General features: G+C 35.6%; 1 protein-coding gene, 2 long non-coding RNA genes and 1 other non-coding gene across 4 annotated transcripts; 2 read left to right on the top strand and 2 right to left on the bottom strand.

The window, feature by feature from the left end:
* The first annotated feature begins 7,534 nt into the window (after positions 1–7,534).
* LOC146905301 (ACT domain-containing protein ACR6-like) lies at positions 7,535–12,498 on the top strand. The gene is made up of 7 exons (XM_085730837.1): positions 7,535–7,755; positions 8,582–8,627; positions 8,978–9,092; positions 9,208–9,275; positions 10,037–10,642; positions 11,138–11,242; positions 11,718–12,498. Exons 1-7 carry the CDS (start codon positions 7,709–7,711, stop codon positions 12,057–12,059), a joined length of 1,329 nt encoding a protein of 442 aa, XP_085586963.1. The 5' UTR covers positions 7,535–7,708; the 3' UTR covers positions 12,060–12,498.
* Positions 12,499–21,779: 9,281 nt separating this feature from the next.
* On the bottom strand, positions 21,780–21,886 carry LOC146905300 (small nucleolar RNA R71). Its single transcript, XR_015020772.1, has one exon. It is a non-coding gene; the product is annotated as a small nucleolar RNA R71 (small nucleolar RNA).
* Positions 21,887–36,443: 14,557 nt separating this feature from the next.
* On the top strand, positions 36,444–50,379 carry LOC146905298 (uncharacterized). Its single transcript, XR_015018851.1, has 2 exons — positions 36,444–36,700; positions 49,956–50,379. It is a non-coding gene; the product is annotated as an uncharacterized LOC146905298 (long non-coding RNA).
* LOC146905299 (uncharacterized) lies at positions 37,070–41,091 on the bottom strand. The gene is made up of 3 exons (XR_015019265.1): positions 40,691–41,091; positions 37,693–37,895; positions 37,070–37,582 (listed from the first exon to the last, which is right to left on the bottom strand). It is a non-coding gene; the product is annotated as an uncharacterized LOC146905299 (long non-coding RNA).
* Positions 50,380–72,089: the final 21,710 nt, after the last annotated feature.

Below are 72,089 nucleotides of genomic sequence, written 5' to 3'. Positions count from 1 at the left end.
AAGATTATGAAAACAAAACGATAGTCCGTAATATAGATGTGATTTTCAATGAAATAGTGATGTACAAAGACAAGAATAACACAACCATCAATGACTTAGATTTGAGTAAGCACGCTTATTTATTGGTGGAGGATGTCCTAAAAAGTCCCAAAAGTAAAAGTATTTAATCATAGGGATCAATATAATCAAGTAGTAGTATAAAATTTATTGACACACATAAGCACATCCTACTCCAGTTCCTATATTAAGAAACTCTTCTCGACTTCATGTTCCAAACAAGAGATACATGGACTATATTTTGTTAACAAATGTAGGGTAGCCTAAAGACTACGATAAAGCATGTCAGACCACCGGTGCAAGTAAGTGGGAGCTTGCTATGAAAGAAGAAATGAAGTCTTTAATCTCCAATCAAACATGGGAACTAGCTAAATTACCCATAAGAAATAATGAACGTATAACAAATGGGTGTATCGTGAAAAAGATGACCATGATGGCTCTAAGAGATACAAATCCCGACTAGTGGTAAAGGAATTCTAACAAAATAAAGAAGTTGACTACACCTAGATTTTTGCTCCAGCAATGAAGCTTAATATTATCAGGTATGTGTTAAGTATTGTTGCCGGTTAAAATATCTTTCTTAAGAAGTTGGATATGAAGACTACATTTCTCACGAGACTTGGCTGAGGAGATATACATGCATCAATCGAAATGATTCTCATAAGAAGGGAAAACAAATATGGTGTACAAACCAAATAATAACTTGTATGGCCTGAAATAAGCTCCAAGACAATATGAATTTTGAAAGCTTCATGCACAAGGAAGGATTCCAGAAGTGAAATGTCGACGACTATTAATTCTTCAACAAATACAAGTCTAGTTATATCATTTTTCTACATTATATTTGTTCTGGACCACTCACATTGCTACACGTGTACAATAATACGCCGCCTCAAGGCTTCGCACTCGAAGGAGCACGCCAACATGCCTGCACCGTGCCACACTAGAGCACACCTCATTTCTAGGATCATGCTACATGTGTCCTTCCCTGCTCCTAATCATACGCCGCATAATCCGGGGACAGTTATGCCACAAGCGCGCCTATATAAGGGTGAACTTGCTTCACCATCAAGGTACACAACACTTTTCACAACACTTCTTACACTTTCTCTCTCAGTTCCCATACTGACTTGAGCGTTGGAATGCTAACGTGCCTGCATGCATCCTTTGTTCGACCGCAGAAGACGCATCGCCGCCGCGCCAGAAGCAATTGCTGATCGTCGGAGCACTCTCGACAACCGTTGCGACTCAACCATTCGTATCGGACAAATCAATGTTGATGATATGTTAGTAGTAGGCTCAAACATTGATGAGATCAAAAACATGAAGACACAATTGTCGAAAAAGGACTTAGGTCCGACAAAGAAAATTATTGATATGTAAAACCCGTTATAACACCTTAGGCATTTCATTTTCAACCATCCCGAGAAAAATTACCTAAAATGGAGGAAGAAAAAGAACTCATGGGTAAGATTCCATATGATTCAGCAATTGAAAGTTTGATGTATGCCACGGTATGTACGAGGCAAGACATTGACCATGCAATCAGAGTTGTTAGTAAGTTTATGTCCAATACAGGTAAAGCTCATTATGAAGCGATCAATTGGATTTTGAGGCACCAAACCATTAGAGAGAGTTAGTGACCAAGACATTAGCCCGAGTATTTTGATCAAAGGTATTAAAATCAGGTATTCAATAGCACTATATTTAGAGTTTATAGTTATTCAATTGTTTTAGGAAGAAAATATGACAAATCGTAGTCTCTCTCTACCCCTCGCTCCCTCCCTCCAACACTCATACAGTCCCATATGTTACAATTAACCAATCATAATCATAGTGGTTACTATTTAATGGATGACGATCTATAAAGCACATACAAACATGGATACGAAAGGGGCACTGACATGCCGACACTGAAAATAATAATAATAAAAAGAACATAATCCAATGTAATTATATGTGTTGGCGTTAAACACTAATACATGTATGATATCGGATCACACCTAATTCGATAGGTGATCGTACTTCATAAATGATTATTATTAACTAAAGGTTAACATGTCTCACTTTTTAAATAAACTAAATTTTAAATATATAAAGTGCGTCCTGTCTTCTCAATAACCAATAAGTACTGTCGCCTCACTCGAAACTTAATTTAAAATTGATCCGTGTTGAAATTGTTCTTTGAATAAAATCATAAAAATGTCACACCAAATCAAAGATATGACAATATATGGTATGATCTAGACGACCAAGACTGATGATGTTTAACAAAATCGGGAATGATTTTAAGCTTCTGAAAATCACTTTCTTGGATTGTTATTAATATGTTATCCTAAATAAGTTGCATGGAAAACACCACGTTTACTGTTTTTCTATCACTCTTTTGTCCATCACTTTTCTTCCTCCCTGTGTTTATGATAAGGCAATTAGCCAAATAAATACACAATGCATTGTGTATTCTTCGTACATGCCAATGTAGAGTTGCTATTGCTATTACTTCCATTAATCTTGACCATATTGTGATCACTTTGGACCCATCAAACTGGCCCACATAAGATTTGAACCGTGCATGCAGGAGATCGTATCCAAATGTGCCCCCAAGCTACAACAAAGCAGTAATGAATAATTGTTGGCCATACATACATACTTTTTTTTTGACAAAATACATAGCTCATACTTGAATATAATAATAATCTATCTATAAAAAAAGAAAGTACATGCTGACTTTTTACTTTTTCAATTTTACCCTTTATTGAAGTATTTTACTTACTACTATTTATTTTTATAATATAACTTTTTTTTAAGGAAATTTTTATAATATAACTTAAATTATTAATTAAAAAATAATTAAATACCATCAAAATAGGAACCAGCTCACTATAATAGAAACATGATTATCTATAATAATAAACAAGGGGAATGAGAGATTTTGGGCTAGATTTTTTATTATTTCAATTATACACTTAAATTAATTTTCCTCTAATGATGATATATTATTGGTGTCAATCAAAAGGATAAAAGTTTAAACGCCACAAACATCTATACATATATTTTTAATCAAAATGTAACTAATTTTAATTAAAATATAAATTTCATAATAAATTGTTCATAATTTACACGTGTTAGCGCAATAAAAAGAACGAACAGACGGTCACGAAGTGCTCGTCGAACAGTAGTAATAATAATAATAATAGTAGTAATAATAATAATAATAATAATAATAATAATAATAATAATAATAAATTTACAATAACAAATTAACAATCTCTCCTTGTAGGACATTTGATTTAAGTCCTCCAAGAGTGACTGCAATGGATAAAAAAGAATATGATACACATATTATATTATAGAGACTAATTCTAATATCAATAAATTTTGCATTAAAAAAAACTAAAAGCAAACAATTGTTTGGTTGCATTTTTGTGAGAATATATATATATATATATATATATATATATATATATATAATAGTCTTTTTTATTCTAAATGTTTAACGGGAAGTTAAAATAGTTCATCAATGTATCGAAATTTTAAAATAGTTTCTGATTGTCCAATCAGTTATTCAAAATAATCTTTGACGTTAAAATAATCCTTCAATGCTAATAATAACTTTTTTCCCATAGGAAATGATATGATAGTAAGTACTTATAGGATTGAGTCAATATTTTAATTAATCTTTTATTAAAAAATTAAATAAAATGGAAACAACATAGAGAAAATAAATAAATAATGTCACCACCTTCTTCCTTTTTATCCTATTTCCTTTTTAGGGTTCTTCAAATCTTAAACAAAGCATCATTTCCATCATCTCCTTCGGAATACACAACAACCATAACATTCAAACTCATAACTTATTGATACTATTGAACAACAATTTGATTTCAATAAGTTTTTTTTTTTTTTAAGAAACCCAAACCACCTTCATCCCACTCAAAATCATAATCATAAAAAACCAAATACAATTCAATGATTTGAGTTTTTTATTGAAGAGTGAAGATGAAGATTGTTAGGTTTTTTTTTTTTTATATGAAAGTGTGAAGAAGATGTAGAAAGAAAAAAAAAATAAATTGAGCTTTTTATTGTTAAAGAAAGTGAGAAGAAAAATCTAATTTTTTGGTTGATGAAAGAGTGAAGAAAATGAAAAAAATTTGGGTTTTCGATTGAAGAAAGAAGATAAAGAAATCATGATTTTAATTATGTTCACTTTTTATAAACTTGGAAATTTATTTTAAAGTAATTACTTGTCAAATAAATAAATTAAATTAAATTATTGATTGAAGTAGTCTCGTCAATTTTTTTGAAAAGAAAATATAAAAATTATAACATTGTACACTTTTTTAAAAGATAAAAAGATCTAAACTAAAAAAAAAAAAAGAAGATGTTGTTACACATAAATAAGATAAACGATCTATCTAGTAATTTTACGCTTTTAAATATTAAATACACAATTTGAAAAAAAATCTACGATTGATTTTTTTTTTTACAAAAATAAACGATATTCATTGAAATTGATAGAGTACATTGATGCAATACAAATTCAAACTCACTAAAAACAAAACTGATGAATCTGCGAATAAATTCACAACATCCATGTTAACAGTATAAAATGACAAAGTATCTATGCCAACAAATATGAGTAAATTCAATTGTCTTTGGAATACTTATGTCTCCGGATCCGCAATGTTGACGATGCCAAAGTCACTAATTTGACCTCCACTTGCTCAAAGCTAATCTTTCAATCTAAATTAAATAAACACCGCACTAAGATGGAAAAACAAAATCACAATGCTCAAAGACGGAAAAAAAATAGAGGCGTGCAAAGACAACGAAATCACAAAAACAAACGAAAGAAGACTGAAAATATGTTGATATCGCTTATTTAACCATAGCAAAAGAAAAAATATTTCTGATTTTGGGTCTAAATTAACTTAAATCACCCCTATTAAGTAAATAAAAAGAAGAAAGACGATGTTGGCAAGGGTTTAGGAAGGAGAGAAGAGAGAGTTCTTAACTTGCAATTTAGGGATGGCAAAAAGCGTCAACCCATCCCGTCCCGCCTCGTCAATAAGCCATCTGCAAAGGGGCTGAGCGGGGCGGGCCAGCTAAAGATGTAGGGTTTAAAATCTCACCCCGTTCCGTTTTATGGCAGATCGCGGGTTGACACATCATTGTTTTTTTTTTTAAAAAATATTAATTTAAAACTTCACATAAACAATATAAAAACATAAATTTAGAGCCAATAAGACATTCAAAATAAAAACTTCTTGAGCTATGAATTAACTAACTGTTAAAAATATGAGGCTAAAATCATGAAACAAAAGTAATAAAATTAATTGAATTTTTTCTCAAATATACAATGTAGAAAATTGAAAAATTGACTGTGCCTTATATAATAAATAAATAGAAATGTAAAAGAGAGTTTTTTTTTAACATATCAACCCAATGAGTCAACCTGAACGGAATGGATACCCTATTAGTGGCTGTTTCAAAATCTTATTATCCATCTAAAAAGACGGATTAAACGAACTAAATATACATGTCCAATCTATTTTCCCATCCCGACGCATTTTCCATTGGTTACCGACTATTGAAATTCATGACCTCTCATACCAAAGAAAAGCCGTTGTAAAAAAAATATCCGACTATAGTATGATTTGGAACTTTGAAGCTATGATTGCGGGAGGAATGACGTAATCCATCGGAATCGAGAAAACCCTAACCCTCCATTTGGTACGGAAAAAGAGATGCTCCTACATATCGAACCTCACCAACTTCCAATCACATGCCTACAGGTCACATAGGAACCAAAACGTGCCCTTCCACGTCGGGTAGAGAGACACAACAAGTGTATGCAATGCAGCAGCCTTGTTTTAATTTTTAAATATGAGCTGTTTATTTCATTTAATGGAATAGAATATTGACTAGGATGGTTTTCTAACATGAAGGTAAAAAAGGTGTTAAGATCTGGAAGAGTACAAGTGTAATTAAGTCGGTTTGTGTAGAAATTTAGGGTTTAACTTATCTTTAAAAAATCTATTTGTAAGGTGAGAAGTATTTCTTTATTATAAATTCTTATCAAAAGTCATATCTAATTGATGTAAGAATAAATCTACTCTTAAAGCCAACTCAAGGCAACTTAAATACCGTAATTTAGCGACTAGAGACAGATCACAATAAAGGCGTAATTTCCAACATTTTGGATTGGATTTGGCAAAACATAAGACCAGAACCATATATGGTACTTCAGTTTGAGTGAGTTAAAATAACCATCAATTATATTATTGGATCGGTTTGGACAAACCCACAAATTTTAGGTTTGGGTTGGGTAGTAAATTACCCAAATTATTATTATTATTATTTTGTTGATATTAATGACTAAATGATGAGTTCTCATCTTTTTTTTCATAAAAATTACTCAACTTTTTTATTTTCTTAAAAAAGTGTAACCTATTTTCGGTATTCACTATATTTTAGCGTCATAAAAATAATACATGATAATATCAAATAATAATTTCATCATAAAATACTTGAAACAAACTAAAGTTTTTTTTTTTTTTTGACAGAACAAACTAAAGTTGTATGACATAGAATTGCATTAACATTAAAATAACTAAAATGTGTAACATCTTAATCTGTAACTGTTGCATGTTTTGATTTTCAATATATATGATACCTTGTGTGAGTTTTGAAAATCATACTTGATTTAGGACCAAAACCTTTGGTATTCTCCTTCTTCCCCATGAAAATAAAAATAAGAATGTGGACATTGGTACCTAGGTTTATTTGGTCTGAGTCTGATTTTACCCAAAACCCTTGTATTTTTTATGAGTTTTTCATTTTTTAAACCATATCCATCCAATTACCCAACCCGACCCATTTTTTGAATTTTTTGGATGAGTTTGATTGGATTTTTTAGGTTGACCCAACCCAAGTATACCCCTAGAGAGGAGATCCCCCTTGCTTTTATCTAAAATACTAAAACAACCTTTCGTCCACCAAAAATCGTATTAGCCAAAAGAAATTGTTCAATACCATAAAAGTTTGCCCTATTCTCTCCTGCCGTGTGCTGTGTTGCGTTGTTCTATCTTATACTATTTTGTCTGATATTTATTTATTAGCAGATCAAACACACTCCTAAATCCATCAGATTAATCATGTTCAAATATCATATACGTATTATATCTAACATTGATATGACAAATATATATATATATACACACATTAAATTTATATTTTTATTATCGGTATCTACGTGTATGTGTTTGTGTCGGGTTGGTGTTCATGTTTGAGTTTGCGCTTCTTAGTCCACCTTTTAAAGGAATGGAATCCAACCAATCCCACCATAAACTTGTATTTATTGGGAGAAGCATCTTTAGAGCAATTTTGATTTTGAAGCGTAAATTATACAACTATATGTCACCACCGCCAATTAGATCCTAATTTAAAAGTTGAAAACACAAAACAGATTCAAAGTACCACTTACCTACTTCACTTTTTATTCTTCTCTTTCTCTCTCTTTCCTTAGTTGTGGGAGAATTTCTTCTTCATCAATAAATATCACTCCCTCCAAATTTCTTGCCTCTGCATATTTCTTCACTCTCTTCATTCAAAATTGTACATACATACATATACATATACATAAGTAAATATGGATGATGAATATGCGAAGCTTATAAGGAGGATGAACCCACCTAGGTAATATTTATTCTTCATACATATTTCTATTTTATTTTAATTTCTAATCTTTTAAATTATTTATATTATTATTGTTATGGTTGGCATCCCTCAAATTTTAATTATCTTATCTTATTTTTTAAATCATTTACGCTATTTTTTTTACAGTGGTGCTTTAAAAAAAAATTACTGTAGTTTTTTGCTTGATTCTTCATTTTTTTTTTTTGAGAATTTTTTTATCAATTTTTTATTTTTATGGACTTCATAATTTCCTCTCTGGAATGATAATCTGGGTTTGTTACTTCTATTTGGTGGAATTTTTTGCTTGTAGTTTGATGTTATTATATGAAGATTATCTCCATATATGAATATGCGTAACCAAGTGATTCGGCTCAAGTGGTTAATGAGCTTGAATCGATTTGGAGTACCTGAGTTTGAATCCAAGTCGTTCGGCTCAAGTGGTTAATTGGCTCGAATCAATTTGGAGTAACTGAGTTTGAATCCAGGTGGTTAGGCTTAAGTGGTTAATGAACTCGAATTGTTTTGGAGTGCCTGAGTTTGAATCCAAGTGGTTCGGTTTAAGTGGTTAATTGACTCGAATCGATTTGGAATACTTGAGTTTGAATCCAAGTGGTTCGGCTCAAGTGGTTAATGAAATGAACTTGAATCAATTAGGAGTACCTGAGTTGGAACAATTTTTACTTGACTTTACTTACCTTATGGCCGAAATCCGGGATTCCAGATTAGTAGCCCCTTCCTGAGTTGGAGGGTTAGGACCAACAAAAATATATAAATATGTTTGTGTTGGAATTGTGGTTTTTTGACTAACTCGCTTCTTGCTATGCAGGGTTGTGATTGATAATAATGCATGTGAAAACGCCACTGTTATTCAGGTATGGCTTGTGCTTTTTCCCTCTGTATATTTTCACAAAATTGAGTTCACAAGAAGAAATAGTCTTTTCCAGTCAAAAAAGAAGAAGAAATAGTCTTTTATTTTATTTTTAATTTTTTTTACTGAAATCCTTGATTGCAATCTATGAAACACATACACTTACCGGATTAGACGTGACGTGTCGTGTCCGACAACGTCACGACACCGACATATGTAATTACATTGAATTATGTCATTTTCTCAAATTATTAGCGGTGTCGGCGTGTCCGTATCGTGTTCGGTGTCCGTATCTGTGCTTCATAGATTGCAATTTACCCTTTTTTATATTCAATAAGATTGTTTGTTTTACAGGTTGACAGTGTAAACAAACACGGGATACTCTTGGATGTAGTCCAAGTTATTTCAGATATGAACCTTGTGATTAAAAAGGCTTATATTTCCTCTGATGGAGTTTGGTTTATGGATGGTAATTTCCTCTCTTAACTATTGGCAGGCATAATTAGGGAAACAATACAAATTATTATTATTAATAACTTTTTGCTTCTGATCCAAGTATTAATTGGATTTTTGTTTTTTTGCAGTGTTTAATGTGACGGATCGAAATGGAAACAAGATCAAAGATAAAGAAGTCATTGATTATATTCAGAGGGTAGGAAGTTGTCTATTTGCAATTTCTAGAATGCTTCAATTGACGCTTATTTTTGTTGCTCCATCTCTGTGGAAGGGTGATTTTACCGTTCTTTGCTAGAAATCTTCAAGTTAAGTAAGCAGGACAACGATATTGGAATATGTAGATTTGAAATTGGTTTTGATTTTGGTAACATAATCAATCGCCTCTGATCTTTAGGATCGTTTTACCCTCATTTTCTGCATGTTGATTGCATGATCAAGCTGTCAACTTTTTCATCAAAGCGAATTGTTGGAGGGGGGAGATCATGCTCATCCATTATTGATCAATTATAATTTTTTTTTTCCTAATCGAAATTACGTTGGTTTTCTGTATTCTTCGAGGAAAGATTGTGTGCATGAACCTGCGGGATTCATCTGGTCTGCACACAGTTTCAACTTTCAAGCGCATGTAATTAAAGACGATAAACTAGCGTTATCAATGCCATACCAATTTAATTAGTAGACTCAACCATCTGATCCCTTCACTTTTGTCAATTTGAGATTTTGATCATCTATTTTTTCTCTCAAAATGTTGGCACCCCAGTTTATCAATAACGCAATTTTAGTCCATGCAAATTTGTGGCTAATAGTTAGCAGAGATGTTGACCTGATCTGGCTGTTAGAAATAAATGTCTTCAATTCTTTGTTTTAGTTTTCTATTACTAATATGTGGTCCCTTAATTATAGATTGTCAAGAAAGCTTGTAGTTTCTGATTTTTTACTTTCTTTCTATTTGTGTAGAGACTTGAAAAGAATCCGAGCTTTGAAACGTCAATGAGAGAGTCTGTTGGGGTTGTACCTACTGAAGAACACACTGTTATTGAACTTACTGGCACAGACAGGCCTGGATTACTATCTGAAATCTGTGCAGTTCTCGCAGACCTTCGCTGCAACGTGGTTACCGCTGAGATTTGGACGCATAATACTAGAGCTGCAGCCGTAGTTCATGTAACCGATGATTCCAGTGGTTGTGCCATAGAAGATCCGTCCCGCCTCTCCACTATAAGGGATTTGCTTTGCAACGTCCTCAGGGGGAGTGATGATCCGAAGACAGCAAAAACTGCACTTTCACATCCTGGAGTTACGTATAGGGATAGAAGATTACATCAGATTATGTTTGCTGATAGGGACTATGAAAGAGTTGAAAGGGCAGGACTTAGAGAAAGAGATAAAGGTCCATTTCCGCATGTAACTGTCTCAGACTGTACTGAAAGGGATTATACTGTGGTTATCATGAGAGCGAAAGATCGACCGAAGCTGTTGTTTGATATTGTTTGCACTTTAACTGACATGCAGTATGTAGTTTTTCATGGTGTGGTTCAGACAGAAAGGACAGGGGCTTATCAGGTTAGTGAGTCAATATTTTGTTGTCTGCCGTTAAGAAATGATCGTTCACCTTTTTCGTTTTCTGAACTTGTTTAGGGTTGTAAAGACAATCCCATCAAACATAGTCTCTGTTTGGATTAAAAAAACTAAATTAAGTCCAGTGTAAGCACCAGATAAGTGCTTACATAAACTACATTTATAACAAGAGATAACCTAAAGTCAAACTGTGTTCTTCTTTAGTTGTTAGCCGTTTTAATAAGTTATCCTGGAGAGCTTCTTGAAATAAGCTGAAAACAACTTATAAACATGTCATAAATTGTTTCCATAAGCACTCTTCCAAAAAACCTCACAACTATATATATAAGTAGATAAGTTGAAATAAGTCATTCCAACCAGGCCTATATACTGTTAAGTTTCATTCGGTCAGAACATGGGTTGGTCTGCTTCAGTTTGGGTACCTAATTTGCATTTGTTGTATAAGTTTTTATCTGATTGAGAGTTGTTCATGTTGTTTAGGAGTTTTATATTCGGCATGTTGATGGCTTTCCCATAAGCTCAGAGGCTGAAAGAGAACGACTTATACAGTGTCTTGAAGCGGCAATTGAGAGGCGGGCATCTGAGGTATGATAAATAATAACACACCTGCTGGAAACTCCATACCTCGCTCTTTCAGGCCGTTAAGCCTAGTTTTTTTTCTTCTTTTGGCATTAAAAGCTAATTTAAAAGTAAAGCTAAAAATAAGAATTTCAGAAATAAGCTGATGTTTGTTTGGTATTTGTTATTTTTTTTGAAACAGCCAATGGTATTAGGTTAATTGTTAATTTGTTATTAGCTGTATGATAGAATTTGAGTTAAATAATTAAAAATAGATAAAATTATAAAAAGGTCTCCTACTTGATTTGAAAAGCTCATCTCAACTACTTTTAGAAAAGTTCCTTATAACTAATTTTTATTCACAAAAGATAAGCTCGTTTTTTAATTAAGATGTTTTTAAAAATATTGTTTGGCCTAACTTCTTTTAAAGAAAAGAAAAAAGTAAGTCAAACAAAGCACACCCTTATTCTTCAATGGTATACTAAGATATGTTTATATGCAGGGGATGGAGCTGGAATTGTGCACAGAAGACCGTGTAGGACTACTCTCGGATATCACAAGGATTTTCCGCGAGAACAGTTTATGTATCAAAAGAGCAGAAATATCAACAGAAAATGGGAAGGCGAAAGACACTTTTTACGTCACCGATGTAACTGGTAACCCAGTTGATCCGAAGATTATTGATTCAATCCGTAGACAGATCGGCGACACGGTACTGCAGGTGAAACATAACTCTAGTCTTTCACCAAAACCACCTCAAGGAACAACAATTGGATTTCTCTTTGGAAGTTTTTTCAAGGCTCGATCTTTTCAGAATTTTAAGTTGATCAAATCATATTCCTAAACGTCCTCTCCTGTGTATATTCTCGCTATTTCATCGTGTTTCAAGTCAAAACAGAAAAATGCATACTTGTAAAAGAAACTGTAAGTATCTATTTTCCTCCCCTTAGCAAGAGGGGCTTGGAATTTATACTGCACAGTAGGAACCTTAAAATATCTATGATTTAGTCTAGTGTAAGTAGTTATGTACAGTAACATATTACTTAGGTTGAGTGTGGTGTAAATAGTCCTAGATTATCAAATCCAAAAAAGGAAGTAGTTCATTTAGTTGTGTTTGTATATGGTGTAAATAGTTTCTAGATTATTACAATCCAAGAGTAAATAGTGCTTTTGGTTGGTGTAATTTGGAGTCCATGTAAATGTGAATCTGTGCTGTACATGTAACTTTAGATATGTATATGAAATTGAATAGAAAAAATGTAACTATGTATAATTGTAAGTAACCTCTCTCTTACTCTCAGTATTGTTGCTTTGGAGATTTATTAGACCAATGTTGGTTGAAACAAGGGGAAATAATTATTGAATCGGAATTGAGGAATATTGCTCGAGTGCGGGCAAACAATAAACTATCTGATATTACATAATCATATCAATAGAGGCAAACATTATTATTGATGTTTTGGCGAAAGAAGACTCAGGTATTGATGAAAGATGAATACTATGGAGCTGATTATATGATCCTTCGAATGCTGGTGGAGCTGCGTACATGGAATGAGGCTGCTAGAGTGGAGCAGTGTTCACATGGTGATGCTTAAATTAAAATGAACCTGTATTAAGATAATTTTGTGATTGCTGTTTGTGACAGTAGCAGGTTTTGATTAATGTGTGTTTTGGTTCTGTTTTGACTGCTGTGATTTTGTTTTGAAATTAATAATAGGAGATTTTCCAGTGCTATCATGATCTGGGATAGGGGTGATTAATAATCATAAGGGATGAAGATTGTTTCAAAGAATTTGCAGTACTTGAAAATAAGATAATATAACGAGTAACCCACTTGGGTTGGTCTAGTGGTATTGGCTTGAGACCTGAGAGTGTGTTTCTCCTCAAGGTCTCAGGTTCGATTCTCTCTAGTGTCAATTTCTCTGGTGTCAATTTGGGTGGGCTAATTTAGTTTTTTTTTATTTAAAAAAAAAGATAATATAATGAGTTAGTGTCAATTTGGGTGGGCTAATTTAGTTTTTTTTTTTTTTTTAAAAAGATAATATAATGAGTTAACTCGGATGTAAACTTGAATTTTATGAAACTCTGAAACATAGTTGAGTTTACTCGTCTTGCCTCGTGGCGATTTCAGGTAAATTTTAGGTTGTGCTGATGTGTTTTATTTTATTTTGCTGATGTCATATCATCCCACATCATCCTGTAAATGATTGCGTGAGCATTCTGTAACCCTTCTTAGAAGGTGGATAGAGTTCGATCACAATGACGTTATAGGCTTTTAGCTAGATATTATTAATGAACTTCTAGTTATAGGAAAAACAAATTTAGTTGCATAAACTTAATTACATTTCAAAATAATGATCCAAAAAATTTAACTGTCAAACATCCTTGTATTGTAACCCCTCTCTCAAACAATGACATTACACAGCATCCAAACCCACCTTGCCACCCTTTCCTGAAGCTGAAAATTATTGAACCTCTAAAAAGTCATTACCAATATATTGTTACCACAATTTGAGCTGTTATATCCCTATGTGTGTCTCATTCTTTCCTTAACCTTTGCAACTAAAGTTAGTCAAGGATAGAAGTAGATTAAATTAGTTGTGAAGGGGATACATAATTGTTGAATATTATGGTTTTTGGGTAATGATTTTACGTGTGATTAATTGCTTTCATAATTTGTTTACATTTGATAAACTTCTATTTTCTATTAGTTGATCAATCACTTGATATATTTGGAATCTTTATATCAATCTATTCATCAATTGTGTTGCAGCTAGTTTCAATTTGTGTCAATTTCTTATGTAAGTTTTAGGTTTGATTTAAGAATGTTAAGGTTTTGTAATTAAGTGGTTTTAATTTGATTGTGGATCATTATCTCAATTGTGAACATATTGTTCAAAATTGGTTAACTATAAACATTGTTTTAGTTTGATTATCTTAGTATCCGCATTATCATTATAATAGTTAAATCGTTTTAAAGCTTTTTCAAAAATCATTTCCGCGTTTGAAATTTTAGAGTGAATTTATTCACATCCCCTAGATTCATATTGTTATCGTCATATCTACAACCACAGTTCACCTCTCATTTTCATTGGCCACACCACCTCATCGCTCAACATCTCTTTCACAAGAGTCATTCTATTGTTTTTCCATCACACCCATATTGCTCACATTTCTCGTCACACACTCTCAAACTCACACCACTTTCATTATAACTATCATTAGTTTTGTTCATCTAAACAATTTCTAAGTTTTTTCCTCTCCTCCAATTTTGTGTGACCTTAAAAGTAAGATCTTTGCATAATTTTTTTGTATATTCCTTATATCTATACACGGTCCCTTGATACTGAGGTTTGTTCTTTTGAAACCTTGAATCCAAATTCTAGTGAAAATTTATTGTAGATCCATAGAGCTTCTTGCTAGATCTTGTTCTACGAAGAATAATGCCTAAGGCAAGGACTTTTTCCCTACACCATCATTCTAGATCATAAATAGTGTTGTAAAAGAGTAGTAAAAGTATTGTCCATTAAAAATAAAGAAAACAACTTTTTTACTATGTTATTGTTTTGTGCATGAAACCTACAAGTAAAAGTGATTTGTTTGCTTAAAAGTTCAAATTGTTTAAGGTTCTTCTGCGACCGAAGTTTGTTTAAAATTGTTTCTTTTAGCATAAGTGCATGAGTTTTTTTTTTGATAAACTAGGGGAGTGGAAACGACATCAAGCGACTTCATCGACATCCCAACCAGGTTGGCACCTCGAGAGGCCTCCATCCTATGCCGCTTCACCCACGAAAATTTTATTAAAAAAAGGGGAAAAATAATTACAAAAGAGGAAGGACTAGGCCAAAACCCTCAAGAATACAGTAAACAAAGCAGAAAAGAAAAAATACAGGACAACAGGCTTCAACAAAATAAACAGATCAGGGAAGCCTGTAATTAGGGAGACCACATCTATCCCGAAAGAAATCTAGGCTCAAATCAGTTGGGAGATTGTCCATCCAAATCTCCCCGACACTGTGATGCCCCAAGGAAGCTAACTTATCTGCACAACAGTTTCCTTCACGAAAAATGTGAGAAGAAATAACCTGAACACCCAACCGGCGAGCATTATGCCATCTGTTACGGAGCAACCCTGGAACCAACATAGAATTTGCAAAAATCAACAAAGCACTAGTGGAGTCACTCTCTAACCATATGTTTCTCCATCCTTTACGAGCCGCAAACTCAATTGCAATAATAAAACCAAGCACCTCCGCATAAAAAACAGACTGAATACCAATATTACAACAAAACGCACCTCATAAGGTACCAAGATGATCACGGAACAGCCCCCCACAAGTTGCATGTCCACCAAGCACCGAACCATCCGTATTCACTTTTAACCACGGAGACGAGGGTGCCTTCCACAAGACCAAAATGATTTCCTTGGTTCTACGACTATGAGGGGATACACAATAGAATCAAGAAAAGTGTAGTCCGAGATCAAGCACTTTCCTTTAGAAGCATTATCAGACATTGCAATAGAAGAATGAATACAAACCTTAGCTGAGTGCAAAGAAGGCGTCACCACAGAAAAACGAATGGAGTTGCGAGCCCACGAAATATTATGAATTGTATGCAAGACTGCCGCTAAATAGATGTCTGCCACTTGCGAAGAGCATCTTGCTGGCCGACAAGTAATTAGAGATTCAACCGAAGATGTGTCCACCACACAATGGAGCTTAGTACCAATCCAATTCCAAAGGTGAACAGCAAAGGGGCAGCGAACAAAAAGGTGCTCCGAAGATTCGTCTGTTTTCAAGCATAAACTGCAAACCGAGACTACAATTCAACGACGACACTTGAGATTTTCATCTGTGGGCATTTTACCGTGACGAAGCCTCCAATAAATAAAAGAAACGGAAGGCGGAAAGGCAGCGTTCCAAATTAAATCTGCCCAAGGCAGCATAGTTCCCCGCGGACACATGAAGGAAAGTGCATTCGTCGACGAAAGAATACCATCGGAAGCATGCTTCCATATCAACACATCTGGCAGCGGACTGGTTGGTATAATTATACTATCAGCTCGGCTTTGAATGTCACCAACAGCAGCTATACTCGAAGGTAATAACAAAGATCTGTTAACAATAGCTTCAGAGAGCCTTCCTTGAAGATGACCATGGAACTCGACCTCCAAACTCAATAAATAAGTGCATGAGTTTGAAAGAAAATAAATGTTTAAAATCTAAGCACCACACTACCATTTTCAGGAAAGTGATTTTGATTTTAGGAAAAATGGTTCTATGACATCTGAGGCATACATCATGTAGTATGCATAGTAGGGGATTTGTTGCAAGTATGATTTTCTCCGTTGGTAGGATAATTGTATGTATCATTGTTGAGTCTTGCATATCATGCATATTAAGCATAAATTTCATGCTTTTGATAAAAAAAAAAAACTTTTTCTTTTATGCATTCGATGTTTTTGGGCATTTCATTTCTATTTGTTTGATAAGTTTTTCTATTATTCATTTATGACATTTTTCCAAGGTTAAATGATCTCACGTGGAACCGAAAATTGACCACTTACTTTTACTATTTTAGGTACCAAAGAAGAGATGCTTGATTAATGTCTTGCTTGACGAGCAAACAGGGGCAAACCAAGGTTTTTTTTTTTTTTTTAAAGAAATCTCCTACTAAAGTACATACATATACAAATAATGAGTTCATCTTGTACTCAAGTGAGACGATAACAAAACCAAAGGATCCCTCGTAAAGTAAAACAAGAGCGAAAACTAAAACAACGCCAAAAAATTCATCTAACCTCATATCAGGATCACCCAACCCCGACCATACAAGAGGAATACTAGGAACAAACCCTACAATCAACTAACCCATAGACAAATTCGTTACATAACACTATCAGTGTCAACACAAAATGGGTTCATGATCCCACTCATAGAAGGAAAAAGTATGACCATAATATTTTCCTAAACACCACTTCAAAGAGGTGAATCTAACCATATCTACTAATTGAAACACATACATCTCTTGCTCCAAAAAGATGTGAGCACATCAAAATCTCCATAACGGTCACACGTTAATTTATCATACGAATAAGAGATATATCTAACATCTCCTTTTATCCTCCATCTAAGTCTAACAAAATACTAAGAAATTCCCCTAGGGTCAACTACAACCTCCTTGAAAAGAGACTTTGTTGAGTCGGATCTTATCCTGAAGCAGCTAACAAGAGAACCTTTAGGGGAGACCGAGACTCCCACACTCTTGAAAGAAGTTACACAATTTCTTTTGACTTCCCATCCACCTCACTAGCTCTCATATGAAGGACCCCATAAGTTGACTTTACCAAATAAATACTAGATATATCATTTTTCCACACCTAAAAGTCTAGACCTTCATAGTATATCGGACTCTCTAAAGCATGGAGTAGCCCTCTCAAAATCACAAGCTCCCATTCAAAAAGATCTCTCCTCCACTTAAGATCACAAGTCCACCCAGATCCCTTTCTCAAAGTCATATCAATCAATTTAGCTTATTTCCAAATAGTAACCTGAAACAACATGGGCAAGACAAGGTTTTCAAAATTAAAATGAACTTCAGTAATAATTTTCTCAATGTAATTTACTTATTTAAATTTGTTATAGGGCCCGTTTGTTTCAGATTTTTTCCAAAAAAAAACTATTTTTTCCCTTAAAAAAATCACTTTTTTCATTTTTAAGTGTTTGTTTAGGATTTTTAGAAAAATCAATTTATCAAAAAAATCTATTTTGACCCTAAAATGAAAAGCTATTAGGAGTAGCTTTTCTCAAAATCTATTTTTTTCAACAACAAGGAGATAACACATGTACATGTTAGAACTCATTTTTTGGATAGTAGGCAAACACAAATAACTTCAGATTTTTTTAAAAATCTCTAAAAAAAAAATCTCTAGATTCTTTTGACACAAAATCTATTTTTTTTAAAGCTGAAACAAACGCACCCATAGTTTGAAACTCATTTATAAATGCAGAGATGAATTTTTCTTCCGCAAAGAAATAATCCACACGCTAATGTTTTCAATTAAATTATTTTAAGAAATTTCGACTAAGTTCATTTAGGATTTTATTATTGATGACTCTTTTCTAAAATGAAAAGCAGTAGAAAAGGAAACCTCAATCACCTTTTGTTGAAAATTATATCATTTATTGTCTTCCATAGAACCCAAGTAGTGGTATGCCAAATAAACCAATACCCCTTTCATATTTCTAGCCTCCCCACTCACCCCTTCAAAATACACAAATGAATTTTGAAGCATTAGCATTGAAAAACCAAGCCAGGTGAACACTGAATACCATACTTTGAAGGACATATGACAATGAAAAACATAGATGAATAGAATTTTCCTTAACCCCTTCAGAAAAGAAACAACACCTTGAGGTTTCTGATTGTAAAACATGCCAACGCGCTAAGTTTCCGATTGTGAAACATGCAGACACGCAAATTTTTCATTTGTTGTAATCCTATAATGAAGTAAATTACCATGAGAAATGTGAATGCAATCACTTTGGATGGAGTCAGACTCTTCCATAAAGAACCAAACACTTTCTCCACCAAAACATCAATCATATCCTCTTTTTTTTTGTCAGGTAGCCTAGTGGCTAGAATTCACTTTATAAGGTGAATAAGTGGGGTGTCCGGGATTCGAACCCCGACCCCTACATATAATAATGCATTGTCCTACCAACTGAGTTATGCTCACGGGACATCAATCATATCCTCTTTCTCTGACAACTTGCAAGTCAATTTTACCGACACGTCCCCTCCTTGACCTTAACGCCACACCCAACCATCCTCTGTAACACCCACACTAAACGTATCTAGAAAGTTTAGCATGTGCGTTAAGTTTAGTACTGGATACATTAAAATTTACAACAATTAAACTTCGAATGAATATATTTTACAACAATATGCGTTCGTACAATAAAAATACAACTCAATTTTTCTAAAACATAGTAAATGCGTCCTTGAATATCCATATCAACCTACAGCGGGTACGAACGAACACTTGCTGAAACATCTATTCGGCTACTAGCTTGCCATCCAACCTGTTTATCTGAAACAAATAAGGATTGGGATGAGACATAATGTCTTAGTGAGTTCTACCTAATCCTAGGCTATAGGTAACCTCAGGGGAAACCTACGGTCACCAAGTGTCTACAATACAACCTTCCGGTTGATTATACGTGTGTGGGGACTTGCATACTTAGACGGTCGTGCATACTAGGGCCGTCATAAGATTTTTCTTAACTTGATATAGGCTTCACTTCTTATTCGTGTCATGGCAGTCAAGGGGAATCTAAAACCGCATTGCAAAGAATACGCTCTACGTATCGAGGCCTAAGCATAACATAATCATGACACGATTCTAAACTGAACGATTAGAGGAAACCTAAGATCGTCATCGGCATAACTTTCTCTACTTGCTCTAAGCATACATACGTTGTGTCTAACAGCTTATCTTATCTTGCTATCATACTAGTTCTTGACGATCTACGTCAATGCTCTACTATTTCTTGACGATCTACGTCAAGGCTCTATGACAAAACATAAATATGTCTAATAAATATGCATAGTCAGATTCATTCATCAGGTTAGCGTGTAACAAACAAACATTATCTTAGTTCATTTTACGGAGAGCTCCGGGGTGGAGTAAACCCGAGCACAATCCCTATATAACCGATGGAAACCTATCTAAGGTATAACCAACGACACTCCTGCAGTGACGTGCGGGTTCCTGATGAGTCATAATTTAGTCTATTTTAAATGCATTATTTAGTTTAGTTTTATTAAAGATTTGATTTTATTTTATTGCAAATTTATTTCCTTTTTGAATCTTTTACTTCAAATTGCTTTTTATTTTATTTTAGGAACGAATATATGGTGGAAGGTGTCTTGGAGCAAAAGAAAGAGGACTGGAGCAAATACAGTGCAGAAATACGAAGATACGAGACAAAAATATGTCTCCACCAAGTCAGAAGCTTGGCACGGCCAGTGCCAACATGTGGCACGACCGTGCCACCCTCCAGGATGCTCTTTTGCTGCTTTTCTTCGAGCCCAAGTTACTCTGTTGTAGTTTTACTGATTAGCCCTTATAGTTGCTTAGATTTTAAGTCAATTGTAAAGCTATAAATAGAGGAGCACTCCATCATAAACATTCACCTTTTCTTAGAATATTTTCAGTACAATTATTTTAATAAAGTTCTTTTCTTTCTTTTATTTCTTTCTCGCAATTTATTTTATTGTCTTCTTTCTTCTTCCCCCATGTCTACGATGAACATGAGTGAGTAGACTTCTCTTGTCTTGGGATAGTTGGATAAGTCTAATGACTAAATCCGGATCAAACCAAGTCTTATACCTTAATCTTATGTAACCTTAATTTCTAATCTAGATTCACCGTTTTAACATGAATTAACTAACCATTATCAAACTGTAGAAACGAAAGTGGAGGGTTTGATAATTGTTAATTCATTATTCCAAATATCAATTCATAAAACGAAAGTGGAGTTTTGATATTCGAACAAGTGAATCTAGACAAGGATTGCGAAACATGAAAATAGTCTAGCAAACCTTGAGACATATAAAGTTTCGAGCTTCAAGGATTCCAAAGGCAATCACCCATGAAAATAAGTGTGGTTATTGGAGGAACACACTCACTGAGACCGAAAGGAGATGTGATAGGCTAAAGAGAAACTTGTCTTTAGAAATTAAGACCAACGTAAGGTTATAAGTTTAAGGTTTGTTTGTGAAAAGATTTGTTACTACGACAAACCAATAATCCCAAGGCTCTTTATTATTATTGTTATTTACCTTCAGCAATTAAACCTCCTTTTTATAAACTTTCTTCTCCTCTAATCATTCTTTTAAAGTTAATTAGATTGAACAACTCCCTAGCGGAACGATACTCTATTTTACTACTATTACTTCGATAGACCGTTGCCGGGGAGTTAACTAATTTAATTAACTTTTTCTTTTTTTGATTAGAATTATCTTTCTTTTTCTATTCTTTTATTTTTCTTTTATTTTTCTTTTCTTTCTGTTATTGTTAACTTCTTGGGTTCTCAACCTTTTATGCGAAGAACTAGAAATCGAGTGGTACTCATACCCGAGATCGAAAGGTTCTTACATAGAAGGAGGAGAGAGGCACGAGATAATACCACCATGGCTAATCGCACTCTCAAAGAGTATGCAACGCCGTCTACGGCTGAGCCACAAGCTATTATTGTGTACCCAACGGTTGAGGATTACAACTTCGAAATCAAGCCTGCCCTACTTAACCTGGTGCAGCAAAACCAATTTTCGGGATCCCCCCACCGAGGATCCCAATCTCCACATCTCCGTTTTCCTACGAATTAGTGGAACCATGAAGGGGAACCAAGAGGCCGTAAGACTTCATCTCTTTCCCTTTTCCTTAAGGGATAGAGCTAGCGCTTGGTTCCATTCCCTCGAAGCCGGTTCCATTACTTCGTGGGATCAAATGAGGCAAGCATTCCTTGCCCGATTCTTTCCCCCATCCAAAACTGCAAAACTTAGGGACCAAATTACTTGGTTCAATCAAAAAGATGGGGAGTCTCTCTATGATGCGTGGGAGCGTTTCAAAGAAATGCTCAGACTTTGTCCCCACCATGGTCTAGAGAGTTGGCTCATAGTCCACACCTTTTATAATGGCTTATCTTATACCACTAAGATGTCTGTTGATGCAGCTGCAGGTGGAGCTCTAATGAACAAGAACTACACGGAGGCATACACCTTGATTGAAGACATGGCTCAGAATCATTACAAATGGACCGACGAGAGAGCCATCACTAGTTCTTCATCCTCTAAAAAGGAGGCAGGTATGTATGAAGTCTCTAATTATGATCACCTTGCTTCTAAAATTGATGCATTAACGGAGAAATTTGAAAAATTCAATGTTAGTACCATCAATTCTGCTTCTACTCCTTCTTCTTGTGAAATCTGTGGTATAACTGGTCATGTTGGTGTTGATTGTCAACTAGGTAGTGCTATTAATGGTGTTGAGCAAATGAATTATGCTCAATACAACCAAGGGATGAGACAAAGTCAAATTTTTTACAAAAATCAAAATCCCTATGGACAAGTAGCACCACCTGGCTATGCAAACAACCAGAGATTCGCTCAGAAATCCAATTTGGAAATTTTGTTGGAAAATTCTATTGCCAACCAAAATAAACAACTTCAAGAACTTAAAAACCAAACTGGATTTCTGAACGATTCTCTTTCCAAACTCAATACCAAGGTTGATTCTATCTCCACTCATTCTAAAATGCTTGAAACACGAATCTCCCAAATAGCCCAACAAGTATCCACTCTTTCTCAAGCACCAGGAGTCTTTCCTGGTCAAACCGAAGCCAATCCTAAAGCTCATGTTAATGCTACTTCTGTTGAGGGTAGTAAGTTAGGAGATACTATTGCTAAGGTTCAAAACATTGAGAAAGAAAATGTCAAGCTTTTAGGTGAGAAAACTGTGATAGAAAGTGAGAAACCGCTTGATAAGACCCAAACTCCATCCCCATTAGATATTGCTAAGCTTAAATTGGAGGGTAAGTTTGAAAAATTTGTTAACATACTTAGGAAGGTTTGCATTAAACTTCCTTTTGCAGAAGCTTTGTCTAGGATGCCTCTATATGCCAAGTTTTTAAAGGAATTTTTTTTTAAAGAAAAGGGCTATAGAGCATAGTGAGACAATAGACTTAGCTAAGGACATTAGTGCGATCATTCAGAAGACACTCACTAAGCTTAGGGATCCAGGTAGCTTTGCCATACCTTGTGAAATTGGGAATGAAACCATAAACAAAGCCTTGTGTGACTTGGGAGCTAGTGTTAGTTTGCTGCCTTTGTCTCTTTTTAAAAGGATGGGGATAGGAGAATTGAAACCTACCGAGATAGAGTTAAAGCTAGCTGATCGTTCTACCATGAAACTAGTAGGATTTGTTGAAGACATACCGGTTAAAATAGAGGGGATATACATCCCAACTGATTTTGTAGTCGTTGACATTGAAGAGGACGATGACGTCCCTATAATCCTAGGTAGACCTTTCTTCGCGACTGCGGGAGCTCTTGTCAACGTTAAATTTGGTAGGATAGTCTTTTAAGTGAGTGATTAAATGGTAGGCTTTGAGTTGGAAAATGTTATGAAAGGTCCCGCTCTTTACTCTTGTTGCATGATTGAAGATCATGATGTGAAAGAACGTTTTATAGCGTCATCTACACAACATGATCTCTTCGATCCCTTTTAAGGACTTTTTATAACCGTCAAGCTAATGACTTTAAACGAGCGATTCATGGGAGGCAACCCACACATTTAATTGCTTTTGTTTTGTTCGTTTTCTTTGTTTTAAGTGTTTTGTAGGTAATTGTCCGAGTGTGATTCTAGAAGAACTGAAAAATCTGAAGCCCCTAGGACGAGAAGGTTGGCACGGCCCGTGCTAAGGATGGCACGGCCGTGCCAGGTTTTTAAAGAAAAATTGAGGCATGAAGTCAGAATGTTGGCATGGCCCGTGCCAAGGTTGGCACGGTCGTGCCCGATATCTATAGTGGTATAACCTTCAAAATTTTCTATCTTCTTCCTTATTCTCAAACCACAACCATCTTTCATCTTCTAACCCTCTCTCTAAACCTCCATAACCATCAACCTTTAAACCTTCATATCTTCCTCAAAACTTAACCAAATCACTCAATTCTTTCACCCAATCAATTCTAAACTTCATCCTAATCAAACCCTCCCACAAAAGCATCTTTCATTCACTCAAACCCATAATTCACCAAACCCTTATCTCCATAAACCCTAACCCAAAAACCACAAAATCTTAACCAATCTCCACATCTAAACCCATAAACCTTAATAAAACATCAACCCCAACCCTAAACCACCCTTTTCCATAAAATTCTTCCCAAACCCTAACCTTCACCAAAACTCCAAAGTCAACCCAAGGTCAAAGGTCTATTGGCTTCAAGAAGAAGTGGCAAGGAACCAGCAACCTCTTCCGGAGGACCTCCATAGAGGAAAAGAGCACCGGCAAAGAATCATGGCATAGTTTTCAAAGATGACACCCAAAAGGCTAGGTATAAAGTACTTATCTCTAAACCTTTGCATCCTTGTAGGTATCTGTTTTATCTTGGTTTTTCGGGTGTCAAACATTGATTAAGTTTGAACCTTTTTAACCTTTGATATCTCATTTTTTCTTGGGAAGGGAAAAATAAGAAAAACCCTTGAGAATCGAGGTTCGGGAGTTGGTTTTGCTATAGGAAGGTGTCAGGCACCTATAACAACTATAGTATTCTATAGGAACCGTCTTTACTTTCTACGCACGCGCTTTATTTTTAAATGCTATTTGAAAATGTTATTTACACCTAAGGGTTTGCTAGGTTAAGAATTGGAGGGAGAAGAATGTGATTGGATTTTTGTTTTATTGGACTTGGAGAAGTTTTGACTTCTTGCCTACATACCCTTTTAAGAGATCAAACTCCATGTAGTTCTCTTCCAAAAATTGTTTTTTCGTGAGTTCCAATTGATTTTAAAAGTTTGAAAAAAATAGAAGTTGAAGAATAGAAAGAGGCCTCATGGGCTTGAGGATTGGAAAAGAGTGAGGTTGGTCAATTTATTTACAAAACTTTAGTCAAAGTATTTAGCAATTGTTTTATCATTTATTAAGAAAATAAAAGGGAAAATTCAATGGGATTTTGATCCCAAGGTTTCTTTGGAAAATTATTTGAGTGAAGTTGTTCACATTTTTTGGGAAAGAGAATTTTTCTAAGTATCGTGATTCCTAAGCATACATCTAAAGCATACATTCCCTAAGCATACATCTAAAGCATACATGTGATGTGTGTGCATGTGTCGGTGAGTGTCGGTGTACATCATTATATTCCATTGTCCGTTACATTGGGCCCTAGTTTACACACTACTTCTTGCAAGAAATTAAAAGCATAAAGAAAATTACAAAATCCCTAAGTCTTTACATGCTAAGTCTTGGCAAAATTTAAAGTGCAATAAATAAATGCTAAGAATATAAGATGGAGGATGAGATGCTTATGGAATGTATGAAATAAATAGATGAGATTGTTGGTAGAATAAGGCATAAGAAATAGTAGGAAATATAGGCGAAGAAGAGTGGCATAACAAATGGTAAAACTAACATCACAAAGAAATATCAAACATAACAAAGAAAGTAGCAAAATACTCCTAAAAATCAACCACAAATGCAAAGCAAATACAAGGCCTCTAATCCTCACATTTCAACAATTTTCCAAAGGTTTCACTTCAATGTTAATAATGAGAATTAGAAGAAAGTATCAAGCCAAACAATTAGGATGCATTTTAGGCCTATTTTGCATTTATTATTCACAAACAAAAACTCACATAACTTGCAAACCAAGAAACTAATACCATACATCACAAACAGCACCAAATACACTAAATCAAAGACAAACGTATCACAAAGTTTATTCATCAAGTATCAATCATCATGAGGCAAAATATTGGAATCAAAACATGCAAAAAAACTTCATAAACATTGACAAAAGGCACCAAAGATCACAGCAAATTCGCATATATTTTTATCCATTTTTAACATGCCAAAATATCATAAGAAACAAGTCTTAAGTACCCAAATCAATCACAAGAGTTGTTTACAAAATTTTAGAGGTTTTTTAGCAAAGTTGTTAACAAAATTAACAAAAGTATTGAGTTACCAAAGAACAAATTATTTTCATGTATTTTTTATCAAGATTAACATGTAAAACACATCAAAATTTATCAAAAATAACAAGAAAATATTGAACAAAATTTTTAGGCAAACAGTGGTGTAACTATCAGTTAACAGTGTACAAATAGCAAAATAACAAGCAAAAACGAAAACAGCATGCAGACAGGCCCAAGCCCAACGTTGCAGTTGGATCTAGACTATCCAAAAGCCTCAGAGGCATTGGATTGATCCAGATCCAACACTGACCTAGATCTAACGGTGAAAACGTTTTGGTTCAGAGGTGAACCAGACTGGTTCGAACGAACCGGTCCGGTTCACGCTCTTATAAAAGCACCAGAGGCCGGTTCAAAATCATTTCTCTCTTCGCTTCTCTCTCTAAGTTTACACTTAGAGAGAGAAGCTCTCCCCTCTCTCTTCTTCTCCGTTCATCTTCCCTGCCGGTTTCTGGAATGAAACGGCCAGAAAAGATGAAGATTCATCAGAATCTTCATCAGCTCCGCCGTGAATTCCAGATTCCGGCGAGTTTCACGCTCGAATCAAACCCTAAACCACTTCTTTTTTAATTCTAAATACGAATCACGCATCAAAAAACACATGCAAGGCTTGAATCTACGTAGATCGGAGTTTTAACTTTTCGGTTTTGAAAATCTTTTTAGGTTTTCAAAGTTTTTCGCAAGAAAACCTTTTAATCTTCCTCGATCTACATAGATTCACCGATTAAAGACGCTCACGCGCCTTCGTTGAGTCTTTGAAATGAAAAACGAGAAGGTTTTGTGAAGTTACCTGAGTTTACTCGGAGATTCGAACAAAGAACTCTTCGGAGAACCTCACAGTTGCTTCAGATTCTTCTGGTAAGTCTTTTGAAGCTTCTGGAAACCGAAAGTAAATCGATGAATCTCTTCTTCTTCTCTCTCAAACTCCTTGATGACACCTTGTCATTACGTAATTTTAGATGTATTTTAGCACAAAAATGGAGTTCACAAGGAGACTTATGCAGCAAAAGAGCAGAAAAACTGAAGAAAAAGCGAAGAATGAAAACGTGTCACGATCTGGATAAAACGTGACACGATTTGAGAAGCTTCAGAATGGTTGATTCGACATTTGAAAACGTGGCACGATTGGTAAAACGTGCCACGATTTGGAGAAACCCTAATTTGTTTTCTTGCTCTACAAGGTGAAAACGTGTCACGATTTACTTAAAATGTGACACGATTTGGGCGATATTCTGTGCCTATTTATGCTGAAGTCTATTCCAAAAACAAGGGTGACGAATTCTAGAGAGCAAAGTGCGATTTTGCAACTGCAAGGAAGACCAGGAGGACAATTTCCTCATCTTCCAACCACTTTGTGTATGTTTTATTACCTCTAATGATTATGTTATTTGTAAACACTATTATGAGTAGCTAAATTCATTAGAGGTTAGGTCTAAGATGATTCGTTGTAACCCTAATTGAGATATTATGTTGTGAAACTCTATTTATTGTGAATGATATTCAAGTCTTTATTCAATTCAATTGTTCTTAATGCTTTTTATATCCTGATCAAATATAAATATGATTTAGTGAGAATGAATGACTACTGACCATAGCTTTCTACTTAGACCTATTGAATTGTTTTAATAAACATGGTTAGTCTAGGAATGGATAATCGTTTATTAGTGATATTAGGTTAACGTGCTTTAAACCTTCAAAGATTATTAGACCACCTAAGGGATTAGGGGCTGTAGTTTAAGAAGTGGGTCCTAACTCAAGGGATTGATTAGGACTATTTTGTTAACTATCGTGGGATTAGAAGATCATTCATACGAATAGGTGCAACATAACAATTAGGGGAACATCGATGATTCGAAAGACCTAAACTCATCTCTCTCTTATTCTTAAAAACCAATTTTATTTTCATCATTTACTTTTATGCAATCAAACCAATCTACTGCCTGGTGGCAAATCAAAACAACTTTTATACATCCTAAAATACAACGTAGTTGAATTATTGAGATTAAAAACAGTCCTCGTGGGATCGATATTTTTACTACTTTGATAGTATTTGGTGCACTTGCCAAACGCCTATCACTCCTCTTCGTGATCGTGGCGAATTCGTCGCTGTCAGTGATGAATTCACACTTGAATTGCGAAGAAACCGGTTCAATGATCAATTTCGTGTTCTAGAAATTTAGGGGTTTGAATGTTCTGGATTGTGATGAAACGATGGAATTGGTGTTGAATTTGTTGATTTGTGTTTGTTTTGGTGAATCTGAAAACGGTTAGGGTTTCTGGTTCACGTGTTCTTGATGAAGTTCATGTGAACTTGAGGTTTTGATCCGTTTTTCTGGAAAATGGAAATGGGAATGTGTTTGTGATGATTTGGCTCATAATGAGTGGGTGTGTTGGCACTGTGCATTGATGATATGGCCTTTTATAGGCTGACACTTGGACCTGGAAGCCAATGAGATAATGCCACCTGTGCTTGGAGCTCTAACAAACTTGGCCTTGCTGAATTTTGGGACTTGGGACCTTTCTGCAATTTGACAAAATTAAAGGACCAAACTGCAATTTTGAAAAAAGGACTAAAAAATGCAATTTTAACAACTAGGAGGACTAATCTGCAATTAATTAAAAGGTCAAAACTGCAAAATAAGAAAAGGACTGAACTGCAATTTGAAGGACTAAAAGGACTAAAATGAAAAAAAAACTAAAAAGAAAAAAATAAAATGAAAGAAAGGACTAAATTGAAAATAATAATAAAATTTGGTTTAAAAATGGTAAATTGAAAATAACGTAAAGTGAAACAATTAAAAGCAACAAAAGGACTAAAATGAACCAATTACCAAATGAGATACTTTAAAGTAACCTCTCTGTCAAAATTTTATGCGAAATGACCAAAATGCCCCTAGGGACTAAATTGACTCAAAATGACTCAAATGCAATTTTTGAAATGAATTTTATCATAGAATTAAAGCAAGGATTTATGCAGACAAGTTGAAAAGACTCAGAGACATTTACAAGGACTAAAATGAGTTTGAATGCAGGAAATGACTAAAATGCCCTTTCTAATGATTTTTGCAAATAAGGTTCAAATAAAATGCAGAGAAATATGCAATTGATCAGAGACAAATTCAAATGACTTGAGATGCAAGAAAATCCTTTGTGTTGTTTCAAATGCAAGAAAACATAGACAAAATCACAATTGAAAAGATTTTCAAAGCAAAATTGGCAGATAAAGCAGGGCAAAATACCAGTGTAAAACAATAGCATATTGGCAATCTTTTAAAGGTCCAAGACCATATCAGAGATGAAAAATATTTTGAGCAAGTATTTTTAGGTCCAAAATTAGGGTATGACAGCTGCCCCTATTTAAGTTTCTTTGTCCGGAGGGTCAAGAGACGAAGTCTTTGATTTGACGGGACGAAGATACTTAAATATTAACATTTGCACTGTTTTTGGACATAAAAATACGCTATCACATTTGCAAAAACATGAATGCCATGCAACATTTTGATTATGAATGCAAGACAAACAACTGGAGTCTACAGAGCATGTCAGATCACTGGGGATCTAGGTAGACATTAACAGGGTAGACAAACTAGGGGACAAAAGGTAGGTATAAGTTGTTCTTTGGAGCGAACTAGCCACTTGACCAAGTAATACAAACAAAAGGTGGGTACATGCTGTTCTTCGGATCGAACTTGCTACTTGACTGGAAACGAAAGACAGGTACAAGCTGTTCTTTGGATCGAACTTGTCACTTGACCGGAAACGAAAGACAGGTACAAGCTGTTCTTTGGATCGAACTTGTCACTTGACCGGAAACATAGACATAAAGGCAGATACAAGCTGTTCTTTGGATCGAACTTGTCACTTGATCAATAACGCAACATGCCGGCAGGTGCAAACTGTTCTTTGGATCGAACTTGCTGTTTGACCGATAACAAAACGTAAGCCGGGTACAAACTGTTCTTTGGATCGAACTTGTCGTTTGACCGGAAACACATGCATATAAGCAGGTACAAGCTGCTCTTTGGATCGAACTAGCCACTTGACCAATAACAAAACATGTAGCAAGATACATGGGAAGCTTGATTTAGCAAGATACAAATTGAGAATAGATCGACATTGACTTGATTTGAAGATAGACATGACCATTATCGTTGGCCCAGAAGAAACTTTCACATAGATTTTAACATAGACATCAAATTTGCAGGTAGAAACATGGCCAAGTAACGTTGGCTCACAAAAATTTCACAGGAGTTTTCACATAGACATAAACAGAGACTTTAACTGAGTTATTAACAGAGGCATTAACAAAAACATTGAATTGAAAATTGAGATTGAAAGAGACATAGGCATTGAATTGAATTGAAAGTTGAGATGGAAAATGCAACACGTACGTATGGTATAACAATTTTACAAATGCATGAGCACATAGGATGCATGATTATGCATGTATGAATGCTTGGAAATGCATGATTGGCTTACAATTTGGCAGAGAAGTTTCACAGAGACAGACACAATCATTGGAAGATTGGGCACGTAGTGGCTCGTGCTATAACATATACACATGGAAATCCTCCCTGGAGAGACCGTCGTCGAGAGACGTATCGAAACCATGGCTGAGGGCAATATATCACATCACATATACAAAACTTGCAGAAGAGGGAACCTTGGAAGGTTCTTTGATACAGGTCGCCATTGCTAGGCGTATCAGCGCTGGGTAAACATTGGATGTTCGCATCTGTGGTCAATGCTTTTCATATCATTTTTCATTCTTTCATTTTTCATTCTGTTTTTTCAATCCCATTTTTGCCTGAACCGCCCTTTCGGGTTTTCGATCCATCGGGAATACATTCTTTTCATTGCCCTATTTTTGCCTGAATTGCCTTCATAGGTTGTCAATCAGCGGGGTGCTCATTTTTGCCTAGGCCGCCCTTTCGGGTTTTCGACTTAGCGAGCTTTTCATTTTCATTTTCATTTTTCATTTTTCATTATGTTTGTCATTCTTGCCATTGACCACAGATCATCCTAGGGAACAACCTGCTTGTAACATGTATTGAAATAGACATTGACACACATTTATTCATGCATGTCTCACTGGAATGTATCCTATTGCTCAGGTTTGCTTTCAAAATAGACAGAAAAGGTTTTTCAATTTTCAAAGATGTTTGTTTCAGACATTGACATTATCAAATAGAAAGAAAATATCTTGTATATAGCATTGAAAATAGAAAGAAAATAGAGCTTCAAATAAAAGCACAGGCTCAAATTGATGTAGAAGAGTGAAAGTCAGCCAAAGGCATAACTCCACGGATTTACAAAGCTTGGAAAATGGTAATTTTATTGGTTGGTGGTACATTGAACACGATGACCACTATATTTCATAGAAATTTTGAATTCACAAGTACAGAAGCTTCTGATGAAGACGATCATTGACAGCTGCAGATGCCCCAAGGGGTGATGGTGGTTTGCCAGATATAGTTACTTGTCTTTCATTATCAATCTCATTTTTTCATGATCCGCCCTTTCGGGTTTTCGGCTCATCGAGACGCTCATTTTTGCCTGAGTTGCGTACAATCTCAGCGAGCTTTTCCATATTCATTTTTTTTTTGTCCCTAACTTTTGCCTGGATCGCCCTTTCGGGTTTTCGATCCACCGGGAAGCGCATTTTTGCCTAGGCCGCCCTTTCGGGTTTTCGACCTACCACGCTGTTCTTTTCATATTTTTAGACAAAGTATTTCTTGACTATATCAGCATTTATAGGATTCGGAAGTTCAACACCATCCATGTGTGTAAGGATCAAAACACCACCAGAGAAAGCCTTCTTGACAACATAAGGACCTTCATAGTTAGGCGTCCACTTGCCCCTTGGGTCGGGTTGCTGGCTTATCCTCCTTTTCAACACAAGTTCGCCTTCCTTGAATTCACGAGGCCGGACTTTCTTGTCAAAAGCATTCTTCATTCGCACTTGATACAACTGTCCATGAGCCATAGCACCCCTTGCGTTTTTCTTCAATCAAATTCAACTGATCATACCGACTTTGACACCATTCAGCCTCAGTTAATTTTGCTTCCATGATTACTCGAAGAGATGGAATCTCCACTTCCAGAGGGAGAACTGCTTCCATGCCATATACAAGAGAGAAAGGAGTTGCCCCGGTTGAACTGCGCACTGTAGTGCGGTAACCATGCAAGGCAAAAGGTAGCATCTCATGCCAGTCTTTGTAGGTAGTGACCATTTTCTGAACAATCTTCTTGATATTCTTGTTAGCGGCCTCAACTGCACCATTCATCTGAGGTCTATAAGGAGAAGAGTTGTGATGTTCAATCTTGAATTCTTCGCATAAAGCTTGCATCATGTTATTGTTCAGATTGGAACCATTGTCGGTGATGATCTTGCTGGGAACACCATATCGACAGATGATGTTATTCTTGATAAACTTCACTACCACTTGCTTGGTCACATTTGCATAGGAAGCTGCTTCAACCCACTTGGTGAAATAGTCAATTGCCACTAAAATGAAACGATGTCCATTGGAAGCTTTTGGTTCGATCCTTCCGATCATGTCAATGCCCCACATAGAGAAAGGCCATGGGGAAGAGATAACATTGAGGGCATGTGGAGGCACATGAATCTTGTCGGCATAGATTTGACACTTGTGGCACCTCTTAGCATGTTTGTAGCAGTCGTGATCCATTGTCATCCAGTAATAGCCGGCTCTTAACAGTTTTCTTGACATAGTGTGACCCGTAGCATGGGTTCCGAAGGTACCGTCATGTACATCATGCATCAATTTCTCAGCTTCTTGTTCATCAACACATCTCAACAAGACCATGTCATAGTTCCTCTTGTATAGGATTTCTCCGTCCAGAAGGAATTTACTAGCCAGTCTTCTCAACATTTTCTTGTATTTGTTAGAAGCACCAGGTGGATACTCACGATTCTGCAAGAACTGTTTGATGTCATAATACCAAGGCTTTCCATCATTCACATCTTCATCCGTCTGACTAGGTACTTTTTTAATAGTAAACACAAGAGCGGGTCTATCAAGACGCTGCACTTTGATTATAGGCATGTCATTCTAGTGGTTCACACGAAACATGGAAGACAAAGTAGCAAGGGCATCAGCCATCTGATTTTCATCCTGAGGGATATGGTGTAGCTCAACCTTCGTAAAATATGTCAACAGCCGTCTTGCATAGTCATGGTAGGGAATCAGCTTCTCATGGTGAGTCTCCCATTCACCTTTTATCTGATTAATAACAAGTGCAGAATCACTGTAGATGTCAAGATGTTTGATCCTCAGGTCAATTGCTTCTTCAATTCCCAAGATACACGCTTCATATTCAGCCATGTTGTTCGTGCATTCAAAAGTTATTCGGGCAGTAAAAGAAATGTGGTGCCCCTGCGGAGTTACAATAATGGCCCCAATCCCCTTACCATAAGCATTGACAGCACCATCAAATACCAACCCCCATTTGCTATTGGGATCCGGCCCTTCATCAATCAGCGGTTCCTCACAGTCTTTTGCTTTCAGGTACATAATCTCTTCATCAGGGAATTCAAACTTGATTGACTGGTAATCATCAAGAGGTTGGCAAGCAAGATGCTCAGCAAGGATACTTCCTTTGATTGCTTTTTGAGTTTTATACACAATATCATATTCAGACAACAACATTTGCCAACATGCAATCTTCCCAGTAACAGCAGGCTTTTCAAAGATGTACTTGATTGGATCCATTCGGGATATCAACCAAGTTATATGATTTACCATATAATGACGCAGGCGTTTGGCAGCCCAAACTAGAGCGCATCATGTCTTTTCGAGCATTGTATATCGAGTCTCACAGTCAGTGAATTTCTTGCTCAGATAGTAGATAGCATGTTCTTTCTTTCCAGTCTCGTCTTGTTGACCGAGAACACAACCCATGGATTCATCTAACACTGACAGATACATAATCAAAGGCCTTCCTTCCACTGGCGGGACAAGGATAGGAGGTTCTAACAGGTATTCTTTAATTCTATCAAAAGCTTCCTGGCATTCATCATTCCATACAACAGGCTGATTCTTTCTGAGCAATTTGAAAATTGGTCCGCAAGTAGCAGTCATGTGAGATATGAATTTGGAAATGTAATTCAAACGTCCGAGGAAACCTCTGACTTGCTTTTCAGTTTGAGGAGCTGGCATCTCTCTGATGGCCCGGACTTTGTCAGGATCCACTTCTATGCCTCTTTGGCTGACAATGAAGCCTAGCAGCTTTCCAGATCTTACACCGAATGTGCATTTGTTGGGATTCAACCGCAGTTTGTACTTTCTTAATCTTTCAAACATCTTTTTCAAGTATACAACATGCTGCTCTTCGTCACTTGATTTCACAATCATATCATCTACATATACTTCAATCTCTTTGTGAATCATATCATGAAACAAAGTAGTCATACCCCTTTGATAGGTAGCACCAGCATTTATCAAGCCGAAAGGCATTACCTTATAACAGAACGTTCCCCATGGAGTGATGAAGGACGTCTTTTCTCTATCTTCAGGCGACATCCGTATCTGGTTATAGCTAGAGAAACCATCCATAAAGGAGAACAATTTGGATTGAGCAGTACTGTCAACGAGCACATCAATATGAGGCAATGGGAAGTTATCTTTTGGACTGGCTTTATTCAAATCTCTGTAATCAACACACATCCGAACTTTCCCATCTTTCTTTGGCACTGGTACAATGTTGGCGATCCACTCAGGATATTCAGCTGTCATGAAGAAACCTGCCTCAATTTGCTTTTGCACTTCAACCTTGATCTTAAGAGCCATGTCTGGATGAGACCTTCTCAATTTCTGCTTGACAGGAGGGCATTCGGGTCTTGTTGGTATCCAATGCTCCATAATCTTAAGATCTAGACCTGACATATCTTCATAGGACCATGCAAAGACATCTGGATAATCACGGAGAAGCTGAGTAATCTTCTTTTTTACTTCTGGCCCAAGTGCGGCACCAATTTTGATCTCTCGCTTGCTCTCTTCGGTGCCCAGATTAACGAGCTCAATTTCTTTCTGGTGAGGCTGAATGGCTCTTCTTTCTTGCTCAAGCAGTCGAGTGATCTCATATGGTATCTCCTCATCATCCTCCTCATATTCGGCTTCATATACAGGGAATTCAAAATTTGGAGGAACCATAGGGTAATTGTGTTCAACGGGTTTATTATGGTTCAATCTGCATAATATGATTGGGATGATTTTAGAAAAAGGTTTTTTCATGCAGATTTTTGAAATTAATAAGAAAATAAAGACATTTTGGTTTTTTCTGGCATTACCATTATTTTCCAGGAAAAAAGGCACTAAAAAGTAAAAAAACAAAGAGTCGCGGAAAAACGACAACTTTTATTGATGACGGCAATGCCGAAACAAACATGCCCTTACAAAGACATCACTTTCGCCTTGGGCAGAGCGAAATGATTGTTATTTTGAAAACAAAGAAAAGCATGAGCAACAAGACACATTACATGGAGGTATGCATGACTAAAGGAATATCAACGGCCTCCCAATTTCTCACGGTGCCTCCTGGTACAACAAACACAGGCACATAACTACTCTCAGCAGCATCTTCGGCAATAACGTTGATAAACCCAGCACTATAGAAGGTTCCTGTTGACACGCCTGAGGTCGGGGAGAAACACAGGCCCTCTCTGCGCTTATTCTCCAAAATCTGTATCACTTTGCCCCAGCCAGCATCTTGCCCTTCTTGAACAGCTTTCTGGGCGTCTTTCAATGAAGCCATAGTAGCACTAGCTCTTCGGGGTTCCGCACCTTCAACAGTCAAGCCTTGAAATGACGTCCCTTCGGTGGACCCTGCTTCAACACAAGAGAAAGATGACACTTGGCTAACCAGATACGCTTCTTCACTATGTACAGTGACAAGCTTACCATTCCTCACAAACTTGAGCTTTTGGTGCAGAGTGGAAGTTACTGCCCCAGCATCGTGAATCCACGGTCTTCCGAGGAGGCAACTGTAAGAGGCGTTGATGTCCATGATTTGGAAAGTGATTTGAAACGTCTCCAGTCCAATGGTAATTGGCAGATCTACCTCTCCAAAAACATCCTTACGAGATCCGTCAAAAGCCTTAACCAAATAACTACTTCCCCTTAGAGAAATTCCATGATGACTAAACTGTCTTAGTGTAGACTCAGGCATTACATTTAAGGACGATCCAGTGTCCACCAACACATTGGATATCATGTCAGACTTACAGTGCACTGAGATATGCAAGGCTAGGTTGTGGTATTTCCCTGCTTCGGGGAGTTCATCGTCACCAAACCACAAGTTATTACAAGCAGTAATGTTACCCACTATTCCATCAAACTGATCCACGGAGACTTCATGATCAACATAGGACCAGGGGCGGATCTCTATTGAGACCCCCAGGTGCCGTAGCACCCCCCAATTAATTTTTTTTTTTTTTTATACACAGAAAACTACTATTGTACCCTGAGTTCACATTTGTTTTTGTCTTACTCTCTCTCGGCTGTCTCTCGGTACCCCCTCTCCTCTCAATCCTCTCAGATATCAAAGCGATTCTCACCTCTCACTCTTCACCTTCAGCGACGCGACGGGCGATGGACGACGACAAGTGCATCACGGCGGCGAAGTGGAGGCAGCAGCAGCACGGTGCTCCTCTGAACTCTCATACACCTCACTTCAGTTTGTTGTTTTCTTGATTTTCACTTCAGGTTTGTTCTTCTCCCTATCATTCTATGTTTCATTCCTTTGATTTTGATTCCTTCACTAGTGCAAATCAGGGATACAAAACCTGTTTTTTAGATATTTAAGACCTGTTTTTGAACTGGGGTTATATCAACAGGTGTTGTAAGTTTGTCATACGATACCTGCTTTTTAACGGGTATAAAAACCGCTTACCGTACCTGTTTTGTGAAAAACGGGTGTTATATAAGAACTTATCACACCTGATTTTACACAAAAAAAGGTGTGAAATATGACTTTTTATTTAAAAAAAAAAAATTATATTATGGCAGATTAAACTACCAAAATAGCCATTTTTTTCATTTTTTTTAATGAAATGATGGTTAATAACTAGATAATTAACATCTTAATGGCCCAAAGATAATATAAAATATCAAATTAATGGTACAATCAATTCAGCACAATTTTACAATCAAATACAACTATTTAATACAATTTTACAAAAAAAAATACAACCAATCTAAACATAAACATAAATCAAAATTGACTCGATGATACCCTCTCATGAATAAACTCATTATTGTTGAATTGCCATAAATTCAGAAAAATAAACATCTATAGCCAAAGATACCGCTTAAAGGGCTGGAAAAATCTCATTGAGCTGCATTGTAAACCATAGAATTCATTGATCCTAACATCAGATCCATAGATATTGAACTTCTCCCACCATTTCAAGTTGTTGTCATCACGAGTTGCACCGTCATCTCATCCCAAAAGAAAGCAACCAGGGAAACCACCATCATGTGCGACACAAATGTGCATGGAACGTCAAGACTGATTTCAGGAGTGGTAAACCAAGATTGTCATGTTGTGTTCCCAAGTCCAACCTCATAATAGCATTTGGTGTTGTACTGTCAAAAAAGAAGCACAATCATCAACAATGGATTAAAACATCTAGCTTAGCTTCTGGAAATGAAACAAAATACATACAAGTCATGAAAGTAATGGAATAGAGAAGTACCTCCAAATTCCTAATAACAGTGTGACGGATAAAACCAAAAATGTAACTGAAAAATCTATGAGTATCAATTTTCTCTAGGTTCTTTTTCTTGATGTCATCACTCTAGTAACACACTGTGTGTTTGACCCTGGTTCATCCTTAGTCACCATACAAAACAATCATTGCTTTCTCCACATGGTCACCTTGTGTTATATTATATAAACCTTCATTCAAACCAACCATACATTAAAACATTGAGACTTTTTTTTTTTTTTTTTGAGCAATTAAAACATTGAGACTAAAAGTAAGGAAAAGGCATAAAAAAATAAAAAAAAAACTATTTGGTTGTGATTCACTAAACTGATTCAAATGTAACAAAAGTTAATTAATAAACAGTTAAAAAGCAAAAACATTGAATTTCAAAATGGAGTATTTTAATGGCAAATACCTAGTAGTTCAAACAAGTCATAAAATGCTCATCGTAGCTTATCAGTAGTGGACTGGTACTAAGGTCAATTTTACCTATTTACTTGCAATTCCACAACCATGAATATAAAGATTCTAGCAAAAAATGTCATTTCATAATAACTTCACTTTTCACTAATCATTGATAAAAACAAATCAAAGTACCAAAAAAAAGAATGACCCCTGCTCTTTGTTTCAAAAACAAAAAAGGTCCGCGACTAGGGACTAAGACTGTAATCGCTGCCGGATTTTAATTGTAATTCACAGTAATATCAAGAATCTTAATGAATCATCAATACAATTGTAATAGCATGTGTGATTCTATCAATAAAAACCAGTTTCAATATCAATTTATATATACACAGAATAGTATGTGTGATTCTATCAATAAAAACAAAAATAAAAAATAAAAATTAATTATTAACAAAAATATCTTCGATCTCATAAAGATTATGATATACTTTAATCCAATTTGGAAAAAAAATAAGATTTTAGCACAAGAAAAATTATATATAAAAATATTGACCAATAATATACATTATTTGCCAACTCAAGTGCTTATACAGTCACTTTATATCTTAAATAATATGTTAAATGAAAACTAAACTAGAACATATTAATCTCTATAAGGCATGTATAACAAAATTATTTACACTAAAATCAATTTATAACAATTATTTACACTAATCTCTATAAGGCATGCATGTATAACAAAATTATTTACACTAAAATCTATTATTCAAAGCAAGGAAAAAACATGAGTGACAATTTGAAGGAAAAAGTGAACGCAATATGAGAGTGTCTCAAAATCAATGGAGCTGTCCTAATTCTAAACATATGATTCTAGTTATAGAGAAGAATGGCAATTCGTTTGGATTTGAGAAAATTTGTCTCTGTCCTAATTCTAAACATGATTCTAGTAATAGAGAAATCTGATTTGTCTCTAGACTATGCATCAAAACTAACACAATTATTATTTAACGTTTTTAAGCTCGTTTTGGGTGTGGGATAGAGGTTGTGAAGTGTGACTTGGTGGTTTTCGGATATGGATCTATGACAAATCATGGCATCATGATTTCATACTACGTTGAGCAAGTTGGAGCAAGTCCAACGATGAAGGTATTTCACTCTTATTATTCTACCTATTTTTTTTAATCAACACTTTATTAAAAACAAACCCGGCACAAGACGTGCTAAACGGGAAGGCTAAAGGAACAACACACCAACCAAAACAGAGGCTGCAACAACAGCACACAGCTGTTGTCACACAGCCGCTGTCACGCAAAAAACAGCCTAAAACGCCCTTAAACAGCCCCTAAACCCCACCCAGCCGAGCCACTATCAACCAAATAACAGAAAACAGCACCAAAGACAAGGCACAACAGGTGAACCACCAACAATCTGCTCCCTTCAGTCACCAAAAAAGACCTTAACCACTACCTCCTCGTGCACTCACTCGGATTTCAACACTACTCGTAGAAAAGACAAGATACAATCTTTAATCTACTCAAAGACCAATGCCACGATACAAATTTAATTTCCTCAACAACCACATCAATATCCTTTCCCCTGTTATTGAAAATTAGCCCATTCCTTACATAAACTGAACCCAAAGTTTCTTCTACATAAATTAACTAATCCACAAAATAAAACCCCCTTTTTTTTTTAGAGGATTAACTCAATATCTTACTTTCTTCCTTTTTGTTAAAATAATTGGAGGTTATGTGAAGTTAGTTAAGGTAGTTAGACTAGAGTTAGTAATCAACTATAGTTAGTTGATAACTAAACTAGAGTTAGTAGCTTGGTTAGAAGTTAGTTAGAGTTAGTTACTCAAACTAGTCTCTATATATAGGAACACTATTGTACTCATTCTATATCTTTTATCAATCTATTCATTTCTACAATGAGTTTCTTTGAGTATCTCCCTCATGAGTACTCTTATGCTTGCTATCTTGCTCACACCTATGATCTTCATCCCTATGAATCTACAATTCTTAACACTTTTAAATGTATCCCAATGCCTTTTATATTTTTAAATTTTGAATGCATAAATTTACCAACTCTCAAATCTCAAATATACGTATGGAATAACTACGGTCCAAATAAAGTCAAATAGCTCCTAAACTATTCTCTTGGTTATTACATTTGCAACTGGATGCTCTCTCAAGTCTAATAATAGTGATAATCGTTACCAAATTTGATTTACATCTTCATACTCAATTTTTTTTTATCAATTTAAGTACCCTCTCTGTCATCAAAAGCAAAAAAAAAAACAAAAAAAAAAAAAAGCTAAAAGATAAACATTTAAACAAATAACACAAACATAATATTTATCCTTCTCCTCACAAAATTTCAAACAATAACTATAAAAATAATTTAAGGAGTATTCTATTTGTTAAAAAATCAAAATATATTCATTCAAAAAAAGATATGATCAAATGGGTCAGCAATAATTGAATGAAATTCATCAAATATATTCATATTTTCATGCTTCTGAACCAAATAACAAATACATCTAAAACAAAGCGGTAATCAAAAGGGAAAGAGATAGTACCTTGGAGTAAATCCCAAAAACTCAGAGAGGTGAAAAAGAAAAAGGCAGTTTCAGTTGAAATCAGACCCTTTTCAAACTAGTAATTGAACGATGAGAGGGAGGTTTTATGAATATGAAGGTTGGGGTGAGGTTGGATCAACGGGTAATCGAACCAGTAATCGATGAGGTTGGATGAATAGGAAGATTTGGAGTAAATTAGATCCTTTTCAGAACCTGGTTTGGATGAAGTTGGATTTCAGAACCTGGTTTCGGTGAGGTTGGACGAGAGTTCAATTGGATATCTGGAAGGTAGCCGAGTTTGATTGAACAATGGAATTTCGATTGAAGGATTGAGGTACGATGAAGACTGAATGGACTTTAAGGTAGTGATGATATTTTATTTTGAAGGAATGGGTAGTGATGATATTGAATAAATATAAGGCTAAAACGCACTTTTTGCCCCCTAAGTTTGCAAAAGTTGCGATTTTGACTCCCTATTAAAAAAAATGGCAAAAGTGACCCCATGTCTACCCCTTTTGCAAAACGTCAATTTTGACTCAGTCAACCTTATGTAACACGCCACCTGGCAATTTATTTTATTTTTAATTATTTTTTTTAAGTTATTTCCACGTGTATAATTAGCAAAATTAAAAAAAATAGAAAATAGAGAGAGTAAAGTCTGGCACGTGACTGAAGAACACACCACCACCTCTCCCAAACAAATCCGAATCCACACCACCCCCTCCTCCCCTCGCCGCCATCTTGCTGCCAGTTAGCCACCTCCCTCCCCAACAAAACAGATGAATCTGACCCACAGAGTTGTGTCGGTCGCCAGAGTCTTCAACAATCTTAAGGATCTTCGTTTTATTGATAAAATTCTATAATTCACAACTCACATTCATAAGCTTTTGCGCTGCTTTCACCCGCAGGTGAAAGAAAAGAAATTCACCTGCAGATGAAAGAAAAGAAAACGGAAGGGAAAAGAGAAAGGGAGGCAGGCAAGAAGATAGTCATTTAAATGGAGAAGATTTCCGACTTTAAATAGTCTATGGTAGGTTAGTCATCACACTTTTTTCAATTTTTTTATGGTAAATATGATTGGGGAAGTTGGAATTGCGATATGAACTGTTGGAATATTTTATTATTTAATAATATTTCAATATCATTATGTGGGCAAATATCGTAATAATAATTATATTAGCTATTTATCAATTGTGAGCCTTAATTGATTAGTGATCAAATTAAGTAATAAGGCTATTAGATTTATAATTAGATAATTAATTAAATATTTAATTAGTTGATATGGACTCAATGAGTGGATGTCCGGATGGCCCATTAACGGAATAATGGGAAACCCTAATGGCCATCCAATATAAAAGAGGCTATGGTCCCCAATATACCGTACACGGCGAACTCTCTCTTCTCCCCATCTGAAGAGAACTTGAGGCATAAAGGTACCGGTTGAGGAAGAACCAAATCAGCCGCCGCTAATCCTATTTTGTGTGTTTCAGATCATCACCTCCTCTCTCTCTGTTTATCATTGTTGTTGAGAGGACTGTTATCAAAGCTTCATCCAGGTATTCCTAATACCCTAATTATTAATATTCTTGATAAATCAAACATGTCGTAGATCCAATCATAATCATGTTCAATGTTTTGTTTGCTTCCGCTATTATTCATAATTGTTGAACATGTTTTATGAAATCTGTTTTATTGAGACCTAAATTTTCCAACAAGTGGTATCAGAGCGGTCTTCATGTTTGATCTATTGGGATTTTGTGTTAATTATATTGTTCTATTTTATTTTTTGAGATGGCGTATATATATTATCGATGATTGTTGCTTTATTTTCTTCATCGATGACTTCATATAGCCTCTCTAATTGTTTATTGATGCATATTTGTTTCATTCAATCGGTGTATTATTTTGACCTGTCATTCAATCGGTTTATCGATGCTATGTATAAGAAACCTATTTTCTTTGCTTTAATTTGTACCGATGGTCACTACATGATTTTATTTTTCTTGGATACAATTTTATATGAGTTAGTTATTGATGGCTGCACCTTCTTTTATTTGGTTTATTCATGATTTCTAACCAAAGCACAATAATTTTGACCGAGAGCTTAATTGATTATCACTTTGGAAATTTGCATTAGGTATTCATGGGCTGTAGGCATTTTTTTTATGGTTTTTATTTATTTACTTTGAAATCCATAATTTATGAGTTCATGATGCAATCGAAAATAAAGTTATTTTTTTTTTCTTCTGGAAAAGAAGGTTTTGTTTCAAACTTGTTTGTTTTCTCAATTATTAGAAATTAAAGAAATTATTTCCAATTTAGTTTTGGAATATTGTTTAAAGTTTTCATGTTTTGATACTTTGTGATATTCGATTTAAAGCTTTTGACAAATAAAGCTCCCTTTGTTTTCCGGTGATATGTGATTTCATGCAATTTTAGTCTTTTATTTATGGATTTTTTTTTCTGGTCTTATTTAAAATCCGTTATTGATGTGTGCATGATTGTCACCAATATAGAGCTTTGTTTTTAAATTATCTTGTGTGGTAATTTGTCCATGTTATCAGAAATTATGTTTGTTGACTTGAAATAAGGATTTGAACATGGAATCGATAATGGTTTGAATTTTATTTTAATTTTGATGATTTGATTTCATATTAAATCTTTTGGCAAAAAATATTTTTTTTTTCAAATATTGTTATCATATATTGTAGCTTAATTTCTATTTGAAATTAATTTTGATTCACACAGATTTTGTACATAAAGTTTGTTTTGAGAAATAGACAAACAAAGAGTTAATATATATTTGGTTATCATATATTATTTTTATAAAATTTGTTGTCTCTTTTGAATAGTGTTTAACACATCTCAAAATATTACGAAAGAATTTTGTATTGCATGATTTAAAGATTTGATTCTTCTAACTTTGGAAAATATAGAGTCTAGAGTTGTTTGTTTATTTTATTTTTTAAGCATATAAAGATTTGTTTTCCTTATGTTGGAAATAATTGGTTCTAGAATTATTTGTTCCTTTGTTTAAAGAATCATTAAGTGTATTTGTAAATCAATTATATCATGAATATTTTTGGAATATAAAGATTCAATTTTCATAAAGATTCAATTTTCATTTCATTTGAAATTGAATATTTGGTTATAGTATGATTGTCATATTTGAGTTTATTGTTATTAAGTTTTCTACAATAATATTTTTTGATCATGCAAAGTTTCGATTTTTATTTGGCTTGAAATTGAATATTTGGTTTATAGCATGATTGTTATATTTAAGTTTATTGTTATTAAGTTTTCTACAATAATATTTTGTCTTAATCATGCATTTTGAATATATTTCATGCTATGTTTGTTGTTGCTTTTATGCGATATATATATATATATATATATATATATATATATATATATATATATATATATATATATATATATATATATATATATATATGTATTGTCATACACGCGTTGGTGTGATTTGTGACTTGCATCTTCTTTCAAATTCATGAGATTGTCTTCACACTTAAGTATTGTCATACACACATTGGTGTGATTTGTGACTTTCATCTTCTTTGAAATTCATGAATTTGTCTTCACACTTAAGGGTTGTCGAGTGACCTTATGGTTACTTAGCAACATAATGGACTAATTCAGCCTACATTATGTCGGTAGTGCCTTGTAAATTTAAGACCATTCCCATTTAATTTGTTGTGAAATGCTAGTAATTGCGGTTGTTTTGGTTGAAACAACATGTTGCCAAAGTAACCTCTGTTGCGTAGATTTGATTCAACTGAACTTACAAAAGGCATAGTATGAAATTATCCATGTGAGTTGTCGTCGGCCCCAAGGAAGGCACAACTTGACCGGATAGTTACATACGTATGGTAGTAAATGTGTGGTGATTATAAAGTAATTTTCCATGTGAATAATAGTATACCCGAAGGTGACTATTATTTGACAGGATTTATCACCCCGTTTAATATATATTAAAATTGTCTAGTAAAATTAGTTGAGTCAGTTGAAACAATAATGTTGCCCAAGTAACCTCTGTTGTGTAAATTGATTTCAATTAAGCTTACAAAAGATGTAGTGTGTAATTATTTATGCGAGTTGTCGTCGGCCCCAAGGAAGGTACAACTTGGCCGGATAGTTACATGCCTGTGATGGTAAATATGTGGTGATTATAACGTAATTATCCATGTGGATAATAGAACGCCCAAAGGTGACTATTATTTGACAGGACTTATCACCAATGTTTGATCATTACATTGAGAGTACCGCTTGCAGTTAATTCTTAGCAATCCAAAGATTGTGTTTTAATGGTGCGCTTGGTATCTTGTTAAGGTCTTTTATTTACAAATAAAGAAGCACATTTCTTTAATATTTTGCTGACATGTGTGATGATGTTGTGTTAGTGTAAACTTATTTAAAAATTTAAGAGTTTACATTCACATATATTATGATAAACATATGACAATTATAAGAATTTATTCTTTGTTAAAGTAAATTGTCATTGTTTGATCAATGCTGTAAAATACCGCTAGCAATTGATATTATCGTTTAAAGACTTGATATTGATGATGCACTAGGTATTTTGGTGAGTACATTTTGTTACTCTTGTTCTCTTTAAACTAATATAGTTTATGTATCTGTTAATTTGAGGTAAATTTTAACTCTTAAAAGTTCTTTTAGGAATTAAAGAATAATATTAATATTGTTCTTGGATCAAGACCTTAGATAAGGTTGGTGAAACTCACATTCTCTCACAAATTCAGCAACTAATGTGAGAATTAAGTTTGACAAGTGAGTATACACCAAATCTCATAGGTCACGTGAGATCATAAAACTAAAATATCATATGTATTAGAGGTGTTATTTAAGATGACAAAATTTTTGTCATATTTTCTTTGCTTAGACTAAGGTGGTTTTAAAAGCAATATAGAGAAAGACAAGCTCTCGTTGGAGAGTGAGTATTTCATTAAGATTATTAGGCAAAGAAAATGTTAGGAGCACGTTATGTAAATATTTAATCTTGCTAAGACACTATAATTTCGACTATCGTATGACTTGTTCGAAAATTCAGTAATTTCGATTATCATATGATTTGTTTGAGAATTCAGTATTTAGTATTCTTTTTGCACAATTAAGTTTATAACTGTTACAGTTAGAAATGATCATTTAAATGATCATAAAGTGTGCAAATAAGGAAAGGTTGAAGCAAGAGAAAATAAAATAGTGCTCATTTGGAAAATACCTCAAACGATAAGGACAAATAAAGAAAGGTAGTCTTGACTGACTTATGTCCAATGATGTTGAAAGATATATCAATTTAGAATGGACAAAGTCGATAAAGATTGCTTTATTCATTTTTTGAACCGATTTTAGATTGTCGTTACTAGTTTTTTTTTTTTTTTGTATTTAAAAGACAATTTGGTGAATCATCGTTTGATTTTTTTTTCTTTTTCTCTTTGAATAAGTCAAGATATTTTGAGTTCTTTTTTTTTCAAATGATGATTCAATGTGTCTTTTAAGTTCAATTATTAGAGTCAATTCAGTTATGACTTGTGACATTCTATATTGTTTAAGGTTTTGAATACTATAAATTTTTCGTCCCACAAATTAGGAAATTTTTTGAGACATAAATTGTTAAGCTTTCTTGAGGATATTGAGTTTGGGGGAGAGATATGGTTTTAGAACAAAATTGAACGAGGAAGAATTAGTTCTAAACTAATTCATATAGTTACTATTATTATAGTATATTTGGATCCTCATGAGGACATTATTGTTCTTCCTCTCAATCAAGTTAAGAAACTATTTCATATAGATCAAACTCAACACCCTCAAGAACTAGGGATTCTAGTGTTATTAAGAATTGACTGAAAAGAGATTCTATTTAGTTTAATTGAATGACTCTATTAGGACAGTCATGATACTAGTTTGCTTACTATAATTTTGGAGCTGCATAAGATGGATTTAAATATAGTGTTTCTTAATGGTGACATTAATGATACAATATGGTGCAGCTGAATAAAACTTTTGTGTCAATTGACACTAAGTAAATGGTTTGCAAAGTCATGATCCACTTATATGTTAAGAAATTTGTCTCTTTAGTGTTACCACAAATTCTCATAAAGTAATTGTCTCATGTGGTTTGGAGATAATATTATGGAGAATTGTGGATTTAGCAAGTTCAGTAGGAGTAAGTTTATATTCCTAGTTTAATATGTCAATTTTATTTTATTTAGTCAACGATGATATATGTTTGTTATGTGAAACCAAGGAAATCTCTAACAAAAGTTAGTGATGAAAGATCCTGGGGACACCTCTTTTGTATTAGGCATGTCAATACTTAGAGATTCTTCTCAAGGTATTATTCGGATATCACAAAAGGTTTATATCAATAAAGTTGAAAATAAATTGACATAATAAATTATAGGTGACAATCACTGAGAGAGACTTTCAGTCTCAAATATTGCCCATTAGAAAATTTATAAATTCAGAAAATTAAGTATTTTCCTACGCTTTGTCTATAGGATTTTTATGTATGATCTTATTTATATGCATTTGGAAATAGCATATATAATCAGATTGTTTGGTAGATACTTGAACAATTCAAAGTTTGAATTGTTGAAAAGCAACCTTAAGGATTATTAAAGAGAACAAGAGTGATTATGCTCACATCAGAGATCTGACAATTTGGAGATCATTTTTTGTGTCAGACTCCGACTTTTGGATGTCAGTATATGACATACATCCTAACTCAGGAAATAACTGTAAGTATTTATGTCACTTGGTTGCATATCGTTAAAGGCACTGAAAGACCACTCAAGTTATATAGTGACATAATTCAGTTGTATAGTTATTTGATAACAAAGTTTATAAGGTTCATTACCTTATAGATTATTGTTGTTGAATGATAGAACAAGTAGAGACAAACTTTATGCTAGCTGATCCGCTATTCAAAGACATGACACATAAGGTCTTTCATATGGTTGTTGTCATTAAGGATGTCTTGGATTAGTGGGAGTCTCTTTTACTTTATGTTCTGTACTTTTGTTTTGGTATTGATACAGACTTTATGTTATGATTTTCTGCAGAAATAAAGTTCATGAGGTTATATTTATTATAACCATTTCTGTATCATTTTGTGCAAATATTGAATTTGCAAACTTCAGTTTTGATCTCACTAAAGTTTTCAGTTGGATCAGTTGGAAATAGGCATGATTTAGAGATCACATTACATGAAATTTCCATGCCACTCATCCATATCGATCTATGTCATCGAGTGCATTGGTATGGTGGTCATCGGGGTTCCGTCACGTTATACGTCAGTGACGACAGCCGCGGTGGTCCCATTATTAATGTATGAGGTGGACCAGATTGTAAGGTTGAAATCTAAAGATAAATAGCATTCAGTTGCGCGCCTAAAGAATTCTGATATAATTATTAAGATATGTAGCCCAAGTGGGAGATTGTTGGAATATTTTATTATTTAATAATATTTCAATATCATTATGTGGGCAAATATCGTAATAATAATTATATTAGCTATTTATCAATTGTGAGCCTTAATTGATTAGTGATCAAATTAAGTAATAAGGCTATTAGATTTCTAATTAGATAATTAATTAAATATTTAATTAGTTGATATGGACTCAATGAGTGGATGTCCGGATGGCCCATTAACGGAATAATGGGAAACCCTAATGGCCATCCAATATAAAAGAGGCTATGGTCCCCAATATACCGTACACGGCGAACTCTCTCTTCTCCCCATCTGAAAAGAACTTGAGGCATAAAGGTACCGGTTGAGGAAGAACCAAATCAGTCGCCGCTAATCCTATTTTGTGTGTTTCAGATCATCACCTCCTCTCTCTCTGTTTATCATTGTTGTTGAGAGGACTGTTATCAAAGCTTCATCCAGGTATTCCTAATACCCTAATTATTAATATTCTTGATAAATCAAACATGTCGTAGATCCAATCATAATCATGTTCAATGTTTTGTTTGCTTCCGCTATTATTCATAATTGTTGAACATGTTTTATGAAATCTGTTTTATTGAGACCTAAATTTTCCAACATGAACTTGTATATTCACCATGATATCATTATTCCAGAATTTTCACTTTGCACAGCATGGCTTGATTACCTCCCTTCATGAATCTGTTTTACAAGTCAGTTAAGGTGTATGGTATTAGTGAAGGTTTTGGGTGAACAATATGAAAGAGATTTCAAACAGTTTTTGGGATTATGAATTTTTGGATTTTTAGGCTACATATGACTTTGAATTTGAAACTGAAGTGATGAATTTCAGAGGAGATGAGAAAAAAATTAAAGAAGAAGAAGAATCATCTCACACCTCACGTGGCTCCCCTCTTTAATCCTTTCATTTTTTTAATTTTTTTAATTCCATAATTACATGTGGCTTTTCCTTTCTTTTTTTTAATTAAAAAATATCTAGCTGGCAATTTTTTAAGTGATGTCGCATGACACCTATGGTTGATCAGGTCAAAATTGACGTTTTGCAAAAGGGGGTAGACATGGGGGGTCACTTTTGCCATTTTTTTTAATAGGGGGCCAAAATCGCAACTTTTGCAAACTTAGGGGGCAAAAAGTGTGTTTTAGCCTAAATATAATCGTATATACATAGAAAAGATTGTTTTGTTTCTTTGTTTTTTCTTTTTTTTGTTGAGGGAATTTTTTTTTTTAAGGAATGTTTTGTTTCTTTTAGTTTTTAAGTTAGTGTGGGAGTGAGATGGGAAAGTTTAAGTGGGTCTAGGATGGTGAAGAAAATATTATTTTGTTTGTTTTCTTAAAAAAAATATATGGAGAAAAGATATTATACCCTTGTTTTATAATTTTGTTTAATCTAAATAATATTGAAAAGTTGGAGGTCAAGAGTTCAAATCCTGCCAAAGAAATAAAAACATTAACTTAACAATTAATATACAAATATTTCACACCTTTTTTCTTAAAATCATATATAAAATAATATTTACAAGTTTGCCACCTTGTTTTTATTTCATATTTGACCCCATTTATTCTTAAAATCAGGTTTTGAAACCTACTCACTAAAACAAAATTTACAATATATTTACAAAAGTGTCACCTTATTTATATTTCACACCTTTTTTTAATAAAATAGGTATAATACAAATAATTCTTATGTCAATTTTGCACTAGTGCTTTCACAGTTTCACTTCAGTTTGTTCTCTTAAAAGTTATAATTTCATTCCTTTGATTTGATTCCTTTCACTTCAGTTTGCTTGAACAGTTGAACCCTATAAATAAAAAATTGGGGGAAACTTAATCCTTGATTTTCTATGTTGTTTGATTCAATTCTGTTATATTCCTATGTTGCTGATTCAATTCAATTCTATTTTTAGAACTTGGAACATAATGGCTTAATTCATATTTTGAACAAGACTTGATTTTGTACTGTACTGGTTGTTACTCTCTGTTTTGTTACTCTCTTGTTGCTGATCCCCTGTTACTGTACTGGTTGTTACTCTCAATTCTAGTTTGATTTGTTACTTGTAATTTATGTGTGAATTGTGCATTTTATAGTATATTTGGAGCTTTAGTCTCGTGTCTGAGCTATTGCGGTGATATTTTTTGGATGAAATTGTATATAACTTTTATGAATTTCAATTATAATATTTAGTTCATATTTACGGCTCCCCCCAATATTTTCGGCAAGATCCGCCACTGCATAGGACTGTTCCAGCACTTTCATCAACACTTTCATGTGAGCTTCCGAGCTCAGGAGCAAAGACAAGATGGATATTTTTGATGGAGTTTGCAGCAGCTGGTCTACAATCTTATAATCGCTCTTTTTAATGAGCCTCAAAATCTCGTCCAGATTAGACTCTTCAATAGACTGGCCCGATGGGCTGGCATTCTTGTCAACAAGAGGAGCAACCGGTGGAGTTACTGTGGCAGCAGGTGTAACAACCTTCTTTTGGAACAAGGGTGGACGGACCCTTCCACTTCTCAGAGTTGTAGTTTCTTCAGCAATGTTACCAACCGCAGCTGGGGATACCAGAGGCACTTCTACCCCATTCTCAATCATAGTTGCATCATAGTTGTAAGGGATTGCCTTAGTAGAGGCATAAGATACCGAGCCAGGTAGCCTGATCACAAAGGGTTCGACTTTCTTTGTCTGAGGTACACTTTTGGCAGGGAAATCATGAAACACTGGCACGCTCATACAAACGTCACTAGAAACCAAGTGCTTGTTGTCCATTAAACTCTGTATATCACCCTGCACAATACAACAGCCCATAGGATTCTGAAGACACTCTGAACAGGAAGCATGATCGTGATTAAACAAGGAAGCTTGGCAAAGCTTGACATGTAGTGGCACCAAAGGAGTAGCAACATTATGGACATCTAAAGTGGGAGCCTCTCGAGGAATCCGAGATGTTTCAATTTTATCAAAAGCCTCAATCATGTTAAAAGCTGCATGGTCTGGAAGTGGATTGTCAAGAACATGCGGAACACTATTTTCAAAAGTCAATCGTCCTCTGTCTATTAGATCCTTTACAACGTACTTCAAAACATAGCACCCTTCAACATCGTGGCCCTGAGCGCCCTGATGGAATTCACATCTGAGATCCTGTCGGAACCTGGGAGGCAATGGCGTAGGCAGAGGCTTGCCTGGTCTGGTGACGCAATGCCCTTTAGCAAGTAGAGTTGGGAGCAGATTAGCATACCGCATTGATATTGGTGGAAAATAAGGTCTGGGCCGAGGGCCCTGTTGTTGCAGATGTTGCTGTTGAGCAGGAGGCTGTTGTTGTACCTGCTGAGCAATGGCATTAACGGGTACTGGTGGTTGACCCGGTGGCAGAGGATATTGCTGGTAGAATGGTGGGAAGAAAGGATGTTGAGAGTACTGCATACATTGGTAGGGTAGAGGTAACTGAGCAGCATTAATAGGAGCGACAGCAGCTGTAGACTGGTTGCCGGATACCATCCTTACTTCGGATTCCTTCTTCTTGTGGTGGCCATTACCGTACTTCTTTGGCGCATTGGCTGAGGACTCACCCTTTTCAAGAACAATGATACCTTCCCTGACAGCATCCTCTAGACGAGTTCCCATAGTAACCATGTCGGAGAAATTATTTGGTGCAGAGACTATCATCCTTTCAACATATTCCTTCTTTAAAGTTTTCAGAAATGTCTGTGTCAGCTCTTCCTCATCAAGCCGAGGAGAAATACGAGCAGCTGCCCTTCTCCATCTCTGAGCATATTCACGGAAGGTTTCGTCTGACTTCTGAGACAAAGATTTAAGAGAATCCCTATTCGGCTTCAAGCGAGTGTTAAACTCATAATGATTTTCAAAAGCAGCAGCGAGTTCCTCAAAAGTATGGATATTGTCTTTACTCAAACCAGTGTACCAGTCTGCCGCATCTTCTGTCAGGCTGTCCTGGAATCAGTGGATCATTAGTGCATCATTATCTGCGTAGTTGGCCATCTTCCGGACATACCGAATGACATGGCTATGTGGACAAGAAGATCCATTGTATTTGTCAAAATCTGGCACTTTGAACTTCTTAGGAACCTCAAATCGGGATACCAGGCATAGATCACGAGCCTTAGCAGAAACACCGTTTCCACGGCTAGCTTTGACCTCACGGAGCTCTCCAGCTAGCTCTCTTAACTGTTCTCTCATAGCCTCCACTATAGGGTCCTGTCCGCGCGGAGTATCAACATCGATTACCTGTTGCACAGTGTGTGCAACAGGATCGGTAACAACAGTAGTCACTTGAGGCATAGAGGTATTTGTAGGAGCAAAGGTTGTTGCAAGAATATGTCCTTGATTGGCAATACCAGAAATACCGGCTGCAGTATTAGGAGCATAGAAGGCTGAGAGTCCATAAGGGTGCCCATTGGGCATAACAAACCTAGCATCAGAAGCCACTGTAGACAGCGGGATAGATGGGATCCCTTCAGTAGGAGCTGGAACAGATGTGGCTGGTTGTTCATGTGCAGCCATCAGAGTAGACATAGTGTCATGAGCTTGGCCAAATCTTCTTTCATAGCAGCCAATTCAGCGCGGAGCTGAGCATTCTCTTCTTCGAAATTAGCCATGTGTCTCCTTCTATATAATCTTGTTTGATGAACTCTAGTTGGTTGGTAAACCTTACGAGCACGAGCCACCTTTCAGACTGTGGCAGAAGAACCAGGAGGTAATGAGCACGAGGGAAGTTTTTTGTGACCAATGAATGCATATGATGCATGAAATGTGTAAATGCATATGCAAAAAAAAAAGACTCTTTTTTGTGTTATCGAAGGGTTTTAGACAAATTAGAAATTTGTAGACATTACTAAACAAATGAAACATCATAACCAGACAAAACACGCAAACATCACAAGGTCTTACAAGATAATTCCCTTTGAAATGCTAAGCCAAGGGATAGACTTTGAAATGTAAACAACATAAACAACAACTGGAAACAACAACAGGAAACAGAAATCCTCAAGCATAGGAAGTAGAAGGATCATCCTCAGGCTTAGACTCAAACTCGTAGCTGCAGTATCGGGCATAGAAGTCACGGGCCACCCTATCCCTCTTGGAATCCCTCATAAGCAACTTATCTTTTTCTTCAATCTCTTTTCTAGCCTTAGCTAACTCCCTCTTCAAAGTCAAAACCTCATGAGTCTTCTGCTCATCTTTTCCATCCAAAGTCATGATCAGATTCTCAGCCTCATAGTATCTGGTCTTCCACTGATGCTTCTCTCGGCTCTCCATAGCTAGATGCTCTTGATACATCTCCTGAGTAGGCAGAGGTAGAGGCAAAGGCATGGTTGGAATAGATGCAGACACATATCTCATGGCGGGGTAAGGCATGCCAATCTTCTCAGCTTGGTTTATTACCCATTGAGAATACGCCTCATGAGCAATACCGGATCTCACACCCATATGCTTCACATCTTTCTTCCGAATCTTGGACCAAGCCTCTATGAAATCTTCTCTTATTCCTGTAGGAGCATTAGAGTAATGGAAGAAATAAGGAGATGTAGCAAGATAGATGGGCTTCTCTTTCATCGGGAAACCAAATTGTCGCAAGGCGAGCTCCGGGTTATAATTGATTCCACCCCGGGTAACAAGAAGAGGTACATTAAGAAAATTTCCACCACCGAAGATAATTTCTTTGACCCTAGCGGCGGGAGTGAGCCAAACCACTTCGTTAGGGGTAAGAGCCATAATCCGCTGTGAAATAGTCCAATTCTTTGGATTATCATGGAAAAACTTCGGAAGGTGCAAAATAAACCACCTGTATAGGAGAGGTACACAACAAAGAATGTATCCACGACCCTTGCCAGATCGATCGTGAATAGCATGGTATGTGTCAGCCAGCAAAGTAGGAACCGGATTCTTAGAGCAGAAGATCACAATAGCATTCATATCCACGAAGTCATCAAGATTTGGAAAGAGGATAAGCCCATAGATGAGTAGTGCAAGAATAGCCTCAAGAGTGTCCTGACAAGTAGTTTTGAGATCGGCTTTAGTGACAAGATTCTTGGAGACATCGGAGGTCTTGAGTTAGAGATCACGGGCAATAACCAAAGGAATAGGAGGATGCTCAAGACCCGTGAAAGGTGTCCCTTCGGCTATGGGTAAACCTGTCAAGGAAGAATAAGCCTCAAGAGTAGGTACCAACTGAAAGTCAGGAAAAGTGAAGCACTGATATTCCCGATCATAGAATTGCACTAGAGTATGCACAAGCTTCTCCTCCACATTAGTCCGGAGAAGAGTAAGTAAGTCCCCGTAACGATGTCGGAAACCGGTCGGATCCTCGATCTTGAGTGCCAAATCTCTCAAACTAGCTAAATCCACTTCCTTGAACTTGTAGGACTTAGTCTTCCCCATTCCTACAATGTTTACAAATTCAATTTGTCTAAGCCCTTCGATAAATGCATGGAAAAAAGTTTATGCATGTATGCATGATCACATTCAAGTACGGAGAGAACATGGGGGGTTAAGTTTCAAAGTCAAGGAGTCAGGGGTGGACACGGTGTCCGGTGATACTAGGGTTTTGGGTAATAGTAACCGGGTTCTAAAAAGTTCCCAAGTCGCAACCTCTCTTACGTATATCGTGGTGCCACGAGACAAACACTCGCTTCATGATTATCCGTAAGAAGGTCTAACTTGAGTGTAGTATCGCATGACGACTAAAACTTGAGACAACACTCCGTTTAGCCTCCGCACTACATCCTAGTAAAAGGCCATGGATGGGTTTGGTTATCTACGGTCCATAGCGTCATAGAACAATTGGAAGCAAAGTGCCTAAACGCGACAACACGCGCCGACAACATCACCCCCAAAATGCCTCAGCTATGTGGGATTGATCGCATAACCCAATACATGAGGCAACCCTCGGATTGAATTGTCGATTATATCCCCCCTAAATCCTAAGTTCACTCAGCCCGGGCGTAGGGCTTTAATATTCTCACCCCCACATGTTTGCAAGAATTTAAACATTTATTCACATAAGAAATCAAATAAAAGAAGCAAGTAAAAAACAAAAGCGCGAGCGTGAAAAATTAAGACTAGGCGTAACTCTCAAATCTCCCCAGTGAAGTCGCCAGCTGTTTTATCTTGGTTTTTCGGGTGTCAAACATTGATTAAGTTTGAACCTTTTTAACCTTTGATATCTCATTTTTTCTTGGGAAGGGAAAAATAAGAAACACCCTTGAGAATCGAGGTTCGGGAGTTGGTTTTGCTATAGGAAGGTATCAGGCACCTATAGCAACTATAGTATTCTATAGGAACCGTCTTTACTTTCTACACACGCGCTTTATTTTTAAATGCTATTTGAAAATGTTATTTACACCTAAGGGTTTGCTAGGTTAAGAATTGGAGGGAGAAGAATGTGATTGGATTTATTAAAAGGACAAAACTGCAAAATAAGAAAAGGACTGAACTGCAATTTGAAGGTCTAAAAGGACTAAAATGAAAAAAAAACTAAAAAGAAAAAAAATAAAATGAAAGAAAGGACTAAATTGAAAATAATAATAAAATTTGGTTTAAAAATGGTAAATTGAAAATAACGTAAAGTGAAACAATTAGAAGCAACAAAAGGACTAAAATGAACCAATTACCAAATGAGGTACTTTAAAGTAACCTCTCTGTCAAAATTTTATGTGAAATGACCAAAATGCCCCTAGGGACTAAATTGACTCAAAATGACTCAAATGCAATTTTTGAAATGAATTTTATCATAGAATTAAAGCAAGGATTTATGCAGACAAGTTGAAAAGACTCAGAGACATTTACAAGGACTAAAATGAGTTTGAATGCAGGAAATGACTAAAATGCCCTTTCTAATGATTTTTGCAAATAAGGTTCAAATAAAATGCAGAGAAATATGCAATTGATCAGAGACAAATTCAAATGACTTGAGATGCAAGAAAATCCTTTGTGTGGTTTCAAATGCAAGAAAACATAGACAAAATCACAATTGAAAAGATTTTCAAAGCAAAATTGGCAGATAAAGCAGGGCAAAATACCAGTGTAAAACAATAGCAAATTGGCAATCTTTTAAAGGTCCAAGACCATATCAGAGATGAAAAATATTTTGAGCAAGTATTTTTAGGTCCAAAATTAGGGTATGACAATATCCTGACTCTCATTCTATGCATGTATTAAGGATTAGGGACAATGTTTTTGATTTGCTGAATATGTTAGGATGGGGTGAGATGCTTAAACATATGAGGGGGTACGAGAACTTCACTTACGAGTTTTTAAGTTCTATCAATTTTAAGAAAGATAAGTTGAATTTTGATGACCCCGATCATAGAGTTTCCTTCTGGCTTTTGAATATTGATTACGAGATGTCACTTGAAATTTTTTGCAATGAAATGGGCTTCGCAAATGCGGGGTTCATCCATGATTCTTGGGATCCTAGCCTAAAGCCGGTTGACTATCAACCTGCTGACTTTTGGAAACAAATCACCGGACTTAACAAATTCATCACTAGAGCCAATAAAGCTAGCAACATTCACAACCCCGTACGTAGGTACCTTCAGAGGGTAATGGCTTGCACTATTTGGGGTAGAACCGAGCTAGGTAATACTAGAAGCGATGAACTCTTCATGTTATGGGCAATGCTTTATGACCACCCCGTAAACACTTGTTTCTACATGCTTGAGTACCTTGACTTCATCGGAACTAGAAAAGCCGGTATAGGAGAGATAGTGGTAGGAGGCATCATCACTTACATAGCTAGGAGTTTTGGCGTGCGTGAGGATGAAGGAATAAAACCAATAGAGGGAAACAATAGGCTCAACATAGACACCCTCATTGCTATAAATTTCATTAAACACCGTCCACCCCTCCATTACCAACTCAAGCTAAATGTGCCAATAATGTTTTTACTTCCCAACCCATCTCGGACTACAACCGAGGTGGAAGAGAATTTGTTGTATGATGATGATGTGCAGGTTCTTGAAGAGCAAGAGGTTGATGAAGGAGAAGGTGCTCACTTGCACCAAGATGAGGGAGAAGGTGCTAACTTGCACCAAGAGGAACACCATGGCCATGAAGCCGGTGAGCTTAACGAAGATCAAAGATGGGCATGGATTCACAATGAAGTTGAAAGAATGAGCACCGAGCAACAAAGGCAAGGTGTTGAAATCTCCGGACTAAGGAACGATGTTCAAAGGGGAAACCGCTTAACACAAGAAAACAATGAGATCCTCCGCCGGATGATGCAACACCTACAACTCCAAGGTCCTCCTTATGGACCTCAATAGACATTGTGAGCTTTCCTCTTCCTCTCTTCCCTTCTCTCTTCTCTCTTTCTCATACTCCTCTTCTTCTGAGCTCCCTTGAGCTCAAAAGATAAGATTAAGTAGCTTTATAGCTTTATTCTTTTGTTTTGTTTTTATAGCGAAAGGTAAGATTAAGTAGCTTGTTTTTAATGTAAAATATGACATAAAATTTTTCGTTTTGTCTCTTCTTTAATGGTTATTTCTTTTACATGAAAATAATTTCTTGTGTCTTTAGTGTTCTTGCTACACCCACATCTTGTTTTATTGTGAAAAATCTCCAACAAGAAAAGCACCCGATTGCAATCTTTGAGTAAATATATGAATAGGTATTTTAAGGAGCACGTTCTATCTTTAGTGTTAACTTAGACCCATAAAAGTCTTTAGAGTAAAAGTAGTATAAGTTTGTGTGGGAAAATAATTAATTGTGCTTTATTGTTATATTCTCTTAATTGTTAAAGTTAAAATGGGGAGGGAGAATGGCACCAACATGTGGGGGAAAGGACAATCCCTAACTTCCTAATTGTGGTGGTGACTCCCTAATTTGAACTTAAGTTCCAAATCCCTCAAATGAGGAAAATGAATTCATCAATGCTAGGGGGAAAGGACAATTACATCCAAAAAGACTTCCTACGCGGAGATGAAATAAAAATTTTGCAGCACTACTTAGGGTGATTTTGAATCTAGGGGGAAAGGAAAATTACATCCAAAAAGACTTCCTATGAGGATAGATAGCCACTAAGCATCTGCAGCCCCTTTGTGCTTAAATTGTTAATCTAATTTAATTTTAACTAAATTCCCATCACTCTTATATGAAATGAAGAAAGGACTTTTCTCGGTTACTTTAGCACTAGGGATAGAACCTGTTCCTCATAATATCTGTCTTATACAGGAGCAAGAAAAGGGTTGGACTGCACACACACACTCACTTAAAACTTGTTGTTGGGTTGAATAAGTCCACAAGGAATGCTTAAGGTTGTGATTAGTATGCTTGAAACAAAACCTTAGGAGAGGCATGAGTTTTTCAATTCTGTTGCCATGTTTAATCTTTCTTATTGCTGCTATGTCTATTGCCTTTTGCTTGAGGACAAGCAAAGATTCAAGTGTGGGGGAGTTTGATGAGTCATAATTTAGTCTATTTTAAATGCATTATTTAGTTTAGTTTTATTAAAGATTTGATTTGATTTTATTGTAAATTTATTTCCTTTTTGAATCTTTTACTTCAAATTGCTTTTTATTTTATTTTAGGAACGAATATATGGTGAAAGGTGTCTTGGAGCAAAAGAAAGAGGACTGGAGCAAATACAGTGCAGAAATACGAAGATACGAGACAAAAATATGTCTCGACCAAGTCAGAAGCTTGGCACGGTCCGTGCCAACATGTGACACGGCCGTGCCACCCTCCAGGATGCTCTTTTACTGCTTTTCTTCGAGCCCAAGTTACTCTGTTGTAATTTTACTGATTAGCCCTTATAGTTACTTAGATTTTAAGTCAATTGTAAAGCTATAAATAGAGGAGCACTCCATCATAAACATTCACCTTTTCTTAGAATATTTTCAGTACAATTATTTTAATAAAGTTCTTTTCTTTCTTTTATTTCTTTCTCGCAATTTATTTTATTGTCTTCTTTCTTCTTCCCCCATGTCTACGATGAACATGAGTGAGTAGACTTCTCTTGTCTTGGGGTTGTTGGATAAGTCTAATGACTTAATCCGGATCAAACCAAGCCTTATACCTTAATCTTATGTAACCTTAATTTCTAATCTAGATTCACCGTTTTAACATGAATTAACCATTATCAAACTGTAGAAACGAAAGTGGAGGGTTTGATAAATGTTAATTCATTATTCCAAATATCAATTCATAAAACGAAAGTGGAGTTTTGATATTCGAACAAGTGAATCTAGACAAGGATTGCGAAACATGAAAATAGTCTAGCAAACCTTGAGACATATAAAGTTTCGAGCTTCAAGGATTCCAAAGGCAATCACCCATGAAAATAGGTGTGGTTGTTGGAGGAACACACTCACTGAGACCGAAAGGAGATGTGATAGGCTAAAGAGAAACTTGTCTTTAGAAATTAAGACCAACATAAGGTTATAAGTTTAAGGCTTGTTTGTGAAAAGATTCGTTATTACGACAAACCAATAATCCCAAGGCTCTTTATTATTATTGTCATTTACCTTCAGCAATTAAACCTCCTTTTTATAAACTTTCTTCTCCTCAAATCATTCTTTTAAAGTTAATTAGATTGAACAACTCCCTAGTGGAACGATACTCTATTTTACTACTATTAATTCGATAGACCGTGCACTTGCGGTTTGGCCTATCAGTTCCTTACGGCTAACCCCGTTTCACCTAGTGGAAACCCCTTGAGCCAACCTAGTATGGAACACAAGAGACACGACCACTGCATCTTGCTTACTAAGTGACATGCGGGTTCCTTACGGCTAACCCTGTTCCCATCATGAAAACCCCTTGTATCCAACTTTGGAAGGAGTACAAGAGACATGGCACCTTTAACTTTAAAGTCTTAGTCTATGCATGCATGAAAATTACATCTATATATGCTATCTCTTTTACCTTGGATCCTTAAGCGATCCCACTAGAGGTAAACTATATGCTTGCTTAACTTGCTATGTGAAGAGATTTCTAATCAATTCACGTCTTGCCATACTCGTATGGTCGTTCTAGCTCCTATGCCAAGATAATACTCTATATCACTTCGCGTCTTATCAAACATATTGCTAATGCATAGTATTCTATTTCTTTACATGTTATTCTAGTTCTTGACAAGCTATGTCAAGGCTCTACTTTCATTCCCTTTCTTAGTGCTTATTACCCGAATAAATCGGCTTAAACTCTCCTGCGCTTTTCTTGATGTTTGTTTTATCTTGGTTTTCGGGTGTCAAACATTGATTACGTTTGAACCTTTTTAACCTTTGATATCTCATTTTTTCTTGGGAAGGGAAAAAATAAGCAAAACCCTTGAGAATCGAGGTCCGGGAGTTGTTTTCGCTACGGGAAGGTGTTAGGCACCCATAACGACTATAGTATCCTATAGGAACCGTCTTTACTTTCTACGCGCGCGCTTTATTTTTAAATGCTATTTGAAAATTGATATTTACACCTAAGATTTACTAAGTCAAGAATTGGAGGGAGAAGAAAGTGTTTGAATTTTTATTTTATTTGAATTGAAGGAATTTTGATTCCTTGCCTACGTACCCGTTTAAGGGATCAAATCCACCGTAGTTCTCTTCCAAAAATGTTTTTGTTTTTGTTAGTTGATTTTAAGTTTGAAAATTGGAATTTTGAAGAATGAAAGGGAGAGGCCTCAAGGGCATAAGATTGTGAAATTGTGAGGTTGAATTAGTGATTTTGAAAAAAAAAAGTCAATTATGATTAAGATTCATTGAAATTTTGATTAAGAAAATAAAAGAGAAAATCAATGGGGTTTTGGACCCCAAGGTTTATTAAAAAAATCGCTTGAGTGATGTTGTTCATGTTTTTTGGAAAAGAGAGTTTTTTCTAAGTTTCAAAGTTCCTAGACATACATTTAAAGCATTCAATCCTAAACATACATCTAAACATGCATACCCTAGCCATACATCTAAAATATCTATGTGATGTGTGTGCATGTGTCGGTGCTTGTGTCGGTGTACATCATTAGATTCCATTGTCCTTTACATCATGCCCTAGTTTACATTCTATGGTCTTGCAAGAATTTAGAAGTAAAATACAAAATTCCTAAGTTTTACATTCTAAGTATTGGTGTGGGAATTAAAGTGCAAGAAATGAAACTAAAATGGAAGAATGAAGTATGCTTATGGAGTGTATGAGACATGAAATGAAAGGGGTTAGTAATATAGGGTGATATTAAAGAAAATAAAGCAAGTAAAATATTAGGACAAAAGCATAGAAAACTTCACAAAATAAAGCCAAACAATGCAAAAATATGTCTAAAATTTACTCACAAAATGCAAGAATCCTATTGCCTAAAATTCTCACATTCTCATACATTTTCCAAAGGCTTAGAATCAAGTCTTAAAGTGAGAATTAGGGCAATATGATGGACTTGACATTTTTAAAGTGAATTTAGACATATATGCATTATTTATTCCCAAATGTAACTTGTAAAACAAGCAACTAATCAAGACTCACACACAAGCATCACCATTATGTACAAACAGTAGCTAAAGATTCATAGAATCATATAACATGTACATCAAATAGTCATCAAGAACATAGAATGGAATTGAGCAATTTTTTTAGAGGTTTTTTCACATAAAATCAAGAAATAATGCAAGAAAATGTGTTAATATTTTTTGACAAAATTTTCAGTGAACAAAATGCATAGAAATATCACAAAAATAACAAGAAATATACATGAATTTTTTTTAGAATTTTTAAAGGGTTTTTAGAGCTCAAGAACATATAAAACTTCACAAATTTCAACTAACATAGTAACAATTAATAAGAAAATACCACACATATTTTTAATCAAGATTTAACACATAACAACATCACAAAAATGTTAAGGAAATGATCAAGAACATATAGACATTTTTTAGGAATTTTTGAAGGATTTTTAGACTTAAAAATATACAAAAATTCACAAATTTTAACAAAAAATAGTAAACAAATTAACAAGAAATTCCACATATATTTTCCTCAGGTTTTGACACATAAAATCATCACAAGAAGGTCAAGAAAAATATTAAGAACATATGAAATTTTTTTAGGAATTTTAATATGGAATTTTAGACAAAACAGGGGTGCAATTAGCAAGAAATCAGTGAAACATGCAGGAAAGGGGGGTGCGTACAGCAAACGCATGCAGACATGGCAGGATGGGCTTGAGAGAGCAATTGGACCGGGTTAGTGGAGCAGGCATGGGTCTAACCGGTTCATTGGCCTATATAAGGCCTTGAACTGGTTTTGGGCTCACTTTCACTCTCTATTTCTCTCTCTAATGGAAACCTAGAGAGAGAGAGAGTCTGCAACAGACTCATCTTCTCCGATCATCTTCTTCTTTTCTCCGACGTGGTGGCCGGTGGTGGCGCCACCGCGTCGGAGCTTCAAACTACTCTGATTCAAAACCTAATTACAAAATCTTAAAGCTCTTTCTCTCCTCTACATGATTTTGAAACTAGTTTTCTGAGGAGAGGTCAGAATCGGAGTAGATCTACATTTTTTGATTCGATTAAACTTGAAACGAAAGAGAAAGAGAAAGGAGAGGAAACTTTTACCTCGATCTGTTCGGAGATTTGTGATTTCGTCGGAAAAATTGAACTCTTCCTTGTGATTGTACCGAACCGGTTCTTTTTTACTTCGATCTCTCTTCTTCTTGTCTTTTCTGTGATCGTTCAGATTCACTACTTTAGTGGTGAATTTGAGCTCGAATTGCAGGGAATCAGGTTCGATGATGATGATTCGTAACGAATCTCTGAGAATCTTGCAAATTCGTTGCAATTTTATGATTAATTGTGCTTGTTTATGGTGGAATTGATACGAATCTTTTGTGGGATTGAATTTCTGGAAAACTAGGGTTTAGAAAGGGGACGAATCTTGATGCTGATGATTTCCAGAATTTGTTGAATGTTCTTGAGAATTTTTTGATTCGGATTTGAGGAATTTCGATTTCAAATTAGTGAAACTGGATTAATTTGACTGTGATGTTGATAAATTTCGAAATCTGGATGAAAGTTTTGGATGATGAATCGGTTGTGAAAATTGAAGGGATACTCAAGAATGTTCTTGAGTGTTCTTGATATTTTTTGGCTTTTTGGTGGTGTTTGATCAAAAATACAGAGAAAGAGAAAAGAAAATGTGTTTGTGATGATGTGTATGAAAATGAATGGATCCCTTGACTTTGACTGATGAGTTGGCTTTATAGATGGTGACTGTGAACCCTGGACCAATGCTGAGCTGCCAAGTGTCTCTGGACCTGTAACTAACTTTTTGGACTAATCTGCAATTAACCAAACTTAAAGGACCAAACTGCAAAAACTGAAATAAAAAGGACTAAAATGCAAAAATAGCAAAAGGACTAAAATGTAATTAAAATAAAATTGGTAAAAAATGTAATTTGAAAATAACGTAAAGTGAAACGATTAAAAATGACAAAACGGACTAAAACGAACCAATTACCTAAATGAGGTACTTCAAAGTAACCTCTCTCTGTCGAAATTTCGTGTGAAAAGACCAAAATGCCCCTAGGGACTAAAACGACTCAAAACGACTCAAATGCAATTCTAAAATGATTTTTTAACAAGGAATTTAAGCAAAAGTTTATACAAGCATATTGAAAAGACTCAGAGACAATTTTTGGAAATTAAACAGAGTTTTAACACATGAAAAGACTAAAATGCCCCTAGGGGCTAAACTGACTCAAAATGACTTCAAATGCAATTTTTTAAAATGGATTTTGACATAGAATGGAAATAAGGACTTATTCAAACCAATTGAAGAGACTCAAACAATTTTTAAGGCCTAAAATGAGTTTGGATACAGGAAATGACTAAAATACCCTTTTTCATGAATTTTGCAAGTAATATTGAAATAAGATGCAGAGAAAGATGCAATTGATCAGAGACATATCAAATGACTTGAAATGCAAGAAAAGAAGAATTGAGCTAGTATTTTTAGGTCCAAAATTAGGGTATAACAATGTTCATGCGAAGATTGCCATGATTGTTGATTCAAGGATCATTTGATGTTATGTGCATTGCCTAGATGTTGTTTTGGGGTTACAAAGTTATAAAACGATGAAAGGAAGGCTTCAGAATGCACCACCGACCCTACAAAGAGCCAACAAGCCAAAAAGCATGCTGGCAAGTCAGAGGGTTTCGCTATTAGCGACCCTGGAGTGAGTTTCTTCTAGAAAATTTCGCTATTAGCGAAATAATTTCGCTAATAGCGAGTTTCTTCAGGTCGGTGGTGCTGATTTTGCAATTTTGACCCAAAACTCGTCAAATTCGATCATGCAATGCACCATAAACTAACATAAATTAACAAGAATTGCTTTGGGGTACTAAAATTCTCTTTATGCTTAAACTAACATAAATCTTTTTTTCTTGCTAAAATTGCACAACCCAAAGGATGGTTAAACTATCTAAGAACTCACCTAAATAAGTTTCTTGCATTTCCTCAAGCTTCAAGATCAAACCCTAACTTCCACTTCATTCTTGATCTATATCTTTCCAACCAAACCATGCCTAATCCATTCTTCCACTTGTTTCTTGCTTGCTAAGCCACTAATTGCATGAACTTGGAAGCTTTGATGGTACATGATTAAGGGAAAGGGGGCGGCCAAGTAGAGAGAAGAAGGAGAAACTTTCTTTGCCAATCCTAGAGAGAGAAAGGTTAAGGGAAAATGAGATATTTTGGACCAAAACCAAATAAATATCCATTTGGATGCAATTACCAATTTTCCCTTGCCTTAAACGTGTTTAACACGACTCTGGTATATAAATCTTATTAAGCTGACATCACGTAATAAATATTATCGATTACACTCGTTTTCCATGAACTTTCGTCCTCTGGCACGCTTGACTGGTAATATTCCGATACTGACAAGCGGGATATTACATTCTACCCCCCTTAAAGAAATTTCGTCCTCGAAATTTAGAAATCTTCTACCAATCACTGCGACTAAGACTTGCCTTCCTTGGTTTTAGTCACACAAAGTCTAATCATACCCACTCCAAAAGGTTCGTCATATACTTTTCTCATCAAAGCATGCAACTCGTCTTCTTTCTTAATTCGCATAAAATCGAATATAGTTCTTCAATCTTAAATTCCTCTTCGGAAATGGATGTCTTACTAAACCATCATGGTTGAAATTACATTTACTACATGTGAACCGATTGTCTTGGATCCATATCTTATCTACTTAGCATATGCCATCAAATAAGTAACTTATCATTAACTAGAACACTCAGGATTTGCCTTTTAACTAGAATCCTACCGGAAACCAGGTTTTCCCTGCAATGCTTTCTTGTGTCTAAGACATCTTTCTTATGAACACATAGTTCATACTTAATCTTTCTTACAGTACTTTGAAACACATGTCTCTTACTTATGTTACTTATCTTGATGATTCTACGAGTCTCTCATCTCTATTCAGAGTCTTAAGAAACCTATCTATCTCTTTGCACCCGAACTCATGGGTAACTCATCTAACTTGGCCTGGAGAAGCGAAATCAATTATGCCGATTCACCTGACAATCTATTAATCAACCTTGTAATTCACATGCTTTGGAACTTCTGACTTAAACTACTAGCACTTGAATGCTCCTAGTAGAAATCCGTACATTCCACATGATCTATAAGCGAACACTATTGTTCACTTCATCAAACTTTATCTTCCATAGCGTTTGCATACTTTCAAGTACCGCTTCTTGTTAGTTAATAACGATACTCATTCTAGCATTTTGCTTCAAGAAATTTCTAAACATTGGTACATAGGTTCTTGGAACGAATAGATACATGACTAAAAACAAAAGTCAATTTTAAAACCGAGTCTGTAATGATACTGCAGAACCACAGGACGAGTCTCTTTATTCTGAAAAAGGTTTTACAACTCACCCCAAGCTTATCTATAACAAGTTGGTCCTGAAGTCAGTACGTCTTAAGTGAGCTTACTTGCTTAGTACGTGCTTCATCGGTTTCAATAATGTAAAATATTTTGCTTTTAAAATAAACATCATTCCCAAGTTCCTTAATACCCATCTTAACTTTAAGAGTTATAAAATCATGGCTTGACATTATTCTAGCAAGTATCGTTATCACTTAACAAGTATGGTATAAGAGGATATGTACTTGATCACACATATCTCATGAATCGTATTCCCTTATCATAGTACATACCCTTCCTGACTAATCAACACCTCATCTACGGATTCGTCATCACCAATTAGGCAACCCGATTACTTCATTTGTGGTGACTCTAGTCTTCCTTGTGTTACTTAAGTGAAGATACATCCTTTATACTTTTACCTTAGTCATCACTGACTGTATAAGCATTAATACTTACTTATCATATCCATGAATCAACAAGTATGGTATAAGAGGATATGTACTTCATCGCACATATCTCATGAATCGTATTCCCTTATCATAGCACATACTCTTCCTGACTAATCAACACCTCATATACGGATTCGTCATCACCAATTAGGCAACCCGATTACTTCATTTGTGGTGACTCTAGTCTTCCTTGTCTTACTTAAGTGAAGATACATCCTTTATACTTTTACCTTAGTCATCACTGACTGTATAAGCATTAATACTTACTTATCATATCCATGAATCGTCCTTCTGACTTCCCATGGTAGACTCATCTTGTACTCAGACATACTTTCCTTACGCATCTAACATTGTATCTTCGTATACTATATTTTGCTTAATCATATCAATACTTGCTCGTTGATTTTTCTTTTTCTTTTAAAGAAAACTTCATAAATGAGCACACGGGTCATTGACGTCGATGATTTTCCACCATTTATATTTATAAAAACATACTGAACCTAGGCCCCAGTCGTTACTCTAAAATCACGGAACTAGTTGACAACACATCCGTGCTATCAGATCTTGTTCCAGGTGAATTTAGCTTACCCTATACTAGTTGTGACCGACTGGTACCTACAAAATTCCATTTTAACTCCAAAAAAAATGTCTCTTCAATCACCCATATGCGTATATCTTTCTAAACTCAGGTAACTTTATGATTCAACATCATCACGAGCCTTAGCAAGTCAATCAAGCAAAACATAGGTTCGAGGGATACTCATAACTCCACAAAATCCGAGAATCTTGTGATTCCACATAACTTTAACTCCTTTCTTCATGTCTTCACATCCGTGACGTCCATTCTAGATACCGGAACCTCTAAACTCTTGATCTAAGCTCATTCTCGACTCTTGATACATTAACTTCCAAAGTTACCTTAATCCAAATCGATTTCGTTAATAGTTGCTCATGCCCCTTTTTTTTCTTTTGGAAACCTTAGGATGTGATATGCATTCATCACTTCATATCATAAAAGGTTTTCGTCGCATAAAAGGTTGTAAAGACACCCCTCAATAGTCACTGCAGACCCTAGAGGCGAACTGACAATTTTTTGGAAAAACTGAAAATTTCGTCCCAGGTTTGCTATAAGCGAATGCTTCTGGAGCACTTTCGCTATTAGCGAAATTTTCTCTATTGGTGAGTTTCTTCAGCTCTACTGTTAAACATGCTTTGCATAAAAATCTCATTTCACAAGTAACCTAATGCACATCAATCATTCTCAACATCATAAAATATTCTATAATATATGCATGACAATCATCAACCTATTTCGATACAATTCTCGGCACGTCAGAAATTAATGCCTTAGTCCCGATAACATAAAATTTCCACTTAAATCCTTAACTTCTTCTACTATGAGTAGCTTACCTCATTACGTTGCCTCTTAACACAACTTCCCAAACACTAGAACCATGTCCACTCTGAACATACAAGTACGTAACTTCAATCACATAACACTATTCCTGAGAACCTACTAACTCCGTCAACCTATGTCGATTTCTCTTTATCTTATAGCCTTGCGCTTACGTTGCAGAATACAATTCCTTTCTATAAATTGGATCCGTTCCAACAACGATTCTTTCTGAAGCTTCAGGTCATACTTAGATAAAATTCCAAATTCTTCACTTATGGGTATACGAAGTTTCATTAACAATCTACCCAATGTTGTCGGAGCATTCTTCTTAACATTGCCTTACATTCTCGGAGGATTCATACTTCTACTTACTTAGTTCACCGGCCACCTACTGGCACGATGAACTTCTTACTAATACTCATTCCGAGTTCTTACTTCTAAATTCACACTTTTCAGTGCATCTTCATCACATACTTCGCTCCTCCTGGGTCCTATTCAGCTCTCAGGCATCCGTTCTAATCGTCGAATGCTAAATTGAGTTGATCAAGCTCATCTAACAACAACAACTAGAACATTTACCCGGAACCCAATGGCCCCAATACCTTAGTTGTGACTTAATGACCTGCTCTGATACCTTAGTACTGGATACATTAAAATTTACAACAATTAAACTTCAAATGAATATATTTTACAACAATATGCGTTCGTACAATAAAAATACAACTCAACTTTTCTAAAACATAGTAAGTGCGTCCTGGAATATCCATATCAACCTACAGCGGGTACGAATGAACACTTGCTGAAACATCCATTATGCTACTAGCTTGCCATCCAACCTGTTTATCTGAAACAAATAAGGATTGGGATGAGACATAATAACTCAGTGAGTTCTACCTAATCCTAGGCTATAGGTAACCTCAGGGGAAACCTACGGTCACCACGTGTTTACAATACAACCTGCCGATTGATTATACGTGTGTGGGGACTTGTATACTTAGACGGTTGTGCATACTAGGGCCGTCATAAGATTTTTCTTACCTTGATATAGGCTTCACTTCTTATTCGTGTCATGGCGGTCAAGGGAAATCTAAAACCGCATTGCCAAGAATACGCTCTACGTATCGAGGCCTAAGCATAACATAATCATGACACGATTCTAAACCGAACGATTAGAGGAAACCTAAGATCGTCATCGGCATAACTTTCTCTACTTGCTCTAAGCATACATACATTGTGTCTAACAACATATCTTATCTTGCTATCATACTAGTTCTTGACGATCTACGTCAATGCTCTACTAGTTCTTGACGATCTACGTCAAGGCTCTATGACAAAACATAAATATGTCTAATAAATATGCATAGTCAGATTCATTCATCAAGTTAGCGTGTAACAAACAAACATTATCCGAGTTCATTTTACGAATAGCCCCTGGGTGGAGTAAACCCGAGCACAATCCCTATCTAACCGATGGAAACCTCTCTAAGGTATAACCAACGACACTCCTGCAATGACGAGCGGGTTCCTTATGGCTAACCCCGTTTCACCTAGTGGAAACCCCTTGAGCCAACCTAGTGTGGAACACAAGAGACACGACCACTACATCTTACTTACTAAGTGACATGCGGGTTCCTTACGGCTAACCTCATTCTCATCATGAGAACCCCTTGTATCCAACCTTGGAAGGAGTACAAGAGACATGACACCTTTAAATTTAAAGTCTTAGTCTATGCATGCATGAAATTACATCTATATATGCTATCTCTTTTACCTCGGATCCTTAAGCGATCCCACTAGAGGTAAACTATATGCTTGCTTAACTTGCTATGTGAAGAGATATCTAATCAACTCACGTCTTTCCATACTCGTATGGTCGTTCTAGCTCCTATGCGAAGATAATACTCTATATCACTTCGCGTCTTATCAAGCATATTGCTAATGCATAGTATTCTATTTCTTTACATGCTATTCTAGTTCTTGACAAGCTATGTCAAGGCTCTTCTTTCATTCCCTTCCTTAGTGCTTATTACCCGAATAAATCGGCTTAAACTCTCATGCGCTTTTCTTAATGTTCATGCGAAGATTGCCATGATTCTTGATTTAAGTGTCATTTGATGTTATGTGCATTACCTAGATGTTGTTTTGGGGTTACAAAGTTATAAAACGATGAAAGGAAGGCTTCAGAATGCACCACCGACCCTACAATGAGCCAACAAGCCAAAAAGCATGCTGGCAAGTCAGAGGGTTTCGCTATTAGCGACCCTGGAGCGAGTTTCTTCTGGCAAATTTCGCTATTAGCGAAATAATTTTGCAAATAGCGAGTTTCTTCGGGTCTGTGGTGCTGATTTTGCAATTTTGACCCAAAACTCGTCAAATTCGATCCTGCAATGCACCATAAACATCCAGCAACTTATAGAGGCATAAATAAACATATTTCATGGCAATCTAACACATAATCAACAAGAATTGCTTTAGGGTACTAAAATTCTCTTTATGTCTAAACTAACATAAATCTTGTTTTCTTGCTAAAATTGCACAACCCAAAGGAAGGTTAAACTATCTAAGAACTCACCTAAACAAGTTTCTTGCATTTCCTCAAGCTTCAAGCTCAAACCCTAACTTCCACTTCATTCTTGATCCATAGCTTTCCAACCAAACCATGCCTAATCCATTCTTCCACTTGTTTCTTGCTTGCTAAGTCACCAATTGCATGAACTTGGAAGCTTTGATGGTATATGATTGAGGGAAAGGGGGCGGCCAAGTAGAGAGAAGGAGGAGAAACTTTCTTTGCCAAATCTAGAGAGAGAAAGGTTAAGGGAAAATGAGATATTTTGGACCAAAACCAAATAAATATCCTTTTGCTTGCAATTACCAATTTGCCCTTGCCTTAAATGTGTTTAACACGACTCTGGTATATAACTCGTATTAAGCTGACATCACGTAATAAATATTCTCCATTGCACTCGTTTTCCATGGACTTTCGTCCTCTGGCACGCCTGATTGGTAATATTCCGATACTGACAAGCGGGATATTACATCCTCCTCCTCCGACCATGACACTCTATCCACCAAAGCCAAAAGATTATTCAAAAGACTAACCTCCCAAACCAAAAGAGATACTGACAAGATAAATTCTACCTCCATTCTCCAATCCTCCTCCTCAGTAGTCCCTCACATAAGCCTAATTTTGATTCAATATTGTATCCAACTGAGGGAATTGATCACAAAGAGGATTAAATCAATCAAAACAATCAGATCAAATACTTGTATCAAAATCTTCTACTAAATCAATCATAACAATCATAACAATCTGACTACTAAACCATCCCCTCCCATCTAAATCTTCTACCAAAACCCAATTTTTCCACCGCCTTGAAGTAAAATTTGGCCAAGAAATTCCTCCCAAAATAACCATGGTCCTTGTTCCCATATTTGCTGACTAGCATCTTCTTTAAAAGAGTCTGGTCATTTTGAATTAACCGCCATCTTCACTTGGCCAATAGAATCATATTAACGTCTCTCTTTCCATGTCCTCCTTTATCCATTGGTTGACAAACCACTTCCCACACACATATCCCTCACACCAACCATTACACATATCCCTTTGAATACAAACAATTTTATTCCACACCCTCATCGACATCTTCATAAAAGAGTGGTAAAATATAGGAATCAAGTTCAAAACCGAGTTAATCGACACAATCTGACCACCAAGACTAATATACTTATGGCTCAAGAATTCAATCTTTGCCTAATTTGATCTAGCAATGGTTCCCAAGTGGAAAGTTTACTTGCGTTTTCACTTTGCAGCAACCGGAAGACCCGAAATCTTAAATGAAAAAGATTCTTCATTACAATTTTGAAAATCATAAGCCCTCTCCATGAAATATCTAGACACATGAACCCAAGCAAACAACCTTTCCAAAAATTGGCTTTTAAACCCGAAATCATCTCAAAATCTCGTAGCAAATCCTTCATAGTTCGAAGGTCATCCATTGTCAATTCACAATTACACAATGTAGGGCTACTGATGAACTGAGCTAACTCGAACATAGTTCGAAACACACTCGACAATTAACTTGTTGAACTTGGTTTGTAAACCAAATGAGCGGAACTTGAGTTAAAAATTAAATTTGTTAATTAATTGAGCTAAACTTAAACTATCTATACTTTGACTCGTTTGGTTCATAAG

Source organism: Medicago sativa, chromosome 7, assembly GCF_051527215.1.
Source record: "Medicago sativa cultivar Bolivia chromosome 7, Bolivia_mono, whole genome shotgun sequence".
Lineage (NCBI taxonomy): Eukaryota > Viridiplantae > Streptophyta > Magnoliopsida > Fabales > Fabaceae > Medicago > Medicago sativa.
Note: the sequence above shows the minus strand (reverse complement) of the source record. Positions and strands in the feature narration are given on the sequence as shown.

Excerpts from the sequence above, each read along its gene's own strand:
- LOC146905301 (XM_085730837.1), top strand. The coding sequence starts at position 7,709 with ATGGATGATGAATATGCGAAGCTTATAAGGAGGATGAACCCACCTAG. Across the intron at positions 9,093-9,207 it reads TGGAGTTTGGTTTATGGATG|TGTTTAATGTGACGGATCGA; the intron begins GTAATTTCCTCT and ends GTTTTTTTGCAG. Across the intron at positions 11,243-11,717 it reads TTGAGAGGCGGGCATCTGAG|GGGATGGAGCTGGAATTGTG; the intron begins GTATGATAAATA and ends GTTTATATGCAG.